Source organism: Eutrema salsugineum, unplaced genomic scaffold (genome assembly GCF_000478725.1).
Source record: "Eutrema salsugineum unplaced genomic scaffold, Eutsalg1_0 scaffold_3, whole genome shotgun sequence".
NCBI classification, from domain to species: Eukaryota; Viridiplantae; Streptophyta; class Magnoliopsida; order Brassicales; family Brassicaceae; genus Eutrema; species Eutrema salsugineum.
The window spans coordinates 16,181,800-16,253,888 of NW_006256756.1; the positions used below are offsets into that span (position 1 = coordinate 16,181,800).

Sequence of the window (72,089 nt, forward strand, 5' to 3'; positions counted from 1 at the left end):
TTGAAAGTGATCCATAAAAGTGGTCAAAATCAGGTGTTATCATTTATGCTAGTTTATTTGCAATTCATCACTTGTTAAAAAACAAACTCATTTGCTTGCTTGGATTAAGACTGAATTCATGCATTCTGGTATCTAGATATCACACATTGGATTTAACATTGGGGAATTGAACACACAAGAACTGAAAAAGATCATGTTTAAATTATGTCATTATTGCTTCCAGTACTTAACATGTCATCTACATATTAACATAGTAGGATATAACTACTAGGAGTAGTTTTTATGTAGATGCATTTATCACATTCGTTTATGCTGAATCCATTTGACATAGTTGCATTGTCAAATTTTTCATGCTATTGTTCAGAGCTTGTTTAAGTCCATTCAATGACTTCACAAGTCTACAGACTTTTTGTTCTTGTCACGGGACTACAAATCCTTCGGGTTGTTTTATATATATTTCCTCTTCTAATTCACCGTTAAGATCCATCTGATGGATTTTCAAATTTCTGAATTCTTTAATCCTAATCAGCATTCTGATCAAAGTTATTCTCGTTATTGGAGAATAAGTGTCAAAGATATCCAGACCTTCTTTTTGTCGGATTCCATTAACTATAAGTTTAGCCTTATATTTATCAATTGAACCGCCAAACTTTAATTGTATTTTGAAGATCAATCTATATCCTAGTGCTTTAAACCCTTAGGGTAGCTTAGTGATTTTATATGTATGATTTTGTTTAATACAGTCCATCTCACTATTGACTGCTTCCTCCCAAAGAGGTGCATCAGGAGTAGACATAGCTTCATTAAACGTTCTTCGTTTGTTCTCTGTGAGAAAAGACCATCGCCATGAAGTCAGGACCAAAGGATGTTTCTTTACACATTCTTTTGCTGTGTCTATGTTCAATCTCTTCGTTTGCTTCAGAAACTGGAACCCCTGATGTGCTTGCCTCAAATTCTCGAGGGCGTTTTCGATTTTTCCTTTCCTTACAAGGAAAAATGTGTTCAAAGAATGAAACATTTCTTGATTCCATTATTGTACTTACATGAATATCCGGTACATCTGATTTGTGAACCAGAAAACGATAAGCACTACTGTTGTGTGCATCCAATGAAAATACAAAATCAATAGTTTTAGGTTTTATTATGAACTTTTTAGGAGGTGGCACAGCGTTACTAAGCACTCACACATTTTCAAGTATTTGTACGAAGGTACTCTACCTGTCCCTGGTTCATATGGCGTTTTGCCAGTTACTCTGTGCGGTATTTAGTTGAGGATATAATTTGTAGTGAGAATTGCTTCCACCAAAGATTCTAGGGTAGCCCATGTTTCTGCAATATTGCATTCATCATTTCTGTAAGAGTTCAGTTTTTGCGTTTTGCAAGTCCGTTAGATTCTCGTGAGTAGAGAGCAGTGGTTTGATGTATAATGCCTTATTCTTAACACAAAAAAAACATTAAATGGACCATGAGATTCACTTCCTCTATCACTTCTAACTATTTTAATATTTTTTGAGTTGATTTTCAACTTCAATTTTATATTCTTTGAATTTTTCTAAGACTTCATCTTTACTTCTTAGTAAATAGATGTAGCTTTATGTTGTACATTCATCTATGAAAGTTACAAAATACTTTTTACTTCCTCTAGACTGTGATATCTTTGAGCCACACAAGTCTGTGTGTATTAGACCTAGAGGTTCAAGAGTTCGTTGGACATGAGGTGATGGAGTTTTTGTGAGTTTTGCTTGGACACATGTCTCACATTTATTTTTACTTATTTTGAATTTGGGGATTATTTTCGAATTTATTAATTTTTGGATAGATTTATAATTCACATCATGCCATAAATCAAATGACTCAGCCAAGTAAGAAGATGTGTTAGTATTACTTAAACTGGAAGAGGGTACATCATTTTTGAGGACTGTCATTGCACACATATTGATCAGATTCTCCTTAACAAAATCCTTCCCAGTAAAAACCCTATGTTTCCTAAGGATCTGCTGGTCAGACCCAATATTGACATCGAATCCATGCTTGTTGGTTATAGTTCCAGAGATAAATTTTTTTCTCAATTTTTTCTCAATTTTTAGCACATGCTTCGCATTAGTGAGAGTGACTTCCTTGCCTGAAGTCATCTTAAAGACCCCATTGCCTACGCCTTCAATCTTGGATTGTGACTCATTGCCCATCAACAAGTGAGCATTGTTCTTTCTTTTCTATAGAGAATTGGGCTCTATCAATACAAATGTGAGTGGTTGCACCAGTGTCATACCACCATGTGTTGGGATTTGCCTCAACCATGTTGACATCTGTGACCATCGCACACAGATCAGTTTCAGTCATGTTTTCTTAGGCTTTGTTGTCCTTCAGCCTGTTGTGACATTCTGTGGAGGTGTTCCCCTTTTGTAGCAGTAGCTGAAATTCATAGTAAACTTCTTTTTGTGAGCTTCCTTTTTTATGAAGGTGGATGATGATGGAGCAAACTTGTTTGTCCTTACTTTATGAGGAAATTTCCTGTTGCATTTGCCTTTCCCTATGTTCTTGAACTCTGCCACGTGTGCATTGTAGAGTAAAATGGTGCAGGTATGGCAGGAACCACAGCTTTTTCTTCGCGTTTCAAGGACTCATTTTGCAGCTCTACTTGTGATCTAGATAGTTTTTGTAGTCTACCCAACCAGGAGGTAGCTTGTCGACAAAAGCAATTCACGGTGAAAGTATCTTAGATCTTCATTCCTTCATCCGTCATTTCTTACAAATCATTTGAGCCCATGTACTTTTCCATGATGGGTCTTGAGTTCACCATCATGTACCTGACAACACCGTATTTTGACCACTTTTATGGATCATAATTGTATCTTATGCAGGTGTTTTAACTCTGTTTTCAATGGTTTTTAAAGTGTTTTCAATGTTTTAGAGTTTCAAAAGATTTTACAGGAAACTTGGGCAAAAGATATGCAATTTGGAACAAATGAGCAATTTTGGATAAATGCAGACCGTCAGAAGTGACAAGCGATGAAGACCTTCTCACCGTCTGATCACCCCCAAAATTTGAGACAACATAGAGGATCCAACCAGCTTTCTAATTCACTTGGTTTGGAGACAATCCAACGGTTAGATCTTCAGATACTCCCGATGAAAGAATGGCAGAAAATGCAGTTCCGGAAGAGAGCAGGTGCCGGGACCGCGGCCAACACCCATTTTCCCGCAGGTAGAGCCACCGCGACCGCGGACTTTGGTCGTTCACTTTCCCGACGACTTAATTAAAGCCCAGATCAATTCCTTTCGTTATTTTTGAAGCCCTAAGTGTCCAGGACCACCCCAGAAGCTATAAATACCCCCTTTAGGTCATTCCTAAAGGTGTGTTCCTTTCTGTACTTTAAATTTCGTGTGAGACTCAAACCCTAGAGAGAGAGAGGCCGCCGTCTTCGAAGAGGAGCCGCCTCAGGAGTGACCATCGCGCCTCCTTCTGCTTCTCCGTTCTTCGTTCTTCTTCCTTCTTTTCTTTAATTTCCTGCAACTTTCAATACTCTGTGATGATTGTTTACAATATGTTTGAGTAGTTACCCAATTGGGTTTAAAGGGATTTTTCAAAGGGAATTTCATGTGTCTTTGCTTATGAATCGATAGATTTAGGATTATTAATCTTCTAGACGTTCTTCGTTTGCCTTTAATCTTATTGCGTGATTCTTTGCTGGCCACTTAGAAGCCGATCTTATATGATATGTTGCGAAAGCTTTCATTGATTGTCTGAACTAGGGTGAAACGAGCAATTCTTCTATAGGATTGAAAACCTACCTGTAGTTGAGTTGTGAATATCGATGAGTCTTGTTCTGCTATTGCATCTTCTCCCTTCCAGAATCAGAGTGGAAACCTACTGATTAGGGTTGCGAGAAATAGTTGTTTAGTGCTGCGAAAGTAGGCTATTCATACCTCTGTGCCTCGAGTTCTAGAACATACGTAGTTGATTACCTTTATCATATGCTTAAAATCGACATAGCCTAGTCCATGAACCCCTGCGAATTACCCTTGATGCCCAACGTTTGTCTTTCATTGCTTACAAACTTAGATTTCCATTCTGCTTTTATTCGCTATTTACTTGCTTTCATTCGCTCTTGTTTAATCGATTTTTACTTGCTTTTATTTGCTTTCACTTTCAATTGCTTTTACTTGTTCAGCTTTCTAGTTTAGATTTAGTGACAACCAAAACCCAAAACCAAAACCCAAACCGTTTAGTTCTAATCTGATTTAAGCGTTGCCGTGAATTCGTACTGAAACAACTAAGTCTCTGTGGATCGATACCCTAAGTATTACAGCGCACATCTGTGCACTTGCAGATATTTAGGGGTTATAAATTTAAAACCTGAAGCTTAGTAAAACGAAAACAACAAACCCCGTTTACAACTCGCATCAGTACCTCTGTAATTTTGAAGTCGCATATCTTCAAGAAGATACATTGAACGTTTTGTACTTCTTTTCCAATGCTTCCCAGACAGCTTTTGAAGATTTTACCTCACTGTAGACATTTAACAGCTGGTCCACCAGGCAGCTTTGTATGTAGCCTTTACAAAGAAAGTCCTCGTCGTTCCAAGTTTCAACACTGGCAGTTGCACGCACATCGATATTTCCAGCAGGGAAAACTGGTTTGTCCTCGGTGAGATACCTATCCAAGTGCAAAGTACAGAAGAAGAAATGCATCTTTTGTTGCCATTGTTTGAAGTTGGTACCATAAAACTTTTCTGGTGTGAAACCTGCAGCTCCAATGCTAGGTAGAGACGGAATGTTTGTGGGTAGGGACACGAGTGCTACATCAGCAACTTTGGGTGTTGAATTAGCAAAATCATTGTTTCCTCCATTACAGATTTTTTTGACATCTGTTCAAAACAGACAGAAATTTTTTGTATATTATTATAATAGAATCAAAGAAATAGCGATTAAAATTGAAGTCGATAAGTAATGCGTTCTATGGATATCACTATAAAGCTTTCCTAGAATCGGTTTAAGTTTTAACTCAAAAAATATTCACAAATGTTGTCAGAGGCGTACCGAGATGATTAGTAGACGTTTTTAGGAAAGTCGTTAAAAACTTTCCTGTCTATGATTGAAGATCGTTTTAATCTGTAAGAAATATAACGTTTCGAGTCACTTGCCAGAACTCTTCGCGGAAATCATTTCTTTGTTTCTTAAAAGTTGGAAATGATCCGCGATAACCAGTTCGTAGAACAGTCGCAGAATATGTTTCCGAAAGAGAAAAATATTTTATTTTCCTGAAAATTGATTGATAAAGAATTTTTTTTTTGCAATATAGTATTCGATGAAGATCGGATTATTTCAGATTAAGACTGTAGGCATAAAATATTCGAGACAAATATTGCAAATAAAAATAGAGAAGATTTTCAGATAAAATATTTTTAATAATACGATTAAGAAAAAATACGAGAAATGGAGGCGAGTATAACTTTTTCCTTAATCCGAAATATCTCCCGAAGTGTAGTGGTGTATAAGATAACGAATCCCAAGATACAACTACTGTGAAACTATAATCGTAGCACCCAATTATAGAATAGATGAACTGATCGTTTTACGATATACTCTCAGACTTCCTTTAATAAGAAGACTAAAGCGAGAGAGAGATTGAAGGATGTGAAAGTTTTTTTTCTTTGTGAGACCGAGAGAGTGATGAGAGAAATGAGTGTGGAGAGGCTCATGTATATAGCCAGTGCGAGGAGAGCGTGGAGAAGAATCTACAATTAATTTGCGTGTTAATGACGTTTTAATCGGCCAAGATTTTCAGAATTGAATGTAGACTGATTTAAGTCATCAATTCAATTTGAATTTAGACCGAAAACTGTTACGTTTTGGGAGAAAAATGTGAATCAAAACATGGCCCAAAAAGAACATCTTTTGTGGGTCAAAGGCGCACAAGACCCGAGCCCGGCTTGGCTCGGCAGCGGCGGCAACGATGCCAGCCATTGGTTCTCCTTCACACACTTTGATACAAGACACAATTATGTCTATATTTATATCACTCAAAAATTTCTCGAACTACCAATGTGGAAATTTAGATATGTCCTCACAGTTTAATGAGCCAATGGGCTTAATGATTTTTCACACACAGCAATGTTTAATGAGCTATTGGACTGCACTAAAATTGGTCTAACAATGATAAGCAGGTAAAACACATTCATAAAAGGTAGAGCCTTATGGCTATTGAAGAAATAATTGGATTTACCCGCTAACCCGCAAGATAATGTAAAATGGGTCTGGACATATATCTTGTGACAGCCCAGCCCATCCAGAGGCCTAGCAGGAGGCCCAATCTCCAAAGTCTGCTCCTATAAAGAAAATCCTAGGTAAAAAGCCTCATGCCCTGCAAATCAGCCCTCAACCGCAGAAAGAGAGAGAGAGAGAGAGAGAGAGAAAGAGAGAGAGAGAGAGAGAGAGATCGACAAGCAGAAGCAGAGAGCCACCGCCGCCGCCAATCACCTCCCCGCCACCGTCCGAAGCTTCGCCGAGCCACCCTGAGCAGTTGCGAGTCGATCCCGAGCCAAGGAGGAACCGCCGAGGGTCTTCCAGCTCGTCCTTTGCTTGATTCATTTAATTCTCAGTCTCCTTAATCCAGATCTGCAAATCGGTCAAGGTGAGAAGTAGATCTAGGCTTTGAATACCTTATTTGTCTATTTTTAGTGTATTGAGTCTAGGATTATACAAGTAGATTGGTTGATGCATCTAAGGAGATCATGAAAAAGTGAAAAGGATAAGTAAATCATTAGATGACGCACCAGCATAATTGTTTGCCCATCTAGTTGGTTGCCTAATGATTGTAAAGTAGCTATAAATAGGTGATCGACCTGTGATAGGGCACAGTGGTTTGATCATTGATTGTTGGGGTTCATACCTGGAAGAAAGGATGATCCACATCGCTTGGTGGTTGAGGTGAACCTCGTTAAATGTCATTGTGACCAAAAAAATTTGCCATGTCTTGAACATGATGAAGAGTTTGCCATGTGGTGGGCATGAAGGAGTTTGCCATGCCCTTGAGCATGATAATCCCTTGCGTGTACTTGTTTGTGTGCTTGTTGCTTGTGTAGTTTTGGGCTAGATATGTTGGAAATAAATGGATAATGTAAAGGGAGTGTGGACTTATTTCTCACTGAATAATTTTCCCAAATTACTCACTCCTCAATCTTTCTTTTCAGGTGAATATGAGGATTATGATCTGGATGGCTACGAGGAGGAGTAGTCCGAATTTGTGTGCTTTTCGGGACGTTTTTTTTTTCTTTTTATTCTGATTTCAGTATTTTTTCTTAAAATACTTTCGCAATTTGCTTTGATTTTCTTTTAAATTTAAGTTATGAATTAATTACAAGACATAATTTTATTAATGGAATAAGAGTATTATTCAGAATTGTGGTTATTTAAACTAATATATGTAGGAACCGGTTTAGAACCGAAGGTGAATAGTCAGGTTCATCAGGTAGACGGTTTGGAAGTTAAGAGAGTGGTACCAGAGCCTAGGTTCAAGTTAGGAGAAACGTTTTCTATAATAAATGATTTTTACAAAAAAATAACGGTTTTACAATGTTTTCCGATTTCTGATTAAAAAAAAAAAATTTCCTGTAATTTTCTGGATTTAAAAAAAAAAAACAAATTTCAGATTTTTTGTTTAAAAAACCAAACTTTTTGGGGGAGATTTTTCTTAAAAGTTTATAAAACCACCACCTATAACACTTTTCTTAAAAGCTCGTGCTTCAATTCCGCCAGTGTATGAGGAAGAGGTCAATTCCCTGATAACACCGTATTTGTACCCATTTTCACCATTGATTTCAAATGATTTTTCAAAAGTTTTAATCAGTTTTATGAACTTTTATTATGATTTCTCTGTATTTGTAGTTTCAAAGCTCTTTTCAGAAAACTTATGGACAAATGTTGCAAAATGGAAGAAATCCACGTTTTTAGCTCAAAGTCAGACGGTCAGAAGTTCAGCCTAAAGAGATGGTTTTCTCACTGTCTGGTACAGCTTAAATTTGGAGACACATAAGAGGACACAACCAGCTTTCCATAGCACTTTACAGCACGAAGATCCAACGGTGCAATCAAAAGATACATGAAGAGCAAGTTGACTAAATTCACCAGTCCTGAAAGACTCTCACCCACGGCAAACAAGTGTTTCACCTGCTCGGACGACTCTCACCCCTGGTGGACCTATGCCGAGGCACAAGGTCCAACATCAAAGCCCATTTCACCATTCCTCTTTAAAGAAGCCCTAAATGAGACCTCGAAGACCTTAGGACCTATAAATACATTTTTTAGCAGCCCTAAACGGGTGTTTGCTCCTGTAATGAGATTTTGATCCACTAAACTTTGTTTTTATAGGGTTAGGCGATGGAGAAGGGGATTCTTCCCAGGATCCATTGTTCTTTCTCCTTTTTATCTAATTAACTTTTTTGTTTCATCTTATGCATTCTTTCATGTCTTTTATCATTCATTGCATCGTGTAGATTTTTCCAACAAAGTCAAGTTTCTGAAGAGTCATCCATAGGCATACATGTTCGATTAGGATTTCTAAGTTTCTAAACCATATTCTAGATCTCATATCTTCTAAATTGTTCATATTGCATGAGAGTAGATTCATGACCTATTCTCTGAGCATAGGATCGATCAGAGCCATGAGAGTACTGTATCAGATCATCCATACCTAGCTACAGAAGAACATAGTCACTACAGGATTCGAGAGCTACCTGTAGAGAAGATGTGAGCAAACAAATTCAATAGTTAATGGATGATATTATTCCTGGCATGAGAGTGAGAGTTAATTGTCAGGTTAAGTGATTAGTTGATTAAGATGGCGAGAGTTGGTTAATCATACACATGTCTATTCCAGTTCCATGCAGATCCTAGAAACAGATGAAGATAAATCGTCTGGAGGTTAATTGGAAATGCTTTCACATCGATTAGAGTAAACTGGAGAAGTCTAAATCGCTCACTATGAGTCGAGAGTCTATAGATTGAGTCGAGCAGCCTTGAGATATTCTTTTAGCAACTCATTTGCATTGCATTTTATTTCTCATAAATATTAGATTAGGCTTAGTTTAGGATCCCGTAACCAAAAACCCCAAATCCCCATGAGTTTATGACTTTGCTTACTCTCCCAGTTTGGTATTTCCTTGCAGATTAGACATCTTCCCTATGGATCGACACCCTAAGTCCTACAACGTACTTCTGTGCACTTTCAGACATTAGGATTTAGGATAGATGGTCTTCCAGTTTAAACCCTGTAGAACCGAAGACCATCTCATCCCTTACCTTATCAGATTCTGCACCGGAACTATGAGAACAATCGAATTAATATCCTGTTTAATCGATTGGAAGCCAAGCTAAATCAGTTCCTTGCTTCCCAAGCCCTCGTCGAAGCTGCACTGCGAATTAGGATAGATGCCATCGCCATCGAGCTTAACAAGAGGTTTGATGACCTCTCTGAGCACGCGAAGACATTGGAGGATAAGAGAAACAAAGACAATGAAGTGTTCAACCAGAGAATGGAGTCTGTCGAAGAAGAGCAAGGGAAGAACAAGTTCAACACTCGACAAAGTGAAAGGGAGCTGCAAACCCTAACTTTCAAGATCGATGACTTGAATAAGGAGCTGAATAAAAGCAAGAACCAAACCTACGACTACACATTGTAGCTAAAGTTGAAAACAAGACTGAAGAGCTTGATGCTACTTTAGATAGAGTTGTCTATAAGTAGAAGAGAAAGTTGAAAAACTTTCTAAAGATCATAAGGTGAATGATCTGAACACTTGAACCAATGATTTGGATACCCAAGACATTCCTGACAACCACTAGAAGCAAGAGAACAACAATAGAGAAGAAGAGAATGAAGAAGCAAGCATGGTGAGCCAGAAGGAGCTGACCGCGGATGCAAGCACTTCACCCGCGGCCAGGACCACTTCCACCGCGGCCCAGATCACTTCACTCGCGGTGAAGCCTGATATTTCAGACCTGTAGTCCTTTCAAACTCTTTCTAAGACCTGTTCAACTTAAGACCGACCCCTTGTGACCAGATCTAGGTTGTTTGATCGAGCTGTCTTCTTAATCACCGCACAAGCATCACAAGAAAAGGAGGAATCCAAAACTTATGCATCTTGCAACATGGTTTACACTTGTGACAATGAGCTTCAAGAGAGATTCTCAGAAGATGAAGAGTATGGTCTGGTTGTTAAAGATGCAAACCCTGGAGACAATTCATCTGATGACAACTCAGAACTAATAACCAAGGGCATATCCAGAGAGAGACTGATCCAGTTCAACAAATTTGTGAAGTCCATTCCCCTCTACCTGGGATTCCCAAGATTAGAAACCAGCTCTTCCCAAGATTAGAAACCAGCTGGATACTGCTTCCAATGGGAACTTTCTGGGAAAGGAGATACATGCTGCTTTAGAGCTAGTGGAGAATTTAGCAATGAGCAATGATACTTATGGTGAAGACTATGACAAATCAAATAGATCTGAAGGTTCAAGCTCAAAACAGAGGCTCACAAGGGAAGTTAAGGAGTTGAGAAGTGAATTGGACAAGTTGAAATTCACCACTCAGAAGCCAATGCACTTTGTTGGAGAGTATGAGGAACCTTCTCAAATATTTGAAAACATAAGTGAAGAAGGTCTCACCCAGGAGGAGCTTAACTACATTGGAAATCAGAGGTTACAGAGATATCAGTATGGTAATGCCAATCCAAACCTTTCCTACAGGAACACCAATGTAGCTAACCCACAAGACCAGGTCTATTCCAATTTTTAAGCTCTACAGAACTTTGTTCCCAAGAACAACTTTCAAGGGTCTTTTCAACCTAAGAATCAATTTGCTCAGAATCAGGGTTTTGGTCAGCAACAGCAACCATTTCAAGGTACTGGTTTCAGTTCACAACAACAGCAAAAGGCACCACCAGGGTTTGGTCCACCACAGTTCCAACAGCAGGCGCCGGTTCAACAACAATTTCATCCACCACAAGTTCCGCAGCCACAGATGGGGTCAGATATGGTTGGTATTCTGCAGCAACTACCTCAGGGTCAACAGATATTTGCAAGCCAGAATGCCGCCATGCAGCAGAAAATCCAGGAACTGAAGCAAAACCAGGCATCAAGCTCAAGGAACCAAGGTCACCTACCTGGAAAACCAGAACCCAACCCCAAGGAATATGTTAAGGCCATTACACTGAGGAGTGGAAAGGAGTTACCTGGTATTGAGAACAACAATGTGATCATTGAGGACAATGATCAAACTGAGGGGGAGGCAGCCTTAAAAGATGATCAAGTTGCTGAGAAACCAAGGACAGAAAAGGGTAAAGAGGTAGCAAAGGAACCTGCACCAGAAAAGACATATGTGCCACCACCTCCATACCAACCCAAGCTCCCATTCCCAAGGAGGTTTAAGAAGCAACTTGTGGACAAGGCAAGAGCTGTATTTGAGAAGGCACTCAAGGAGACACCACTCACAATGCCTCTCATTGATGCATTCCTAATGATGCCAAAGATGGGTAAGTTTTTGAAAGATGCCATTCTGAACAAGACTAAAGAACTTCAAGGCATGGTAGTACTAAGTCATGAATGCAGTGCTATAATTCATAAGAAGTCCATTCCAAGGAAGTTAACTGATCCAGGGAGTTTCACACTCCCTTGTGCCATTGGACCTCTTCTATTCTCTGGATGTCTTTGTGACCCAGGAGCATCAGTCAGCTTGATGCCATTCTCCATAGCAAAGAAGCTGGGCTTTAGAGTCTTCAAGCCTGCAAGGATCTCTCTTATCCTTGCAGATAGATCAGTTAGATTGCCTGTTGGTATGTTGGAAGATCTACCTGTTAAGATAGGTGGTTTTGAGGTTCCAACAGATTTTTTTCTGCTGGAAATGGATGAGGAACCAGTTGATCCTCTTATCTTGGGCAGGTCATTCCTAGCAACTGCAGGAGCTATTATTGATGTGAGAGGTGGGATAATAGAGCTCAACTTGGGTCTGAAAATCTCAAGTTTGATGTGAATGAGATGATGAAGAAACCCACCATTGAAGGTCAATGTTTCTATGTGGAGACAATGGATCAGTTGGCTGATGAGTTGCTTGAGGAGCTGAACACTGAGGATCCTCTTCAAGCTGCTCTTACTCAAGAACAAGGAGACAGTGGGCTCTTAGCAGAAGCAAGTGAGGGGTACAAGTTGTATTTGGACAATGGTAGAGAGCTGAGTCCTGAGACAAGGTTTTTGGAACTGGAACAAAGTGGCTCTGAGGTTTTTGCTATCAAAGGATCAGACACCAGCCAAAACAGCTTGGACCAGGATTGGAATGAGGCTGATGCACCCCCGTTGAGCTCAAGCCTCTACCAACAGGGCTCAGGTATGCTTTCTTGGGCTTAAACTCCACATATGCAGTAATCATCAATGATAGCTTATTAGAGCATCAAGAGAGTGCATTGCTTAGTGAGATAAGAAAGTTCAGGAGAGCCATAGGATATTATTTGGCTAATATTAGAGGGATCTCTCCTGACATTTGCACCCATAGGATCCACCTAGAGGACCAATCTATGTCGTCTATTGAGCATCAACGACGTCTTAACCCCAACCTTAAGGAAGTGGTTAAGAAGGAGATACTAAAACTTCTTGAGGCAGGGATAATTTACCCAATCTCTGACTCAAGATGGGTGTCTCCTGTTCATGTTGTGCCCAAGAAGGGTGGGATCACAGTGGTTAAAAACGAGAAGGATGAGCTGATAGCTACTAGGACTGTCACAGGACACAGAATGTGTATAGACTATAGAAAGCTCAATGCAGCCTCTAGGAAGGATCATTTTCTTTTACCTTTCATTGATCAGATGTTAGAGAGGCTTGCAAACCACCCCTTCTTTTGTTTTCTCGATGGGTACTCGGGGTTCTTCCAAATTCCCATAGATCCCCGAGATCAAGAGAAAATAACATTCACATGCCCTTATGGCACATTTGCGTACAGGCGAATGCCTTTTGGCCTCTGTAATGCCCCTGCCACATTTCAACGTTGCATGATGCATATCTTCTCTGACATCATTGAAGAGAACGTGGAGGTGTTCATGGATGATTTTAGTGTCTATGGCTCCTCCTTCTCGGATTGTCTCTCTAATTTGTCACAGGTCTTGGAAATGTGAGCAGCATAACTTGGTGTTGAACTGGGAGAAATGCCACTTCATAGTGCAGGAGGGAATAGTTCTTGGGCACAAGATATCTGAGAAGGGCATAGAGGTTGACAGAGCAAAGGTGGATGTGATGGTGAATATGCAAACTCCCACTTCAGTCAAAGGGATAAGGAGTTTCCTTGGGCATGCAGGGTTTTACAGAAGATTTATCAAAGACTTCTCAAGAATAGCCAGGCCCTTGACAAGGCTGTTGTGTAAAGAAGTAGATTTCATCTTTGATGCTGAATGTGAAGAGGCCTTCAAGATGATCAAGGATGCATTAGTCAGTGCACCAATAGTCCAGGCACCAGACTGGTCCCTTCCTTTTGAGGTTATGACTGATGCATCTGACTTTGCAGTTGGAGCAGTGCTTGGGCAAAGGAAGGACAAGAAGCTACATGTCATCTACTATGCCAGTAGAACACTTGACTCTGCACAAGAGAAGTATGCTACCACTGAGAAATAAATGCTGGCAATAGTCTTTGCCTTTGATAAATTCAGAAGCTACCTGGGGGGATCAAAAGTCATTGTATATACTGATCATGCAGCCCTTAGGTATCTGATGACCAAGAAAGATGCCAAGCCAAGATTGTTAAGATGGGTTCTTCTACTTCACGAATTTGATATGGAAGTACAAGATAAAAAGGGTATAGAGAATGAAGCTGCAGATTATCTCTCTAGGTTGAGAATAGACCCTGAAGTCCCTCTTAATGACAGTCTTCCTGAGGAATCACTGATGGTGCTCCATTCTTATTTGAAGTTTGAAGAAGTGGATAGCATCCAAGAGAGGAGGATGTCCTGGTTTGCTGATATTGTGAACTTTCTTGCTTGTGGAGTAGAACCACCTGAACTTGATGCTTACCACAGGAAGAAGTTTTTCAGAGATGTTCAAAGATACCATTGGGATGAACCTTACTTGTATATCCTGAACAAAGATCAGCTGTATAGAAGATGTCTTGCTGAGGAGGAGATGCAACCTGTGTTGCAAGAGTGTCATGGTTCAGCTTTTGGGGGTCACATGGGAGCATTCAAGACAGTGGCAAAGGTTCTTCAGAGTGGGTTTTGGTGGCCCACAATGTTCAAAGATGCTCAGTTAGTTGTTTCAGCATGTGATACCTGTCAGAGGCATGGAAACATTTCAAAGAGGAGTGAGATGCCTCAAAACCCAATTCTAGAAGTTGAGATCTTTGATTGCTGGGGGATTGACTTCATTGGACCCTTCATTTCATCCTATGGGAATCAGTATATACTTGTTGCTGTGGACTATGTGTCGAAATGGGTTGAGGCCATTGCTTCCCCTACCAATGATTCCAAGGTTGTATTGAAGCTGTTCAAGAGCATTATCTTCCCAAGATTTGGAGTACCCGGGGTTGTTATCTCTGATGGAGGATCTCATTTTGTGAACAAGACTTTGGAGGGATTGCTGAGAAAGCATGGAGTGAAACACAAGGTAGCTACTCCTTATCATCCTCAAACTAGTGGCCAGGTTGAAGTATCTAATAGACAGATCAAGGCCATTCTTGAGAGGACTGTTAGCTCAAGCAGAAAAGATTCGAGCAAAAGGCTAGATGATGCATTGTGGGCCTATAGGACTGCCTTTAAAACTCATATTGGGACATCACCTTTCAATCTGCTATATGGGAAGAGCTGCCACCTTCCTGTTGAGTTGGAGTACAAGGCTTTGTGGGCTGTGAAGTTGCTGAACTTTGATATCAAGACAGCTCAAGAGAAAAGGGTCATTCAACTCCATGAACTTGAAGAGATAAGGCTTGGAGCTTTTGAGAGATCAAAGATCTATAAGGAGAAGACCAAAGCTCTGCATGATCAAAAGATTCTGAAAAGGGAGTTCAAGGAAGGAGATCTAGTGTTGCTGTTCAACTCTAGGCTTAAGTTGTTCCCAGGAAAACTTAAGTCTAGATGGTCTGGTCCCTTTAAAGTTCTTGAAGTCAGGCCATATGGAGCTGTTGTCTTAGAAGGAAAGAATGGTCAAGAGTTTGTGGTAAATGGCCAAAGAATCAAGCACTATCTGGTTTCACAAAAGAAGGAGGAAGCTACATCAGTTCCCCTTCTTGATCCACCACCAGCCTGTTAAACAGGTTTCCAAAGTCAAACTTAGAGACTTTAAACAAAGTTCTCTTGGGAGACACCCCAAGCTTATCTTTTGTAAATATGCTTTTGATCTTTTGATGTTTTAGGATGTTTTGATGGGTTTGTTTAGTGTCTACAGGTTACAGGTTTGAGTGTGGACCCTTGGAAAGTGAACAAAGATGGAAAGGAATGAAGGAGTGGACACAAGCTCATGCCCGGTTTTGAGAACGGTCACCGGCCACGGTCAGATATCAAGGCGTGACAAGCTTTTTGGCTATGCCACGAGGGTGGAATCATGGTCTTAGGCGCGGCCGTGGCAAAAGATGCACTTGTTCGGTGTTTGCCATGGTTAAAAGACATGGGACTGCAGGAGACCGTGGCAAAAAGAAAAGAGGAATGGACCTGAGTTCGGGCTTTGACACGGTTAAAAGACATGGAACGCAGGCGGCCGTGGCAAAAAGATGCAGATGTTCGGGTTTTGCCACGGTTAGATGACACGGTTAGAAATCTGGCCGTGGCAAAGCAAGAAGAATGAACCTTGGGCTCGGGTTTTGACACGGCTACGAGACACGGGTACGGGACTTGGCCGTGGAAAAATATGCTTGGAAAGACGAGGATTCGGACCTTGACACGGTCAATGGACACGGGACCGCGACCTGGCCATGGCAAAACAAAGATGGAATGAGCATGATTCAGACCTTGACACGGTCAATTGCCACGGGAAGAAGCCAGGCCGTGGCAAAGCAAGGAGAAATTGACCAAGGATCAGAATTTGCCACGGTGAGATTGCCACGGGAAGAACACTTGACCGTGGCATAGGTTGGAAAAGAAGCAGACCGTCGGGGTTTGCCACGGTCGGACGACATGGGATGACCCAGGCCGCGGCAAAGAGAAAGCACACACACGTTTTTTGACACGGTCCGTGCCATGGTCAACGATGGCGCGACCAAATTTTGAAAAATGTTGAACGTACGGACGTTGACCGGTCAAAGAACGCGCCAATACAGCTGTGTCCCACCGAGCCTTCTTCTTCACACGAGTTTGCTTCCTTTCTCACCATTTCTTGAGCTTTAAACACTCATATCTCTCTCGTTCTTGAACCAAATTAAGGAATTCCAACTGCATTGAACTCGTAATCCTGTCTAGTTTCTTGCTGCACATTGGTTTTTCACTCGAAACTTGAAGATTCCAAGGTACTTAGTCTGTTAAAACTCACCTTTTCCATGTCTTAGGGTACTGTTCATGAACAGGAAAACAAATGGAATCGATTTTAATAGGCCTCTTGATACCTTGGAATCATTTTGTGAGTATTGTGCAAGTAGAATGGATAGGAAATGCATGGATCTTGCTTGAGAATAACCTGTTCTTGGAATTTTTTTTTTAGAAATTTCTTGAAATTCACCAAGTATCTCGATTTTTTTTAGAAATTGTGTTTCGAGCTGAACTCTTTGTGTGCATTGCTTCTTGCCATTGCTTTGAGTTTATTGAGTTTTTAACCAGCTTAAGACACATTCTTTTCTAGTGAAAATGATCTGTGCCACACATGAACTTGGTGAATTTTTGGAAAACTTTTGTTATTCTCTTGCTTTGGTGCTCACAGCTATTTGAGAAAATGCAGGATGGGAGGAACAAAAAGAACAACAGCCATGCAGAAATCGAAAAAAGAGAAAGCTGAAGCTTCAGAGGATCAGATTATGCCTTTTGTGCATAAAGTTTTCAAGAAACAGAAGAAACAGTGGAAGCCAAAGGATCCAGCTGAGAAGAAGGCAAAGAGTGTGGCTGCACCAAAGAAAACAAAGGCCTCTACTTCAAAGACTTCTGGTAAAGAACTGGCACTGGTTGAGGTTGTTCACAGGGCAGGAAAAGAGGTGGCTGTGGCTGAGGATGAAGAAGAAACAGAGAGTGATCCTGAGACCTCATTGCAGCCGGTTAAGAAAGCAAAAAGAAAGTCAGAACCTGAGGACAAAGAACCAACTTTTGATGACTACTTTGCTGTGTTCAAGAATGTAAAGGTGCTGCAAACCAAGTTCCCTGACATGGAGCTGCTGAAAAAGATGGGGATTCTTGAAGGGGTTCAGCTCATTTTTAACAACATGGGATTTGGTGGATTCCTTGAGATGAAAGATGTGGCTCATGATGGTGTAACACAAGAGTTCCTTGCATCCCTTGAAGTTTGTGTATATGGCCCAAGAGATCAGAGGATCATGGAGGGAAATGGTCTTGGGCATATAGAGTTCACAATCAATGATACACAATACCATGTGAGCTTCAAGGAATTAGATGAGATATTTGCCTTCTCCAAACCTACACAGGATGAGACATTGAAGTTCACATACCCTGAGGACATGATTACTGACCTGTGGGATACAATTGCTTTTGGGAGCTTCAGAGGAGGAACATGCAAGAATTCATGGATAAGAAACCCAGCCATCCGTTATGCTCACAAGGTGATTTGCCAAATGTTATTTACCAAGAACAATGATGGTGTGGTGCATCTAGCTGATATGGAACTACTGGGTATGGGTCTACATCCTCTCATCAGTCACTTGAGGAGCAAGAGAGAATTTAGCCTCCCACACCACATCCCTACTGGTGGTGCATTCTTGGCACGCCATATGCTGATATACAAGGACATTGCTTGGAGTGAGGGTAAAAGAAAGAAACTCACTAAGTTGCACAGTGGATGGTTAGTGACAAAGATTCTGAAAGCAAGAGGTTTTGTCTTTGATGATGTTGAGGTCAAGCCTGAGTTGATTGATGAAGCTACCCTCACCAAAGTTGGGTTCTTGGCAGAAAGCAATGGTGAAAACTTCTTGTACACCTTCAAGCTCTTACAAGATGAGAAAGTTCATGTTCTGTTGCCATACCCAGCCATCACCACTCTCACAGAAAGGCACAATGTCTCCTTTATTGTTCTAAAGGATCAGCTCTACAACCAAGCCATTCACCCTCCAATTCGCAAATGCAAGAGGACTGCGAGTTCTAAGGTTAAAGAGCCAGTTGAAGAGCAGAGCACAACTAGGACCGCCGGTTGTGAGAATGAGGAGCCAAGAGATCTTGAAAGAAGAATGGGAGCAGGCCAGTACCACTTTGATCCTTATGTTTGGGGTGAGCCTGATTATCACACAAGGAAGCTGTATTCCAGAGTTAACACCCTTCAGAAATGGTGAAAGTGGCAAGACAAAACGATCCACAAGCTCGTTGACTGTGTTAGGCAACTAAAGAAGACGGTGAAGAAACTCACAGCTCCAGCCACCTCACCCAAACGAGATACAAGAGAGGAGGTGGGAGAAAGCTCAGCCGCTCATGACCTTGTGTTCCCACCAGGAAAAGAAGACTGGGTCGACCCGGTCACAACACTCCAACCAGACTCACCTGAGAGCAGCCCACCTAGATACTCAACTCCATCCTGTTCCACCTCCAACCCATCCCACTACTTGGGATCAGACCTCAGTGATTGAGGTAAACACTCAAAACTCTGTACATATGCATGTAGCTCTTCTTTTCCATTTTGCATTTTACTTGTTTGCTTTGTTTTTAACTCCTTTCTCATGCTTTCATAACACAAGGGACTGTGTTATTTAAGTGTGGGGGAGGAGTTTCATCTTTTACTAATCATGTTTTCTCTGTTCTTATTTTACACTTTGAGTCTTGAGTCACATTCTTGCATGCATTCATATAGTCTCATCTAAGTGCATATAAAAACCAAAAAAATGGAAAAATCTGAAAAATTTTCACAAAAAAAAATGATCATGTAGTTGCATTCTCATTTTTAGGATTGAGATGATCTGAATCTGAGAAGCAAGTTTGAATTGAACTCAACTCTAGTTAAGTGAGAACCTTAAACCTGACTTGAAAATATCTTGTGATGCATTGTTTGAAAAAGCTTGTGGATACCGACATACATACTTGAGCTAGAACCATTGTTTTTACCACCCTTTTCCTTAGCTCAAGTAGCTGAATCCGCATCATGGATCAGTTCCCTCACCTTGAACCCATCCTTCTTTCAAGCCAATGTTTGTGTGTGAATTTAAAGGCCACCTTGGATCAAACTTAGCAGAAAGTGTTAAGTTTAGAGCGACAAGGGCGGGTCTCATTGAGTGCTGTGTTCCAACATCAAGGAATTGAGAGTGTTGGCAAGGAGTAAGTGTGGGGGAAAAGACTTGTTGGTGAGTGGAAAAAGGTGAGATGAGTGGAAAAGAGAAAGTGGAAATAGCTAGGGGAATGAAAGAAAAAGAAATCAGTCTTGGAGTTTTGAGTTAAAGAAAGTGAGCTCTGGTGTCTTGAAAAGAAAAAGTCTAGCCTCTAAGTAAAAGGAAAAGAAAAGAAGCCAAAGAGCTCAAATATTTTGAAAAGAAAGAAAAAAAAAAGAGGCTAGAGGTTGTAAAAGAAAAAAAGAGCTGTGTAAAGGTTGAACTCCAAGACTTGAGAGTGAAAGTGAAGAGTAAGTCCCCTAGTGAGAGGAAAATAAGTGTGAAAAGTGAGGTTTTTGAGAGAGTGAGCAAGTGAGAAAGCTTTGAGTAGAGGGTGGGGTGTGAGGAGTCTTTGCCCTTGTATGCATAGGTTGCTTTTTACCTTTAGCATTCTGCCAAAGTTTGATCATTCATAGAGAGATCCCTTTGCTGCATTAAAGCCGCTTGAACACTGATGAGATCATTTTAATCTCATAGCCTCTCCCTAGCCAAACCAGCTTGTTTAAACATTGCATCATTGGATTCACTTGATAAAAGCTTAATGAATGTGAAAGAGTTGAGAGAGAGAAGAACTTGTGGAGATTCCTTGTTTAGTTGATATATATATCTGAGTATGGCTTTGCATTGCATAATTGAGCATGAACTTGAATTCTCATTGTGATCACTTCTCTCAATAAGGAATATGAACTCCCAATGCATCCAACCTCTTTCTCTCATTTGCTCTTTTTGCTTGAGGACAAGCAAAGGACAAATGTGGGGGAGTTGATATGTTCATAGTTTGCATCATTTAGGTTGTATATTTCATTCCAAATCATATCTTATTCCATGCATTTTAGGCCCTTAGAGTTTGTTTTAGGACTTAGGAGATGCATTAGGTCCCAATGAGTCTTTGCATGTTTTGAGTGTTTATCAGGTGTATTTGGAGCTATTGGAGCTGAAAAGATGAATCCAGGAAGTGGAATGGTGACCAAGGCTTAAAATATGGTGAAATTGGGTTTTTGGAGGTTCTCGGCCATTCTCGCGCACCAGGAAGGTTTTTCTCGGCCATTCTCACGTACCGCGGGTGGATTTTATCGCCAAAACACGTACCGGCTAATGAATTTCTCGGCCAAAATCTCCGGGTGCAGACACATTTCCGAATTCGCCTGTCGGGTACTTCATCAAAGTTAGAGAGGATTGGATCACGGTTCCAGAGCAAGTGGAATCATGGAATTCGGACGCGTGAGCAGAAAGTTAAGCTCGTCGGAAAAAACTCTTGTCTCGCTGCCATTTTGGACCAAGCCGATGAGCTCCGAAGAATGCGAAGGACGGTGCACTTACAGATCGATTCAGTTTAGGGGGCCTTCATGAGAACCAGAGATATTCAAGATCATTCAGAACATCCGAGATCATTCAATTCGGAGCTATGAGCAAGAAGATACGGTCTCCGGAATGGACACATGTCTAGACGCCTTTCCCTGATCGTGTAAATGCACTGCGAAGATGAGCCCTCCAGGAAACCTTCCACTTCCCACAAACCGAAGCTTCCTTCACCAAAGTTGAAGATATATGAGTCCTCTGTCCTCTGAAACCGGAAGCACGCAATTCGGACAAATATCTTGGAAGTTACACCTGCCTGAACGCGAAGTGGTCCGAGGAGCCCTGAACGCTTAAGATTGATAAAATCATGCTAAGGGAAAGATGCCACGATGGAATGCCACGGTCCACACTTGACCGTGGCACTTAATTGCAGTCCTTTGGCGTTTGACACGATCTTCATGTCGCAGTCTACACTTGACCGTGGCAAAGCAACATTTGGCCGGGAAGGACTTTACAAACATTCGGCACTTGACACGGTTTCTATGCCACGGTCTAGGACTTGGCCGTGGCAAGTTTTTACTCATCTTCGGCGATTGGCACGGTCTCAATGCCACGGTCTATGACTTGGCCGTGGCAACTTTTTACTCATCTTCGGCGATTGGCACGACCTCAATGCCACGGTCTAGGACTTGACCATGGCAACTTTGTACACTTTCTCGGCGTTTGACACGGCCGTGCATCACGGTTTCACATCTGACCGTGGCAACCTTTTACATACATTCGGCGTTTGACACGACCACTTGCCACGGCTCGACCCTCTGTCTTTTCATCGCCACTCTGTCTTCAATAAGAGAAGTTTTTCTGCAACTTTTGTTTCTTTACTTTTTTTTTCCTAAGTTCTAAACCAATGATGATGTCTATCTCAGCTATGTCTGAGTAGTCACCTAGTTGGGTGAAAGGAAAATCCAAAGGGATCCCTTGTTAGAATGACATCTAGATTTTTAGGAAAAAGGATTTCGATTTTTACATGATTCTCCCATTCATCCAAATCTCAAAGCAGTAATTCTGGATTGATCACACAGAATCCGATCCTAGGTTAAATCCAAGCCACGAGAATGTTGTATCTAGGTTGCCTGAACTGGATCTTACGGACGTCACCATCGTAAGAGACGAAATCTACAAACGGAGGATACGTAAGCCGAGATGGATTCGGATCTGCAATGCATGATCTTGTTCTGGCATGAGAGCGAGAGTTAATTGCCTTGAGTGAGTGATTATATGATTAGGGTGACGAGAATTGGCTAATCTTACAAGTGTCTATCCTAGTTTCAGAGTCATAGAAAATCCTTGCCTAAATTCCTTGTGTTTTAGAACATGAACCCTAAAGATGAACTTTGAACCCAGCGCCGTTTTTCTTATTGTTTTTAACCGATTTTATTTCCAGCTTTTTACTTCTCTGTTTAATTATATTTAGTGACAAACCAAAACCCCTTTTTATTAGATACGGTCTACGATTGTTTTTAGCATCAGTTACAAGTCCGCTTTTTATCTTTGCTTTGAAAACTAGGAGACCTGACAACACTGCACAGCCCTTAGACGAGATTGACAAACACGAAAGAGCACTTAGGAAACTCAGACGAAGAACGATCAAGATGGCCAATCCGAATGCCCATCAGGAAGATCTTTTAAACCGTGATCAAGAGGATCACATTGGAGATGATGACTGTGATTCTATTCATGGTGATGACCTAGATGCTGTCCATGAAGAAGATGGCCTGCCACAACTCGATGAAGAGGGAAACCAAGTCCCTGCAAATGCTGCTCAAGCTGCTGATCACCGAAGGAGACAAGACCAGGTCGATCCCGACGAAAGAAGGAATGAGGAAAACATTGTTCCACCAAATGGTAGGAAAGCCAATCAACCCATACAGCTTGCCAATCCTGCGAAAAGACAGCCTCGGAATATACTCATTGCCGATTTGGATGCACCTCACCAACACTTCCAAAATATATCAGCTATTTAAGTTCCTGTTCTAGCAAGAGGAGATCATGAGATAAAACTTCAGATTGTCTCTTTGGTGAAGCAAAATAAAGTCCATCAAATCTCTACTGAGCATCCAATAGACCACATTGATCTTTTTGAAGAAATTTGTGGAATGGTGAGAACAACTCTAGAAACTGTGGACTATGTGAAGTGTAAGCTTTTCCCTTTCTCTCTAAGTGATAAAGCTTTTAGATGGTTAAAATCTATGCCATCTGGTTCTATAATGCAAGTCCGCTTTCCTGAACCACTTCTACACCAACTCAAGATCGAACCAGCTGAGAATAAGATAAAAAGTTTCCTACAAGGCCCAATAGAATCATTCTATGAAGTCTGTGAGCGATTTAAAGACTATGAGAGATACTGCTCTCATCATGGTTTCTCTGGAGCAAACCTGCTAAGCACCTTCTATAGAGAACTTCAGCAAAAGTATCAATTTTCTCTTGACACCGCCAGCACTGGAGATTTCAGTTTGAAAACTATACTACAAGGGAGAGCACTCATCGAAAATCTGGCTGTAGCTAACAGCAACAACAACCCTGAGTATGACAGATCAAAGAAGACTATCATTTAGTCATGAACCAAGGGAGATTTCTGAGCTAAAAAGCATGGTAAGTGAACTTTTTAAGTCTCAAAATAAAAATATACATGCTTGTGATACTGCTGCAGGAAATGAAGAAGATGCAAGATATGAAGATGATGGCATATACCAAGAGGAAGAAATCAATTTCATGGGAGCTCAAGCATACCAGAACCGATTCAGCCCAGCTTTCAATCACAACTTCAGGAATGACAACTTCAACAATCTCTCATACAGGAGCCAAGGAGCCGAGAACTCCAAAACCAGTCTTATCCGCAGCAACAAAGGAGCTTTCCAAATAAGTTCCAAAATGGGAACTATGGAGGAGGAAATTTCCAACAAAGACCACCTTTCAACCCTCAACAAGCACAGACCAGCTCATTAGAAGCAACCTTCTCCCATTTAAGCAACCCGGTAAAATCGCTTGAACAAACTATGATGCAGACAACTCAAGGCAATGAGAAGTCAATCAGGGTAATTGGAGTAAGGATCGATTGTATGTACAATGACTTGAATGGGAAGTTTGAATCTCTTGCAACCCATGTCAAGAAGTTGGAACATCAGATAGGTCAGACTGAGATTCAATGAAGAGACAACCAGGAGTCTTACCAGGAAGAGTGGAGGATAATCCAAAGAAGTTCTGAAATGCTTTGACAGCAGTTTTGGAAGAAGAACCTGTCGCAGACTCTAAGGAAAAGTCGACACCTGAGCCCCTCATGAAAGACTCTAAAACTGAGCATGAGAGAAGCCAAGTCATTCCGGTTAAGGTACCAAAACGCTTGCCTGACCAAAGACTCAAAAAGTCTAAGGATCCAGGGAGTTTTTCTTTCACTTGTTCAATTTCTGAATTGAATTTTCAGATTGTTTATATGATTCTGGTGATAATGTGAATGTTATGTCAAAATCTGTTGCTGAGAGACTTGGTATAGGAACATTTTTCCCATCTCCAGTAAAGATAATCTTTGGTGATTCATCTCAAAAGAGGACAGAAGGAATGATCCAGGACTTGCCATTGGTCATTGGAAATAAAATCATTCCAGCTGATTTCCAAGTCCTAGAGATGGACAAAGACAAAGAAAGACCTTTGATATTTGGTCGCCCATTCTTAGCAACTGTAGGTGCTATTATTGACCATGCAAATCGCTGTTTAGTTTTCTTAAATGTGGACAGGAAAAAGTTCTATAAAACCACATTGGATCAAGCTCCAAAACGCAAGGATAAGAGCAAAGAGAAGATATTGGATGACAAAAAGGAACTAAAAGCACTTGCATCCAGGCAATTTGAAAAGATCAAGATAGTGGTGCCAGTAGACATCATCAAGGAGAAAGTGAAAAATCTTGAAGAAATTGTTGAGAACACAAAATATGTCTTCAAAGATGCAAAAATCTTTAAGAAAAGAAAAGAGATTGTGACTCAAGATGAAGGAGATCCAAATTTAAAGCTAAGGAGGATCCCAAGGACTATTACTTCAAGAGATCCTACCTCTTTTTCTCAATCCTAATCCTACAAAGAGCTCTAGCTAAAAGACTTTAAATAAAAGCGCTTGATGGGAGGCAATCCATTTGGTATGATTTTATTTTCCTTTTATTTCTTTTTTTATTTTGATCTTTTTCTCTTTATGCATTTCACGCTTTCATAAAACCAAGAAAAAAAAACTAAAAACATTCAAAAATCCAGAAAATACGAAAAGATAGGAAGAGGAACTCCCAGGAGCATTTACCGCGGTCGTGATCAATTCAGCAGTGGCCGGCCCATCATCCACCACGGCCCGCGTCCCTCGCCCACGGCCAAATGCTCCTCTGCCGCGGTCGCACGCGCCTGGCCCATGGCCGGCTCCTGTTTGGCTTCGAGGCTTGTTTTCCTGATTTCTCGCGAACCGGAACTTACAACTCCTGATTTATTCCGGGATTGAACCAGGAAGTTCCTGAAACATAATTTCCGTGTTAAAAACACCAAGGTAAGTCTTCTAAACTTTTAAAAATTAAATTTTCTTACGAAAAACATATTTTTAAAACATATCAAAAGAGTCATTCTCTTCATCCTCTCCAACAAGCTTGGAGTTTTTGAGAAAAAGACAAGATTCAAACTTGACAAACTTGCTTCAAATTTTCGAACCTGTTTCACTCTTTTTCAAAGGAGATTCCAGATCTATCATCACATAACACTTTCATCAAGGTATGGATCCAAATTTCTCAATTTTTCTTAAGAACTCAAATTTAGGGTTTTCTTAGAATGAGTAGAAAATCACCTTAGGATGATGGGAGATTGTCTTTGGACTTAAGATTAGACCTCTGGGTAGTTTAATTTCATGATTAAACACTTAGACCATAGAGATTTAAAACTTTTAAAAATCTGAGATTTGAGACCTTGAGCAAATCGAAATTTGAAGATCTGTTTGATTCAGCTTTGTAGATCTGGATTGTTTGGTCCTTGTTGATAAACCAGATTAGATTACATATGAGTGAGCATTAACATCATCTTGATTTATAAATCGCATGTGTTGGATATCAATATATCGAACTTGACCAAGAATTCTCATATTTTGCAATGTTTGATGCTATTACAGCTTGTTTGTCATATGAATGTGTTTGTGATAGCTCTATAAACACCTTGTTCATAAAAATCGATACAAAAGCAGCTTCATTTACTCGTTGTCTCAAGAATCTCGTTTTGCAGGTCATGAATCTCTCTCAAGTTCAACTGATTCGAACCACGATGAATTTTCATGCGAAAAAGCCCCATTCAAAGGAGACATATGACGCATTAAACGAGACACAGATGAGTGATGATGAACCCTTCTCCACCTTCATAACCGCACAAAGGAGAATCTTTTCAGGAGAGATTGAGCGAGCTTCCACACAAATATATGTACCTCGGAAAGCTAAGTCTTCCTCTAGGCCGAAAGTGAAGTTTGTTGTTAAAGCCATTGACCCAGACATCAACTACTTGGCGCAACTTGAGAAGCTGAAGATCAAGCCAACTCCAGCAATTGACTACTCACTCTTGAGATGCTTGGAATCAGAGAGGATGTGATATGGTATCTTGATAGGCTTGGAATGAGATCATTCATGGCGCAGAGTTTTCCAACCTATGAGAGCCACACCAAGGAGTTCCTTGCATCAGCAACTTTGTGCTACAAGAAGAGAGCTACTCCTAGAGCTCTTGATGGCATACTCTCCTTCTTTATTGGAGGTCATCTCTATTCTCTTACCATTTTAGAGATGTGTGATGCTTTGAAGTTACCTTATTGTTATGAGATTGCATTGGAGAAAGATCCAGATCAGGATCTTTGGAAATTGATGGGTTATGGAGTTTATGACAAAGGAATGTCCAAGGCATCACTAATTTCTCACCCTGCTGTTCGCGATGTGCACAAGCTACTAGCACACACTGTGTTTTCTCGAGACAACCAAGCGAATGTCCTCAAGCCAGAGTTGGTGACAGTACAGCTACCTTTCACGGATCACCCAAGGTTCTCATGCTTTGCTTGCATCATTGCAAGGAACCTAGTGAAGGTTAAGCATGAGATGCTTGCATCTGATTGTTTGGACTACTCACCAGCTTTTAGAAGCATCATTACTTTGCTTATGGTAGCAGCAGGAGTTGAATTTTCAGCTGAGACACCTCTTAGAGAGGATTGGTTCGATCTCTCTCAGTTATCTAGAGACAGGACTATCACCAGGGCCAAGATGGACCTAATTGGATTTCCTTACAAGTTCTGCACTAATACCACCGAGTACAGGGTTCTTCTACCTTCAGATTCAATGCCCTGTCTCTGAGATGGAGCTGACCCAGGATGGAAACCAGAGACTAGCGACTTCCTACCATCTTTTCCACTCTTACCTCTGATCGTGAAGCAATTTCTGAATGCAAAATCCAAGAGAGAGGTAGCTGCAAACAGCAGGAGACTTCAGCCTGCACCATCCCGAGCCAGTTCTTCTCAGATTAGAGCATCCACTATGAGTGATGTAGACTTTCCCGCTTTGAAGAAGAAGCTCGACCAGAAAGAGAAGATCAACAGGCGCATGAAGAAGTTACTGAAGAAGAACCACATGTGTGATGATGACTCTTCTGCTACCGAGACAGATGACAGCCATGAGACATAGGCGCATATCCATCACCATATCATACCCACGGTTCTATAACCATTTTTTTTTTAATTTTAGACTCTTTTGCTTTTATTCACTATCTTCTCACCAACTTTGTCACACTGGGGATTGTGTGATTTAAGTCTAGGGGAGGATGTTTATTCGTACTAATCTGTTTTTTTGTTTCTTATATTTTTCTGCAATTTTTAAATTTTTCTATGCTTATTAAAAGACCTTGAGTATTTTTCAGGAATATTTGACACAAAAATATGATGAGTAAGACCCATGTGCTTCTAGACTTTTCATGCTAGTTCTTTTTCTGGTTAGTACTAGACTAGGCGGTAGATAGAGTACTTGCACTACGAACTCCCACTAGAGGATTTCTATTCATGAAATTTTTTTCTACCAGGATATACTAGCTCATTTCACTTGAACATAATCTTGACATCTAATTTTCTCATCATTGGTTTTAGCAGGCATCATGATACACATCTAGAATATCTTCACCTTATTCTGATCACTCTTTGTTGTCCTAGATGGCCAGTTCATTTTTAGCTGGTACCACATCCTTTACCCAAACCTTATGTTCAAAAATCATGCATCCTCTCTTTAGTTTATATTGACAGATATGTGCAAAAACGCCGGAGAGGGATGAACAACATGGTTTTCAGTCACTCAAGAAAATTTTGGGAAAGTGGAGCACAAGAACCTATCAAAGCTTAATGGCGCCTCAAAAAGCCTGAACTCAAAGGTAAATTTCATGCCTCCTAGACTCTACATATAAAGGCATTTTCCCCTTTAAAAAAAAATCGAAAAAATGAAAGGAAATGAAAAAAAAAAGCCTAAATGAGTTTAGGTTGGCCAAAATTATTTGAAGCAAAGGCTACAAGTATTCATTTGTGAGCATTGATTTTAAAACCTGGACAAAAATCTAAGTCTTGAAAGTCATAAGGAGATCCTGAAGAAAGGAGATCAACAATCATAGGGCAACAAGAATGTGACTGGAAACTGTGGATATCAACAGTTCCATCCTCTCTTGCTGTTTTGCAGAATTTCTTGTCTCTCCAAAAAAGGTAACCCTAAACACTAAGAACCTCACCTTTTATACAGCTATTTTGAATACCTAGCATTGATTGCTTTACTAAATCCTTTTGATGAGAACCACTGGAACTTATAAATGAATGTTAAGAGCTAGTTGACTGGAGGATAGGTTTAAGCGTCTAAAATTTCGCATGACGGATCAACGGACTAGTTATGCATGTACTTTGGTGAGAATTTTCTAGACTATCCTTGATTCGAGCATAATGACTAACTTTGGTTAAGAAGCATGGTCTCTGAGATTTTATTAGGTCCTACGATTTCCAAACCTCTTTTTCAGGTTCAAATCTTTGGTTTTGTTTGAGGACAAACAAAAGTTTAAGTATGTGGGAGTTGATAACACCTGATTTTGACGATTTTTATGGATCACTTTCAGTATCTTACGCAGGTGTTTTCACTCAGTTTTAAAATTTTTATAAGTGTTTTCCATGTTTTGGAGTTTTAAAAAGATTTTCACAAAACTTTGGAGCTTTGGAGTGCAATTTGGAGCAAAAGTACTTTTTTGGATAAATTCAGACCATCAGAAGTTTGGCAACCAATGAAGACCTTCTCACTGTCTGATCATCCCCAAAAAATTTGAGAGATTATAGAGGAAACAACCAGCTTTCCAACACACTTGGAATCAAAGCAATACAACGGTTAGATCTCCAGATATCATCAATTCACTGAAGGCCGATCAACACAAGCCCAGTCAAGGACATGAGCTTTAACCCGCGGCCAGGCTTGTTCCCACCGCAGCTCAAGAGGTTACACCCCCGGTGGACCTATGTCCGAACCTCAGAAGCCTAACTTAGGCCCAAGACACTTCCTGCACCTATTTTACAAACCCTAGATGCCCAAACTTGGAGAAACACTATAAATACTCATTTTTAGGTCTTTTGTAAGAGGGCATCTTTATTCTCTTTGAGAGATACCTCATTTGTAGTTTTAGGTTTGATTTTTATGCATCTGTAGACGCTTTTCATCGCCACTCTGTTTTCAATAAGAGAAGTTTTTCTGCAACTTTTGTTTCTTTACTTTTCTTCTTTCTAAGTTCTAAACTGATGATGATGTCTATCTCAGCCATGTCTGAGTAGTCACCTAGTTGGGTGAAAGGAAAATCTAAAGGGATTCCATGTTTGAATGACATCTACTTTCTTAGGAAAAAGGATTTTGATTTTACATGATTCTCCCATTCATCCAAATCACAAAGCGGTAATCCTAAATTGATCCCCCAGAATCCGATCCTAGCTAGGTTAAATCCGAGCCACGAGAGTTTAGGGTTTAGGTTTAGTGACAAACCAAAACTCCTTTTTACTAGATTAGGTCTACGATTATTGGTGTGCCAATTATCTTGATGATTCACGCCACACACTTATGGATAAAGTATGTGGGGCGTATTTGGCAATGATTTCCATGAGTGGAGAAGGAGCGACGGAGAGATTGGACGATATACCAGTGGCCAACGGGTAAGCAGATGTATTCGAACCATTGATTGGATCGCCACCATTTCGAGGAGATGATTTCACTATCGAGCTAGAACAACCCCTGTTTAAAAGGCTGCAAATCCGCTAGCACCAACAGAGATGGCTGAATTGAAGAAGTTGTTAGAGGACCTTACGGACAAGAGTTTCATCCGACCAAGTAGTTCGCAATGGGGAGCACAAGTGTTTTTTGTGAAGAAGAAGGATGGGAGTTTTAGCCTCTGTATTGATTATCGAGGGCTGAATAAGGTGACCATCAAGAATAGATATATGTTGCCACGAATCGATGAGTTGGTGGACCAATTGCAAGGAGCATCGTGTTTTTCAAAGATCAATTTAGCATCAGATCCGAAAAGCTGAGGAGGATATCAAGAAGACGCCATTTCAAACCCGTTATGGACATTACGAGTTTGTTGTGATGCTGTTTGGATTGACAAATGCGCCAGCTGCATTTATGAAATTGATGAACAATCTCTTCCGATCATACTTGGAAAAATGTGTGATTGTCTTCATCGACTACATCTTGGTCTACTCATGGAAAGATAGGGAGCAAGCTTGGCATCTGTAGTTAGTGCTTCAGGAGTTCAGAAATCATCACCTTTTTGCTAAGTTGAGCAAGTGTAGCTTTTAGCTGAGAAATATTGAATTTCTTAGCCATGTTATCTCAAAGGAAGGAGTAGCAGTGGATCCCAAAAAGATTGCTGCTGTGACGGAATGACCTCTTCCTAAAAGTGTTATAGAGGTCCGTAGGGTTTTGGGACTAGCCGGATATTACTGCAGGTTCATGCCAGAATTTACGAACTTGACATAGCCATTGTCAAGTTTGGTCAGGAATGATGAGAAGTTTGAGTGAAATGAGGATCGAAATAAGAGTTTGGAGGAGTTAAAGAAGCGTATGACCGAAACTCCAGTGTTCGTACTTCCAAGGCCAGGAATACCATATGAGGTCTACACCGATGCCTGCAGACCAGGTATAGGTGGTGTGCTAATGAAGGAAAGGAAAGTCATAGCATACGCCTCGAGACAGATGTTGAAGCACGAACTAAACTATCCCACTTGTTATTTGGAGTTAGCAGCGGTTATGTTCGCTTTGAAGATCTGGCGTGCTTTATTGTACATAGAGAAGGTGCAAATATATGCGGATCACCAAAGTTTGAAACATGGTTTTACCCAGAGCGATTTTAATTTGAGGCAGGGAAGATGGATGGAGTTGTTAGCGGATTATGATTTGGATATTTCCTATTGATAGTATGAACTTTTAGGTTCAAACCCAATTACTCAAACTACTCATAGCATTGTAGTATTTGAGGTGTCAATCCAAATGTAGGTTGCTAGGCACTAGAACTATGATGAATCAATTATTAATCCAAGTCTAATCAAATAAGTTGGTAACAAGATGATCTAAAACATAAAACAAACAAGAAGCAAGTAATAATTAAGAACAAAGCAAGCAAGAGAACTAAAACAAAGACTCAAATTCAAAATAAGATAAAGCTAAGCCTTTAGATGTGATCATTGATCAGGGTGCTTTCAATGCTAATTTATGATGCTAAGCTAACAATACAACACTTGCTAGTCTTAAGTCTAGACTTATTTTTCAGATTAATTCACTCTCATGACAAAAGTCCATTTGTTAATTACCTAATCAATACTAATTCTCATTAGTGAAAAGATAATTAACAAGCATGATAATCAATGTCTAACATGACTAAACAACCTCTTTATGCATCAGACAATGGCTAAAATAGACTGAATCTTATACAGAAAGACATAGCAGGCATCACATGATCTCAAGTTCCAATAAATTTAGAACTCTAAATAAGATTAATCCTCTCTAAAAGCATTAATCACAATTCCCATTAGTGTAATGATGATCAATATGCATTGATAAACAGTTCTAACATGTCATTTATGCTCAAACAAACATTCTCATGGCAATTCAAAACATAAACCCTTAAGTTAGCTCATTCAGGCATTTCAGCAAACACCTTGTGGGTGGAGAAATGCCTATCAACCCAGATTTCACTTTTTCAAGGAAATATGGCATTAAGAGCAGCTAACTAAGGAAATGAGAATCTATAACTTAAACATCTTAAATTAAACATCTAAGCACCCTAATCTACACACCTAGAAGCTTAAAACAAGACTACTCATTAATCATGATGAACACACCATTTCATTTGCAAGAGGTGATGTTTATCATGATTTGAAGTAAAGATAAGAAGAAGAAATGATAAGAAACAGCCTTGAATGATTAAAAACAAGATATGTCTTAACAAAGAACAAAGACTTTCACCAAAGAGATAGAAAAACAAAGAGAAATAAAAGGTGATCGAAAGATGTTTAGAGTTTTCTCCCAAAAATCTATTTATACTAAGGGGTTTGGACCAGGTCAGCCTAGAACAAACTGGGTACTGACCCGAACTTAATGGGTCAGGGAGAGTTTACACCTAGCTGCACTGCCGATGTACATCTCGGTGTGAAAATATGCTCTTAAGATGGAGTTTACACCAAGCTTCATTTGGTTGATGTGCATCTTGGTGTAAGACCATCAGCTTCTAACTCTAGGAACACATCCAAAAGATGCTGCTCAGTGTGGAGAAGTGCTCTGAAGCGAATAGGATCACACCGAGGTGCATTTGCCCGAGGTACATCTCAGCGAGACTTGCATCGAGCTGAATTAACTCGGTGCACTCTTCTGTGAGAGCTCTGGAGTTAAATGGTAATAAGAACCGGCTCACACAAAATTGAATTCACTCGGTGTGCTCCTTAGTGTAAGCTCTGAAGATTGAGCACCCTAAAATACAGCTTACTCCGACCAGAACTCTCCGGGTACTCATCTCAATTTGGAAATGGACCCCTACATACTTAAATTGCGATAACTTCATGCTCAGTGATTCAATACTCGATTTTCCAGCTCCAGAAGAAAGGTGACTCAATCTGCTCCAACTTTGGTAAAGGAACTATATGCATCCGGGGATAGCAAACTTTCCAGTATTCCAGTTCTTTGAGGCGCATTGTATTGGTCCAGAATGGCTCCGAGACAGGTTCATTTTTAATCGGCTTTATCGTCCGGCTCAGTACTCCAAATCGCCTGATTCTAAGCGTTCCGGAAATATGGCTTACTCCTCTACAAATTTAGTGAATATACTGGAGGCTGAATCGAAGTGTAAGACCTCCGTCTCAGTCAATCTTTCATGTGTATTTCCAGGTGAAGTCACTTGACCGAGATCATATACCAATGCAGAGGTTTTCTCCAAGTGGTCTCAGCTCCGTCAGGTCCCCAAATTCCTCCAAAGTACCTAAAAACACTCCAAACATGCAAGACTATTTAGGACCTAATGCATTTCCTATAAAAGCTAAAACAAGGACAAAACTCTAAGAAAACAACCTATATCATGGGACTCTACTTTTGGACTAAAAATGTATGTTAAGTATGCAAAGATATGAATATATCACATATCGCCCGGGAAAGGTAAATCAAGTACCAGATGCTTTGAGTTGTCGCAGAGGAGCTGTTGCTAGGGAAAAGGAAATGGAGAATCTAACTGCAACATTGGCAAGTCTTCAGTTGTGTGTGACAGAAGTAGAAGAGAATTTCATGGGGTTAGTAGCATTTGAAAATCAGGATCTTTTGTGGGAAATTTGCTAGGAGCAGAAGAAGGATGATACTTTAAAGGAAATGGTTGAGAAGCAAGTGGTTGGGTACCACATAGCAGATAATGGAGCTTATATGTACAATAATCGAGTTTGTGTTTTGGGCAGCGAAAAGTTGAGGAGAGAAGTGTTGAGCAATACTCATAATTCAAAGTTCTCTATTCACCTCGAGAATACCAAGATGTATCAAGACCTGAAGAGATACTGTCATTGGGTAGGAATGAAAAAGGGCATAGATAAATGGATCTCTCAGTGTGCGATGTGTAAACAGGTGAAGGCAAGACGCATGGTTCCTAGTGCTACTAACATAATGGAAATAGGACATGGTAACTATGTACGTTGTCATAGGCTTACGAATAATATTGGATAAGAAAACACAATTTGGGTAATTGTGGATAATCTGGCTAAGTCTTCTCACTGTGTGCCGATAAGGAAAACTGCTGAAGCAAAAACTTTGGCGAAAAGTATATGGACGTGATTGTGAGGCTGCATGGAGCTCCGGTGAGTATTGTGTCAGATAGAGATGCAAAGTTCACAGATGTGTGTTTGGAAGGCGTTTTAAAAAGCGCTAGAGACGAAAGTGCATCTAAGGATTGGAGAGGTAGCATATCGACTGCAGCTGCCCCAGAAGTTGTCTGAACTTCATGATATATTCCACATTTTCGTACTTAGGAAGGTAGTAAGGGAACTGGAATTCATTTTGTCTGCCACACCACCCGACCTCGAAGGAAATCTGTCAGTTCTGAGCAAGCCGTCTGAAATTTTGGAATTTGGGGAAAGAAAAGTTGATGGTAAAAAGACCAAGATGGAAAAACTCAGATGAGAGAGCAATGGTATTCGCGAGGAAATTAAACATGGGAGCCATAGGAGCAGATGAGAATTGAGTACCCTGAACTCTTTCTAGTCGGAATGGAAACCGAAGAGAAGGAAGTGAATTCGGGGACGAATTCTTTTAAACAGGGGGAGATTTGTGACATCCCAGCCCATCCAAAGGCCCAGCAAGAGGCCCAATCCCCAAAGTCAGCTCCTATAAAAAAGAAGACCCTAGGGAAAAAACCTCATTCCCCGTAGAAAGAGAGGGAGAGATCGACCAACAACAGCAGAGAGCCACCGCCGCCACCGCCGATCACCTCCCTGCCACCGTACGAAGCTTCGCCAAGACACCTTGAGCCGCCGTAAGTCGATCCCAAGCCAAGGACGAGCCATTGAGAGCCTCTTCCATACCATCGTTTGCATGATTCGTTTAATTCTCTGTCTCTTTAATCAAGATCTGCAAATCGGCCAAGGTAAGAAGTAGATATTAGCTTTCAATACCTTATTTGTTTATTTTTAGTGTATTGAGAACAGGATTATACAAGTAAATTTGTTGATACATCTAAGGAGATCATGAAAAAAAGAAAAGGATAAGGAAATCATTAGATTAAGCACCAGCATAATTGTTTGTCCATCTGGTTGATTGCCTAATGATTCTAAAGTAGCTAGAGATAGGTGATCGACTTGTGATAGGGCACAATAGTTTGATCATTGATTGTTGGGGTTCATACCTGGAAGAAAGGATGATCCACATCGTTTGGTGGTTGAGGTGAACCACATTATATATTTTCATGACCAAAAGAGTTTCCCGTGTCTTGAACATGATGAAGAGTTTGCCATGACTTGAGCATGATGATCCCTTGTGTATACTTGTTTGTGTGCTTGTAGAGCACTGCTTGTTGCTTGTGTAGTTCTAGGCCTTAGATGTTGGAAATAAATGGATAATGTAAAGGGAGTGTGAATTTATTTTTGACTGAGTAATTATCCCAAATTACTCACCCCTCAATCTTTCTTTTCAGGTGAGTATGAGGATTATGATCTTGATGGCTATGAGGAGGAGTAGTCTGAAGTAGTGTGCTTTTTGGCACGGGTTTTTCTTTCGTTTTATTCTGATTTGAGTATTTTTTAAGACTTCTTTGCAATTTGCTTGGATTTTTGTTTCTTAAGTTTAAGTTATGAATTAATTGCAATATTTGATTTTATTAATAGAATAAGAGAATTATTCAGAATTGTGGTTATTGATGAGCTTGCGGGCCTAGGGTTTGTTTTTAACAAGCCCGTTAGTCCTTAAAAATTTTTAAATTTGTAAAACCTTAGTATCTGCAAGTGCAAAGATGTATGTTATAGGACTTAACGTGTCGATCCACAGGGAGGATATCTAATCTGCGAGAAACAACAAACTGGGAAATAAGCAAAGTCATAAACTCATGGGGTTATCGGGTTTTTGGTTAAGAATCCTAAAATAAACCTAATCTAATATTCACAAGAAATAAGATGCAATGCATATAAATTGTTAAAATAATATCTCAAGCATATCGACTCAAATTATAGACTCTAAACTCATATGTGGTGATTTAGACTTCTCCGGTTTACTCTAATCAATGTTTGGTGGCATTTCAATTATCTTCTGGGCGATTTATCTTCATCTGTTTTTGGGATCTGCATGGAACTAGAATAGACATGTGTATAACTAACCAACTCTCACCATCTTAATCAACTAATCACACAGATCTAACAATTAACTCTTGCTCTCATGCCAGAACTAAGATCATTCATTAAATATTGAATTCGTCTGCTCACATCTTCTCTATAGGTAGCTCTCGACTCCTATAGCGACTATGTTCTTCTGAAGCTAGGTATGGATGATCTGATACAGCACTCTCGTGGCTCTGATCGATTCTAGGCTAAGAAAATAGGTCATGAATCTACTCTCATGCAATATGAACAACTTAGAAGAGATGAGATCCAGAATATGGTCTAGAAACTTAGAAATCCTAATCGATATGTATGTATATCGAAAACTCTTCAAACAACTTGACTCTCTAGGACGAATCTACATGATGCAAGGAATGATAAAAATACATGAAAGAAAGAAAAAGATGAAACAGAAAAGTTAATAAAATAGAAAGGAGAAAGAAAAATGGATCAGGGGAAGAATCTCCATCTCCATCGCCTAACCCTAGAAAAACAAAGTTTGGTGGCTCAAAATCTCATTACAAGAGCACACACCCATTTAGGGCTTCTAAGAAATGTATTTATAGGTCCTAAGGTCTTCCAGGTCTCATTTAGGGCTTCTCTGAAGAGGAATGGCGAAGTGGGCTTTGATGTTGGGCCTTGTGGCTCGTCTTTAGGTCCACCAAGTTTGAAAGTCTTCCAGGACAGGTAAACTGCTACTTTCCCGCAGGTGAGAGTTTTCCGGGACTGGTGAATTGGGTCAACTTGGTCTCCATGTATCTTTTGATTGTACCGTTGGATCTTCGTGATGTAGAGTGCTATGGATAGCTGGTTGTATCCTCTTGATTGTCTCCAAATTTGAGCTGGATAAGACAATGACAAAGTCTTCATTTGAGGCTGAACTTCTAATAGTCTGACTTTAAGCTGAAAAAGTGGATTTCTTCCATTTTGCCATAATTTTCTTTATGTTTCCTGAAAGGAGCCTTGAAACTACAAATATATGGAAATCATAATAAAAGTTCCTAAAACTGATTAAAACCTTTGAAAAGGCATTTGAAATCATTGGTGAAAATGAGTACAAATACGTTGTTATTAGTTATTTAATCTAATAAATGTAGTAATCGGTTTAAAACTAAAACTGAATAGTTTGGTTCATCTGGTAAACGGTCAGAGGTTCACATATCTTGAATCGACAATCTGTAACGGGTCGGGCCATTGGGACACAGGCCAGCCTGACATCTCTAGTTGTATAGATAATCACTTGTAATAGATATTAATATTTCAGAAGATAAAAAAACCAGATTAAGCAAAACGGTCAATTCGATGGTATGAAATGAAGAGAAATAAACAAGTTTTAGTTTCGTATTTATAACCTTTTTAATGCAAAACTAAACCAATCCCAAATCGAAACTAAACTCATATCTGGTTTAATCTGTTTTTTGTAAACCATAAAAAATGAAAAACTGAAGCCCAAAACAGTTACTTATACCAAACTAAACAGAACAGAACTTACCAAAATTAACACACATGTCTATGGCGGTATCCACTTAAGTACTTAACCATTTTTTTTTTTGACTCGATACCAAAATTAAGCAAGTCATTAAAAAGTAGTTTGACTTTTTGTAAGGAAAATGAAATTGTTTCCATTTCAATGTCAGTAATGAAAAAAAAAAAAGCTAAAACTTTTTTAGAGTCCCAAATTATAATGTTATAAGATTCAATGAAAAGGATTAGTCCCTTCAATTCTGTGGTAGTCAAAGTCAAATCCCTAAAATTACCAATTGAGAAGAGAAGATGAATTGGAGGAAGAAACCATCGACGTCCCCAAATCCTTCACTTCCTGATGATTTACAAATTAGTTGCTTCACACGCATCTCGAGATTGCACTACCCAACTATCTCATTAGCCTCCAAAAGATTTCGTTTGCTCCTCGCTTCACCTGAGCTTTACGAGACTTGATCTTCCTTAACCCACACCGAGAGTTTTCTCTACGTGTGCTTACGATTTCATCCTGATCCCAACACAGGCTGGTTCACTCTCTGTCTGAAACAAAATCGAACCTGTAGTAAGAAGAAGAAGGAGCCATTTGGGTATGTGTTGGCTCCAACTCAATCCAGTTCAAAATTTTCATCAAGTGTTGTTGCAGTTGGTCCCCACATCTACAACGTTGGCAGTTCCATTTACAAATCGCCGTCCTCTAGCGTCTCGATCTTGAACTGCCGGAAACACGTGTGGCGTGAAGGTCCGAGGATGCTTGTGGAACGTTACTGGCCAGTGGCTAATGTGTTCGATGGGAAGATATATGTAACGGGAGGATATGTTGACGTCAACGCAACAAATTGGATGGAAGTTTTCGATCCAAAAACCCAAACTTGGGAACCTGTGTTATGCCCTCTTGCTGCACAGAGTCGTATATGCAAGAGCATGGTGATTAAAGATGAAATTTGCATGTTTGGGCATAAGGGTTTGGCTTACAAGCCCAAAGAAGGTAAATAGGAAGCGATATGGATGATGCATTATTTTAATCAAGGATGGGAATCGCTTTCTTATTCGGTAATAGATAATGTGCTATATTGTTATGATAACTTACAAGGAATCCAATGGTATGACTGTACAAAGAGATACTGGATGTATTTGAAGGGTTTGGACTTGCCTACGTTCGGCAGTTATGGTTTAGTCAAATTGGTGGATTATGGTGGGAAAATGGTGGTTTTGTGGGAAAATTATGTGCCTTCTAGTGGAGACAAGAAGAGTTGGTGTGCGGTGATTGCGCTTGAAAGACGTAACGGTAAACAGATTTGGTGAAAAGTCGAGTGGTTTGATGTTGTGCATACGGGTCCGGTCACTTGTGAATTTCTATGTGCTCTTGCTGCTACTATTTGATGAGCTGATGCTGGTAAATTTTCGTTTTGTGGATATTTATGTCTCCTAAATTTTAATTGAATACAATAAACATCATTTCCATTGTAAACCTTTTGAGGGATATGGTTAATTTCTACTCTGCAAAAAGGCCTATGAAACTTGTTTTGGTTATGATTGAAGACTGGTTGGTCTACTAGTGATTTGCAGCAAAATTGGTGTCTTGCTTCTTTGTACCATCTAATTATAAAATGTAAGGGTTATGTATTCCTTTTTTTGGTTAATAGGAAATCAGATGAAGTGATCTAACCAAGATTATTATTCAATTATAAACATCAGTCAGACATAGGAAAGCATTACTTCTCGAGATGTCCTGAGTCTAGAGGCCATTGGATGATCAAGCTGTACCATCTTCTTTGTCGAAAAAGCTCTGAATTTGCTCAAAGGCCTGATGAAGAACGTGTGGTGCTCAAACTCCAATGTAAAGAACATATATCATTTGAGAATTACCTCATTGGTAATTTCAGTTGGTGTAAGATTTGAGACGCTGCAATAACTGAGTTTCAATGTAATATCTAAACTAGTCACAAAACAAAATGGCAGAGATTGTGTAAAAAGCTAGAGAACATGGAAATGTCATATCGGACCTTGCTCGATTTTAGTTGATACCATGCCTGATATGGGTACACTGGTTTTGGCAGTGCTACTCTAGATATGGAGAGGTCATATTTGAGACCATGATCAATTATCCCAGTATAGAACAGAGTCAAGGACTTTTTTCTTCATATGAGCAATGCATCAAAGCGAGCAAAATAATGGAGAAGCCTGGACATAGGGAAAGTCAAATTTTATACCCGCAAAGTTGAATCAACTATCACTTTAAACTTTGAGATCGAGTCACTGACACTTTTTGAATCCTTTAAATAAAAATAAAAAACTCACACTTCAAATCTCAAAATTATGTTCCGACGTTGGGTCACCAAAATTATCGACGGAACAGTTAAATCCGTTATGAGAACAGTTAACTCTTTTCAAATAAGTAAAATGTGCTTAATATTTTAATCATAAAATATATTTAAAAATTTAGAAAAACAAAAACAAAATCTGAAAGTTTTTTAAAAAATACATAAGTTAGACACCCCCCAAATCGATTTGGTGATTAGGATTTCGAAGTACAATCGATTTGGGGATTAACTGTGGCATTCTTCAATTTCTAGAAGAAGCAATTGATCGGGGCTACAAATCGGGGTATAGGAGATGAAGCAGAATGAATCGAGGCCATAACCAGTTTGAGAAGAGAGAAAGTGTAAGTTTTTCACTCCGACATGATTTGTAGGTGAATCATGATTCCATTGACAGTTCAGTGAAATTTGGGGTTTTATGTGTTTATCGTCAGATGGATAACATTGCAAGTTCCTCTACGATTGATTACAAGGATGATAGAAGTGTTTTGTGCGATTGTAATCGACCAGCCAAAATTGTAAGTGCTTGGACTGATACGAACACTGCACGATGGTTCTAGAGTTGCACTGGGCATAAAATGGGTAACAGATATGATTCCTACAACTTTTTCCGTTTGTTTGATGAAGAGAAACCACATAGGTGGCAACATCTAGCATTGTTGGAGGTAAGATATGTCATTCAAGTGCAAAGAGAAGAGACTAGGAATCTGAAGCAAGAGATGGCATTCAAGAACTCATTAAAAGCACAAGTTCCGAGTGAAATAGTGGATGAGCTGCAGCAAACCCAAGAGGGATGTGAAGCACTTATACGATAAGTGTTGGTCCTTAAAGAAAAGAGCAGAGTTCGAGACCTTATGTCTTTAGAGTAGTCTGATCGTGGTTGGAGTAGTATCTATGAGGTCTTGATGAAATTTAGTCTTTTTGGTGCTGTTTTGTAGTACATAGTTGTGTTGACATTTCTGTTTTATGTATTGTATTTAATGACATTGTTCTTCTGGTTTATGAGTTACATTTACATGGTTGTTGTCTGATAACTAGAGTTTTTGAGGCTCTTTGGGTACCAATCCCCTTTTGTCTGTTGTAACACAAAGGATATCAATCCAAGGTTTGGAGTCTAGTTCACTAGACTATGTGAGCAGTTCTTAATCCAAACAAAAAAGATGATTGGTTTCAAACAAATGACAGAATTCAATTAACCAAGATTAAGCTAATGTACAGAGCAAACAAAACAAATCAGAGTATTACTCATACCCAATCATCATTGGAGACATAAAAATAAGACAGCATTATAGTTCAATCCTAAATTGTCATTTATGCATATAACAAACATTCCCATGACATTAATGCATAAACCTCTATAATAGCTGGTTCAGATATTTCATCAAACACCTTGTGGGTGGATAAAATGCCTAAGATCTGGGTTAGAGAGATCATCTAAAATCCAACATTAAGATCAGCTATTTAACGAAATGAAAACATAAATGTAATCCTAAGCATCATAATCTAACACTTTTGCACCATAACCTACATATCTAGAACTCCATTAAGAAACTACTCACTAATCATATTTAACTCTCTGATTCCTTTGCAAGAAGAGAAGTTAAACATGATTAAAGATATGAGATGGATTGAAGATGATGGAATGAGGGTAGATAGATGATTAAATTCTTAAAAACTCTCTTCGATTAAGATCACAAGGAGATATCTCTCTCAAATGAGTCGTAGCACAAAAGAGGCAAAAACCCTAAAACATATATATACCAGTTCCTCAAGTCCAGAGTTAACCCGGAACAAACCGGGTGTTGACCCGGAGAAGTTTCCCATAAATAAAACGGCGCAACTACACAGAGCTTCATTCTGCCAGTGTACATCTTGGTGTAGAGGTGTGTGTGTTGTGCTGAAGGGACCCTGGCCTGAATTCAGTCGATGTTCCTCTCGGTGTAAAAGGTTGGGAAGCAAAGATGGAAATTACACCAAGCTGAATACATCTTGGAGTGGGTCTTGGTGGGTGTCACATCGAAGAACAAATCTTGTGAATGGTGCTCGGAGTGGAGAGATCCTTCGAAGTGGAGAGGATCACTCTCGGGTGAAGTCAGCTAGTGTACATGTCAGAGTATCATCCGGCGCATCTTGCATCGACTTTTACATCGAGTGAATTGTGGTTGGTGTGAGCTCTGTGATAAACGGTCATAAGAATTAGCCGACACCGACTTGATTTCACTTGGTGCTCTCCTCGGTGTAAGCTCTGAAGTGAGATGCTCTTAAAATATTGCTTACTCCAACCAGAATCCTGTCGGTGTTCGTCTCGGTGTAGACAAGGACCCCTTCATATCTAAACCTCCATAATGTCTTGCTCGCTGGTCCAATTCTTGATCTTCCAACTCCATGAGCGAGATGACTCATTCAGCTCCATCTTTGGTGAAGGGTTTGAGCCCATCTTACGTCGGCAAGGTGTCAATATCACCGGTTCTTTGAGGCACATCACATTGTTTTTTTCTGATTTTTTAATTCTTTTTTATATATTGGAACACCTAAATGGGTTGCCTCCCATTAAGAGCTTTTGTTTTAAGTCGTTTAGCTCAACTTTAGTGAAGAGGATCAGACAATAGGGTATGGCACTTTATAAGGTGTGCCTTTAACATCCTTGAGCTTTATTGATTTAACTTCCTCTCCTTATAGTACCAGTTTCTTCCCTTTATTTGCTCAGGACCTTTTTAGTGCCTTTAATCAGCTTTTGGATCTGTTCTTCGTTGGTCTCCACTAAATCTGGTGGAACAACGATCTTGACTTTTGCAAATGGTCTCGTCTTGTGGTCTGGCTTCACCTTATCGTTCTCTTTTGGTCGATTACCCTTGGGCTTTGTCTTGTCATTTTGAACTTTGTCTTGGACAGTGGGATAAAACTTCTTGCAATCCAAATTCAAAAAAACGGCACACGGGTTTTCATTATTGATTACTGCACCTACAATTGCTAGAAATGGGCGGCCAAAGATGAGCAGTCTCTCTTTGTCTTGATCCATCTGAAGAACTTGGAAATCTGCTGGGACAATCTTATTTCCTACAAAAATTTGCAGGTCCTGAATTCCCTCTTTGGTATCCTTCTGAGAAGAATCTCCAAAAATCACTTTAATAGTCTATTTCTTGAGTGCATTTATTTCTAACTTCTCAGCAAAATTCTTGGACATGATGTTTACATTGGCTCCAGAATTGCATAAACAATCCGTGAACTTGATTCCTGAAATGAAATATCGGAAAGAGAAACGTCTCGGATCATCAGCTTTGGTGAGCCTTTGAAACGGAGAATGCTGAGATATCTTGAAAGGTAATTGGTTTGCATATGCACGAAAATTGAGGTCTCCTTGTCCTCTTCATCGGCCGTTGCTCCTTCTTTGGGCAGTGTGGTGATAGCATTGCAAAACCTTTTAGGTTTATCCTCAACCTTTCCTTGAAGAGCTCCATTATGTCTTTTCATGGAATTGGCTGTCTGGGCGACTTGAACATCTAGCTTTTTCACGTGGGTGGGCAGGGCTTCAAACTTTCCGTACGTTTATGTCTGTCGCTGTCTTCTCATTTGTCATGAAAATTTGCTAAATTGATTGCACAAGTCTTCCGATTTGCGAGGCTATCTTATTTGTTATGACTCCTTGCTGCTGTCCATATTGATTATTGAATCTCGTACCTTGGTAGTTGTATGGTGGTCGCGGCCGATCTTGGGAACTCTATACATTCGGATTTCAGTAAGAGAGATTGTTGAAATTGGCATTGCGGAAGTTTTTGTTGGAAATATTGTTGAAGCGGTTCAGATACGGTCCTTGTGCTCCTACATAGTTCACGTCTTCTTCTTGAAAGGTTGGATTGTTGTGATGGGCTTCACAATATGCTTCATATTTTATGCCATTAGTGGTCTCACAGGCGTGGACTGGGCAATTATGGCTCTTTAGGAGTTGGTTCCTCATGTTCTTTAGCTCGATAATCTCCTTGTTATCCGTTCCAATCAGCGTTGTTGAACATCATACTCCGGACAATCGTTCCTATTAGCTTGAGCGAGATTCTCGATAGGAGCTTTATCGCTTAGTCAAGTGGGAGCTTGTACTTTGGTTGCAAACCTCTATAGAATGTTCTTTGCAGGCTTGATCCAGGAAATCCTTGGAGTGGACAATCACGTTCATACTCCTTAGAATGCTCCCACGCTTCATAAAAAGATTCGACTGGACCTTGCTGGAAATTTTGGATTTTGTTTCTCAGCAGGTCCAACCTTAACTTAGTATAGAAGTGGTTCAGGAAAGTGGTTTTGCATTCTTCCCAGTTAGTAATCGATCCTGTTGGCAAAGATTTCAACCAACGGTGAGCTTTATCGCTTAGTGAAAATGGGAAAAACTTAAAGTTAAGATAATCTGCGGGAACTTGGTTTGTTCTCATCATTCTGTAGATTTCTTCAAAGAGCTCAATGTGATCCATTTGATGTTCAGAAGGGACTCCATGGAATTGGTTTTGTTTCACCAAAGAGATTATCTAAGCCTTGACTTCAAACTTATTCCAGCTCAGGAATGGCACTTGAATCGCAGATCGATTCTGAAAGTTCTGAGTTAGTGCATCAAAGTCAGCTATACAATAATTTTGGGCTTGTCTTTGTGTTTATTTGGGGGCTGAATGGGGCGGTTATTGCGTCCATTCGGATGTACTCCTTGGTTGTCATTTTCGGCAGCATTGATTGGTGCATCAAGGTTTCCATCTCCATCGAGCTGTGGTTGATCATCTCATCTATGATCATCCTCTCGGTCATCACCATGATCGGAATCGTCCTGTTCTTCATTAAGGTTGTGATTTATGGGACCTCCAGGTCGGCTGATAACTAAGGTTTTTAAGCCTTTAGTTGGGGGTTATCAATCCCTTGTCTTTGTAATACAAAGGGTTATCAATCCAAATGTGTGGGTAGACACTAGCTCATGATGATAGTTTCTTAATCCAAGCAATATGATGAGTTTTGATTCAAACAAGTGATTAACTAAAGACTAAACAAGATTAATAAACTAGAAAATGATATAAACAAGAAGCAAGTAATAACAAATGACAAGTGAATGAATATTAAATGATGGAAGAATGAGATTCTAGACATGATAGATGGCTAGAGTGCTTTGGTGCTAAAAACTAGAAATGCTAATAACAATAATGAAACATGATTCAAGTGATTTGGGATTCTAAACAAACTTAAATCTTTCCTAAGCATCAAGACACAAGTCAAGCCATTTCATATACTCAATCATCATTGGAGATCAAACAACAAGACAGCATTAAGAATCAATCCCAAGTGATCATTTATGCAAATAACAAACATCATCATGACATTAATGCATAAACCTCTAATATAGCTCTTTCAGAAATTTCATCAAACACTTTTGGTGCATGAAAAACCCAGATTCTAGATCACAAGTGATGTGCTAGGATCTAGCATAGAGATCAGCTATTTAGAGAAATGGAAACACGGATCTAGCCCTAAGCACTCCTAATCTATCACTTTAGCACCCTAACCTACATATCTAGAACCTCATTAAGAAAACTACTCACTAATCATAATAATCTCTCTTAAACCTTTGCAACTAGAGTAGATTGGCATGAATAATGATGGGAAATGAAGATGGAGAAGATAGATAATGATGGATTGCAGCTTTAAACACAAAAAATCCTTGATTTCTCTTGATTAAGACTCACAAAAGCAAATATCTCTTACAAAGGAGAGTCTTTTCACAAAAGAGGCTAGAGAGAATAAGCTTAAATCTTGGAAAAAACCCTAACTTGAGAGAACATCACTTTGAGAATTTTGATTTCCATGCTGGTTGATTCTTCTATGCCTGCGAGACTTGAAAAGATTTAGATCTGTGAAACAAGTTTGAATTGAAATCAGCTCTAACAAGTGAAAACCATTGAACCTGACTTTAATTATCTTGTGATGCATTGTTTGAGTGAGCATTGTGGATACGCATATACATATTTGAGCTAGAACCCGTTTTTACCACTCTTTTCCTTAGCTTAAGTAGCTGGTTCCACATTTGGATCAGTTTTCCACACCTTGAACCCATCCTTCTTTCAAGCCAAAGCGTTTTGTGAGTGTTGTGAGGCCACCTTGGATCAAACTTAGCAGAAAGTGTTAGGTTTAGAGCGATAAGGGCAAGTCTCAAGAATGTCTAGTTCCATCATCAAGGAACTATTAAGTCTAGGCTGTGAATAAGTGTGGGAGAGAGGTTTCTTTGAGTGAGAGTTTTGAGAGAAAAGATCTTTGAAAGAGAAAAGAGAAAGAGAGTGTAAAAATGAGAGGGATGAGAAATGAGGGTTTGAAAAGAAAAGAAATAGGTCTGGATCTTGTGTTTTAAAGAAAAATAGAGCTCTAAGTGTTTAAAAGAAGGTATCTAACCACTGAGTGAAAAAAAAGAAAGAAAAGAAGCCAAAAAGGCTCATGTGTCTAAAAAGAAAGTGAGAGGTTAGATAGCCCAAAGTGTGAAAAGATCTGTGTAAAGAAAGATCCCAAGCCAAGTGTCTAAAAGAAAAAAAAAACCTTTTTGTGAGATGAAAATGAGTGAGAAGAGAGCTGTGAGGTTCATTGTGAGAGTGTGAGTTAGAGGTGTCTTTATTAAGGGGAGTGAGTTGAGTCTTGCTCTTGTATGCATCGGTTGCTCCTTACCTTTAGCCTTCTGCAAAAGTTTGATCGTTCATTAAGAGATCCCTCATTGAATTGAACCTTGCTTGTGCATTTGAATGAGATCACTTTAGTCTCATATCCTCATCCTTAGCCAAACTTTGCTTGCTTGAACTTGCATCACTTGATTCACATGGTAAAAAAGCTTAATGAATGTCAAAGAGTTGAGGAATAAGAGAACTTGTGGAGATCATAGTTGAATTTTGAGCATCAAAGTAGAGTCTTGCATTGCATGTGGACTTGGAAACTTGGAATCTGAATCTCTTTGTGATTGTTTCTCTCTTCCCATAGGAAATATGAATTACCAATGCATTCAACCTCTCTCTCTCATTTGCTCTTTTTGCGTGAGGACAAGCAAATGACAAGTGTGGGGGAGCTGATATGTTCATAATTTGCATCATTTAGATTGCATTTTTAAGTCCAAATCATGTCTTGTCTCATTCATTTTATATCTTTAGGTATTGTTTTAGGACTTAGGAGCTGCATTAGGTCGAAAGGAGTCTTTGCATAGTTTGGAGTCTTGAACAGGTGCTTTGGAGTCAGTTTGGAGTAGAAGAGTTGAGACAAGGTGTGTAAATGGAGCTTGGGGGTCCAAAATGTTGAAATCAAGGTTTTGGAGGTTATCGGCTAAGTTCTGTACCGGGAGATGCATTTTACCAGCTAAAAATGCTTACCAAGAAGCTTTCTGTCGACCAAAGCATTTGTTGGGTGGAGAAGATTTTATTGGGTGATGATTTTGCCTGGTACGAATAAGTATCGGCAAAAAATCATAGCCGGATGAACTCTGGCTGGGTGAAATGCTGTACCGGGTGAGAAAGCTATCGGCTAAAGCTTTGTGCCGAGAGAATTTGGATTTTGTCGGCCAAAAAGCTACCCGCGGTACATGAAGACTCGGCATAAATCTCTTGTTCCCAACATGGGCCAAAGATTGCCTGTCTGGGGAAGCTTTCGGTCTGATTCAGCTGTCGGGGTCTTCATTAAAGTTGGAGAGGATCAAGTCAGGGTTACAGAGCAGTTAGAATTACTGAATTCAGACAATTGAGAAGAGAGTTAAGGCCATCAGGAGCTACACCTGACTCGCTTCCGTTTTAAGCCGATTTGATGAGCTTCAGAGATTGCGTGAGACGATGCTTTTCCAGTCAGATTCAGCTGTCGAGGGTCTTTATCAAGATTAAATTTCTTTGAGTACTCTTTCCAGAACATCTGAGATCACCCCATTTGGAGTTATGTGATGAGAGATATCATCTCCGGAGTGAACACTAGTCCAAAAGCTTCTTTCTGATTATTCCGATGCACTACAAAGATCAGCCGTCAGGGAAACTTTCCACTCCCCGGATGCTGTTGAGTTCTTCACAAAAGTTATAGATATTCGAGTGTTCTTTCCAATGGAATTTGAATCATGCCATTTGGATCGATATCCTAAAATTTACGCCATCCCAAATGAAAAGTGGTTCGAGAAGAGATGGATTGTACGAGACGGTTCTGCGACTTGGTTAACTCGCAGCACTTTTCGAAGAGATTGAATTCTGGAAATGAGCTGCGAGTGGAGATGTGCGGGTAAGGCAACCCTGAGTATGGGTAAAGATTTCCAAACTGAAAATATGCTAAGTCCACAAGCTGTGCGACTTGGGCATGCGTGTTGGCCGAAATGAAACCGAGTAGCACATGTGTTCGCGGATCAGACCGAGTTGGGCCTGCGACTTTGAATTGAAGGAAACCAACTCGCACACATGCTTCAAGACCCGTGCTATATGAATGTGCGAGTAAGAGAGCAAAAGAACCTGAACCGCACATATGTTCGCGCTTAAGACCAAGAAGGGAATGTGGCTTAGTATACAACGTTAAAACTCGCAAGATCTTGCTTCCAGACTTGTGCAAGTTGGGTGTGCGACTTGGAGCTGAACAAGACCAACTCTCACACATATCTTCTCCAGAATGCGTCTTGGTTGTGCGAGTTGAAGAGAAGAAAACCTGAACAGCACATATATTTGCAAAACAGACCGAGATAGGCATGCGGCTGAGGCTGAAGGCGTTTAGGCGCACAAGACTAGCTCTATGGCTGTACGACTCAGGCCTGCAGGATTGGAAACACTTGACCAAGTCGCACACTTAGCACATTGCCCATTTGAAGCCGGGTCAGTACCCAGTTTGTCCTGGGTTGACCCGGTCCGAGCTACTGAGTATAAATATGTATCTATCATTACTTCCATGCAATGATGCAACCTATATGATGCAGCTATACTCAATCCTAAAAAATGTGAATGCAACTAGAATGAACATTTTTTGTGAAAATTTTTCTGATTTTTCAATTTCTTTTTTTGGTTTTTATATTCACTTGGTTGCAACTACATGAATGCATGAGACTCAAGACTCAAAATGGAAAATAAGATCAAAGAAAACATGATTAGAAAACATAAAACTCCTCCCCCACACTGAAATAACACAGTCCCTTTTGTTATAAGAGCATGAGAAAGGAGTGCAAAGTAAACAAGCCAAATGCAAAATGAAAAAAAATAAGCACTACATGCATATGTACAAGGGCTGGAGGGGTACCTAGTAGCTTTGGAAGTCTGACCCCAAACAGTATGAGGTTTGATGTGTAACCAGATGGTGTCTCCCAAGAGTGCAAGCTTGGCTCCTCAAAAAAGGTTTCAGGGTCCACCCAATCTGCTTTGCTGTATAGTACCAGTGCTGTGCAAGGGTTGGAGTTCTCCCCAACCTCTTCTCGGTGTCTTGGTGAAACTGGTGGTGGAGATCCTTCCTTGCAAGGGTTCTCAAGCTTCTTGATTCTCTTTTTCATCTCCTTAATACACTTAGCCATCTTGTGTATCATTTTGTCCTGATACTTGCACCATTGCTGAAGGATACCAATCTTTTGCGTAGCTCTAAACCCTGAGGTGCCTGGCTCTTCCCAATTGTAATCATTAAAGTGGTATCTATTCCCTCCATAGCGTTTTAGAGGAGGAGGCATACCATCATCTTAAGCACCAGCAGAATTAGCAGCACCAGCAGAATTAGCAGCACCAGCTTCAGCAGTTGCTTTCTTTCCCTTGGAAGCTTCTTCATTGCAAGCTTTCTTGTACTTGAGAACTTGTGGGTCAGTTTGAACATTGTATAGCTCTTCCTTTAGCAAATAGAAGTGGATATTGCGCTTCTCTTGTACTGTGTTGAGGGAGTGATTGGGAAGAAGGACTTGGAGTGGCTTATCTATAAAGTTCTTGAAGTTGTAAACCAGCTTGGTGCCAACTCTCCCTTGAAAGAAACTAATCTTGAATAGATGTGTTTCATTAATCAGATCAAACCTTGCCTTACTCTCCTTAAACCTGTATCCCTTTGCCTTCAGAATCTTTGTCACAACCCAACCATGGCTCAGCTTCATATCCTTCTTCTTTGAGTCCCAAATGTTTTCTTTGTAGGTGATCAGGGCTCTTGCAAGTTGAGAGGCAAGGCAAGGTGTGTGAGAATATCCTTCATAAGGCTCCCCATTCTCATAAGTTTGCATCAAGGGTTTCAGTCCCACTCCAAGGAGGTTCAGATCACTTTTATGAACTCTCCCAACATCAAGCTTGAAATAACGACTGTGAGCAAGGATCTTGTGAACATATCTCAGCACTGGGCTTCTGATCCAAGAAGTCTTAGTTTCACCAGCTCTATACTTCCCAAATGCAATTTCTCCCCACAAAGCTTGAAGTTCTTCCTTGTAAAGACCGTTCTGGTTGGAGAAAGGTGTGTTTTCAGGTGCAGAGAACCCAAATATCTGAGTCAACTCCTTGAATGTTACCGTGTATACCTTTCCTTTAACCTCAAACTTTATATATCCAAGCCTTGCCCTTGAATCATTCTTGGATCCCTTGGCAAAAACATAAAGGCATCAAAAAAAGCCGAGAACTCTTGAGACTCCTCTTCATAAGCGATTTCAATCAGCTCCAAGAGAGATTCAATAACCATGTTTCCAAGCAAAGTCTTGACATCTTCATAGATACCAATCTTCTTTAAAAATTCCACATCAGGGAACCGCCCTTAATGGATCCCAAGCTGCTGAAACTTGGCCAAATAATCAGGTGTCTCTGGTTTGCTTTTCTTGGCCTTCTTGGCCGCTTCTTGAATTGCACCTTGAGAAACCACAGCCAATTGTTTTCCTTTCATCTTGGAGCCAGAAGCAACCACCAAAGCTTTCTCCTCATTCCTTGTTCTTTTTGGCGCTTGTTCACCTTTTCCTTGCTTTGTACCCTTTTTGGTGCTTTTTCCATTTCCTTTTGGCCTTGAGGATTCTGAGACCAAGCTCTTGTCTTTTGATGCAAGACTCTTCTTCATGCAAGCAATGGCCTTGGTTCTATCAGTCATCTGCAAAAAAAATTCTCAAAAACCAGTGAGCACAAGAACAAGTCCTACAAAGCTCTCAAAAATTTTGAAAAATTGTTGCAAAAATTGATTTCTAAAGAACATGAACAAATTTCTCAAGCCAAGCATCAGTCCAATAAATTCACAGCAATGCAAAACAAAAGTGCAAAGCAAAGACTCAGCAAGAAACAAGTTCATCCCTTTTCAAGAAAAATTGATTTTTCAAAGAATTATCTTGCAACAATTTTCAAAACTCAAGAAAAATGAATCACCAAGCAAGAACTCTGTTTTCCATGATAATCTAGCACCCTAGAATTTATGAAAATAATCCCAAGGTCTCTAACAACCTATTAAAATCGATTCCACACATTGAAGCTCAAAAATCACCATTTAGAGACATGGAAAGAGATGAGTTTTAACAGAGTGAATACCTTGGGATTATGATGCAACGAGTTCAAAATGCTAACAGAATGAGATTACCAACTCAAAAACGAGCTCAGAACACTTTGAATCAGCGATTTTGGTGAAGTAATGAGAGAGATTTGAAGGAAACAATGGAGAGAATGAGTTTAAGAGAGCAAACTCGTTTTCTCTTGAGGAAGAAGGAGTGTGGGACTAAGTGCAGCCTTTGGACTGGTGGTAAATAGACCCCCTTTGAATAGCCAAGGCTTGACTGTCCATTTTTGTTGACCAGACTTTTTTTTACCTCTTTTTGCGACATGGACACGGTTTGATCATCCCGTGCGGCCAGCTCGGTTTCCTTTGCGTGTATCTGTGCGACTTGGGACCATCTCCTTCCTGTCTCGCACACCCAGGTCGCACACAAGACTCTTCTTAAAGCTTTGGCCTTTTCTTTTTTTGTGCGACCTGGCCTGTTCTTGAGATGACCCGCATGACCGACTCTGTGTAAACCACAAATGTGTGTGCGACCTGGGACTTAGTTTTGACTGTCTCACATGCCCAACTCGCACAAAACTCCTCAAAAACTCTGGCCTCTCCTTGATGTGCGACATAGGCTTGTCTTTGAACTGACCCGCAGGACCATGTAGGTCTATAGTGCGCGTTCTTGTGCGGCCTGGTCTCTTCTCTTTTGGTGCGACCTGACCTGATCTCGAGCTGACCCGCACACCCAACACGGTCTAAACTGCGATTACTTGTGCGCCTTGGGTCTTCTTCTTCCCATCATACATAACTATCTCGCACAGAGAACTCAAGACCCCTTTGCTTCTTCCTGGTGTACGACATAAACTCCCCCTTTATCCATCTCGCAGACCCAACTCGGTCTAAAATGCGAATATATGTGCAACTTGGGATCTCTTGGTCCAACTCGCAGGCCTCAAGCGCACATAGCAGCACTTGAACGTCTTAGCTCTTTCTTCTAGTGCGCGGCTTAGGCTGCTCCTTGACCATCTCAAATGACCAAGCTGGTTCATTCAGCGAACACTTGTGCGGCCTGGTCTTCCCTTGTCTAACTCGCAAGCCTGAGTCACACTGATCAAGCATTGAACGCCTTGGCCTCTCCTTCTTGGTGTGCGGCCTGGGATGATATTGAGCCAACTCACAGAACCAAGTAGGTCTGTTCAGAGAGTATATGTGCATCTTAGGCTCACCTTGATCCATCCTGCAGACCCAACTCGCACGTCTCAGCACTTAGAATTTTTCTTGCTCAAATTCCTTGCTGCTGGTGAATGACCCGCACACCCAAGCAGGTCTCTTCTGCGAGTTCATGTGTGAGTTGGTACCTGGTCTAACCATGTCGCACACCCAAGTAGCACAACAGGCCCCTCTCAAGTTTTCATGCCTTAGGTGCTTTCCCAGCCTTCTCACAAACTCCATTCCACTTTGTTCTTGACCCATAGCTTCCAAAAGTTACCTGGGACCTGATAACACTTCACAAAATCCGTCAAAACATCCTAAAACATAAAAAGAAAGAAAAGAGAAGATTAAAATGAAGTATGTACAAGGATAAGCTTGAGGTGTCTCCCAATAGCACTTTGTTTAATGTCACTAAGTTTGACTTTGAAGACCTGTTTAACAGGTTGGTGGATCATCAAGAGGAACTGTGGAAGCCTCCTCTCTCTTCTCTGAAACCAGGTAATGCTTGACTCTTTGTTCATTCACCACAAAATCCTAGCCATTCTTTCCTTCCAAGACCAATGCTCCATAGCTTCTAACCTCTAGAACTCTTAAGTGTTCCTGACCATCTTGATCTAAACTTCCCAGGGAAGAGTTTGAGCCTGGAGTTAAACAAGAGAACAAGATCTCCTTTTGAAGTCCCTCACAAGAATCTTCTGATCATGCAGGATCTTGGTATTTTCTTTGTAAATCCTTGCACTCTCAAAAGCATTGAGTCTTATCTCCCCTAGCTCATGTAACTAAAGAAGCCTCTTCTCTTGGGCCGTCTTAATGTCAAAGTTCAACATCTTAACAGCCCAAAGAGACTTGTACTCAAGCTATACTGGTAAGTGGCAGCTCTTTCCATAGAGAAGGTTGAAGGGAGATGTGCCAATAGGTGTCTTGAAAGCAGTCCTATAGGCCCAAAGAGCATCATCTAACTTCTTGCTCCAATCATTCCTTGAGTTGCCCACTGTTCTCTTCAAAATGGCCTTGATTTGTCTATTGGATACCTCCACTTGACTACTATTCTGAGGGTGATAAGGACTTGCTACCTTGTGCTTGACTCCATGTTTCCTCAACAGCCCTTCCAAGATCTTGTTAATGAAGTGGCTACCTCCATCCCTGATCACTACTCTTGGGATTCCAAACCTGGGAAAGATAACACTCTTGAAGAGCTTGCACACCACCTTTGAATCATTGGTTGGGCAAGCAATTTACTCTACCCACTTAGAGACATAATCAACAGCCACCAAGATGTATTGGTTCCCATAAGAATTGATGAATGGCCCCATGAATTCTATGCCCCAGCAGTCAAAGATCTCAACTTCCAAGATTAGGTTTTGAGGCATCTCACTCCTCTTTGATATGTTGCCTTGCCTCTGACATGAATCACAACTTGACACCACACATTGGGCATCCCTGAACATAGTAGGCCACCAGAAACCTGACTGCAATACCTTGGCCACCGTTTTAAAAGCTCCCAAGTGTCCACCATAAACTGAACCATGACACTCTTATAGAACTGGCTGGACTTCTTTCTCAGCTAGACATCTTCTGTATAGATGATCCTTGTTGAGCACATAGAGAAATGGCTCATCCCAAAAATACTTCTTGATGTCTTTAATGAACTTCTTCTTTTGATATCCACTCAGCTCTGGTGGTTCAACCCCACATGACAAGAAGTTCACAATGTCTGCAAACCATGGCAACCTGTTTTCTCCTATGGTTTCAACCTCTTCAACTTTTATGTAACTCTTGAGCCCCATAAGTTGTTCTTCAGGTAGAAGGTCATTAAGAGGGATCTCAGGATCCACTCTTAGTCTTGAGAGGTGATCAGCAGCTCCATTTTCAATGCCTTTCTTTTCTTGCACCTCCATGTAAAATTCATGCAAGAGCAGAACCCATCTCAAGAGTCTCTCGGCTTAGCATCCTTCTTTTTCATAATATCTCAACGCCGCATGATCTGTGTACACAATAACCTATCAACCCACTAGATATCTCATGCACTTGTCAAATGCGAACACTGTAGCCAGCATCTCCTTTTCAGTTGTTGCATATTTCTCGTGACCAGAGTCCAAGGTCCTGCTCGCATGAAAAACCCAGATTCTAGATCATAAGTGATGTGCAAGGATCTAGCATAGAGATCTGCTATTTAGAGAAATGAAATAATGGATCTAGCCATAAGCACTCCTAATCTAGCACTTTAGCACCCTAACCTACATATCTAGAACCTCATTAAGCAAACTACTCACTAATCATACTAATCTCTCTTAAACCTTCGCAAGTAGAGTAGATTGGCATGATTAATGATGGGAAATGAATATGTAGAAGATTGATTATGATGGATTGCAGCTTTAAACACAAAAGATCCTTGATTTATCTTGATTAAGACTCACACAAGCAGATATCTCTTAACAAGGAGAGTCTTTTCCCATCCTGCAGCCCTGAGTCTCACAGCCATAGAGCTAGTCTTGTGCTCCTAAACTCCTTTAGCCTCAGCCGCATGCCTATCTCGGTCTGTTCTGTGAACATATGTACTGTTCAGGTCTTCTGCCCTTCAACTGGCACAACCAAGACACATTATGGAGAAGATATGTGTGCGAGTTGGTCTTGTTCAGCTCCAAGTCGCACACACAACTCGCACAAGTCTGGAAGCAAGATCTTGCGAGTTAAAACCTTGTAGACTAAGCCGCATTCCCTTCTCGGTTTTAAGCGCAAACATATGTGCGGTTCAGGTTCTTTTGCTCTCTAGCTTGCACACTCATATATAACGGGTCTTGAAGCATGTGTGAGAGTTGGTTTCCTTCACTTCCAAGTCGCAGGCCCAACTCGGTCTGATCCGCGAACACATGAACACATGTGCATCATCTAAAACACTAAACAAGCAATAAACAAAAGCAACAAGTGATTTACATGATGCAAAGATGATAAAAACAAAGGTCCTAGACATGATAGTTGATCAGGGTACATCAGTGTTAAACTAGAGAGCTAATGACAAACAACCAAACAATTCCAATCAACTTAGAACTCAAATGTAGACTAATCCTCTCATGAAGGTCTTAATATCTATACTAATCCACTTTCAAACCAAATTTTCATTTGTGAAATATGAAACAGTAAGAATTATTAATCAGCTCTAATATGTCATTTATGCATTAAACAATCATTCCCATGATGAACAAAGCATAAACCTCTAATTAGCTAGTTCATGCATTTCGCCTAAATGATTATCAGATATCTAGCATTAGGAATAGCTAATTAGAGAAAGAAAAATTCATGATCTAACTCCTAAACTCCCTAACCTAACACCTTTGCACCCTAATCTACATATCTTGAACCTTATGAAAAGACTACTCACTAGCTAATCATAATCAACATTTACTCCTTTGCAAGATGTGATGTTGATCATGATTCGAATCTTTAGATGATGAGATAAGGTGATAAGATTACAAGAACTAGCTTTAAATATGATTAACTCAAAGATATGTCTTAACAAAATTTGGGTTTTACACAAAAGAGGCAAAAAAACTAAAGATGGAATGAAAGATGACTAGGTTTTTACCCAAAAAGGTATTTATAACTAAGAGTTCGGACCGGGTCATCCCAGGACAAACTGGGCACTGACCCCGTTCAGTTGAGTCTTGTGGCCAGTGTGCGAGATGGTCACGTCCTTGCCTTACCCGCACTTCCATCTCGCAGCCATTTGCAAACATTTGTGCTAGATGGTTTCACTTCTCTCCTCAGCCGCACTCCTATGTCGCAGCCCGAAACGAGTGAGTGTGCTGGTCAGGTCTCTTCTTTCCAACTCGCAGTCCCATGTCGCAGCATGGTCTTGGTGTTAGACACAAGCTGCTGCGAGTTGTTCAGTCGCACTCCCATCTCGCAGCATTTTAGTTTTTCTTGGACCAATATGTGTTTGATGCAACAGAACTTCTGGGATAATGGTCCAAATGACTTGATTCAAACTTCAGATGCAAGGCAGCTCAATTACCTATGACATTTCTGAAGAGTGTGAGTGCATCCGGGGAGAGCAAGGCTTTCTAGTAAATGGGTTTCTGTATCGGCTCGGGAGGATCCGGTTTCTTGGTGCGGGACATGTCTGTCTCCTGATTGCAATATCTCCTGACTCAGCACTGGAAAGAAGACTTGAAGCTCTCAAATCTTGATGAAGGAATCAAAAACTGAATCGGACGGGCAGGCTTCCCATTAAAGCAATCTTTAGTACATATCAGAACAGGAAATTTTGGCCGAGATTTCATTAACAGCGGACACGTTTTGGCCGAGTCCTGCTACCCGCGGTAAGGTTTTCATCCGAGAAAACACAACCTGCGGTACATGGTTTTGTTGAGAGACTCAAAAATGCCATTTCATCATTTTTTCACCTTCTTTCACCATTCTTTCACCAGGTTCCATCTTTTCCACTCCAAATGAGCTCCAAAGCACCTGATTGACACTTCAAACATGCAAGACTCACTTGGACCTAATGCAAAGCCCTAAAACTCTAAAACAAAGATAAAACATGAAGAACTTATCCAAAATGCATGCATGAGACTCTATTCTTGGACAAAAATGCATAATAAATATGCAAATATATGAATATATCAAAAGAAGGCAAAAGATATTAAACAAGACTCAAATTCAGAAAATGATAAAGCTAAACCTCTAGATGTCATCATTGACTAGGGTGCTTTCAATGATAATTCATGATTCTAAGCAAGCAATGAGACACTTGCTATTCTTTAGTCTAGACTTCCAAATCATATTAATTCACTCTCATGACAATAATCCCTTTGATAAATACTCAATCAAGACTATTTCTCATTAGTGAATAAGCAATTAACAAGCATAAGGTTCAATGCCTAATATGACCAGACAGCCTCTTTATGCATCAAAACAAGAGATAAGATAGAATGAATCTTACACAGAAAGACATAGCAAGCATTACATGATCTCAAAATCAAATTAACTTAGATCATTTCTTTCCCAAGACAATGATCACAGTATTAATCAGCATTCAAACCTAACTCTCATTAGTGGTAATGATGATTGATGAGGACATGAGCATGGAGCCTCTTAAGGATGATAAGATTCCCAACATGTATGAACCACCAAGAACAAGATCCGGTACAAGAACCCTTAGAGAGAAGTTTGGAGAAGCTGTGGAGGGACTAATGGCACAAGAAAAGCTTGAAGACGTCAACAAGAAGATGGGCATCACAAGTCAAGAAAGCCAAGAAGAAAGCTTCATGGATCAAGCTCTCGTGGATCAAGTGGAGACTAAGGCCTGGCCTCTTTTAAAGACTAATCTCGGCCCAAACTTGTTCTCCATCACACAGCTTTCGAACGACGACACTTAGACTCTAGACACAGAGGAGCCTCAAACTTTCCATTTTCTGGTAAGTCTTTCAATTTGAATTAAAGAATAACGAGTTTTCCTTTTTGTTGTTTTGCAGGAATTAAAACTTTAATCCTTAAGTATTTTTCTCTTTTTAATTTAGCCTTAAGTTTAAAGACAGAAAACTCTCGTGTAATAATTTCCTTTCTTGTATTTTTCCTTTTTGATTTGCCCTAGAAGACACCAGCCGATGAATCATTCATATAAGGTTCCACATGCGGCTTTGTAGTTCTCACATTTGCTTTTGATATCAATAAAACGAGAAGTTTTATTCATACTTGTGAGTTCTTTGAATCCTGTGCGGCTTCCCCTTGATTCCAAGAGTTCTTGACTGTCACAACTCCATCACCGGTTGTGTGTGTGTCACTTTGATCCATCGTTTGTTTCTTATACCGTCTCATCTACTAGGTTAAACAAAGAGAGCCGTTAGGCCTGCTATTTTATCTCCACCAACATATTACTATCGATTCATCCCTTGCCTAAGTAGAGAGAGCAGTTAGGGCAGCTACAAAGACCCCATCTCTATCGGTTTATAAGGTCATATCTTTGATCTTATATCAACTGGTATCAGAGCTTAAACGCTCCTATGCCAGGTTTTATCTCTTTTGAATCACTATCCATTGCTTATCTTTCATTACTTTGTTATTTGCTTTTTCTTGTTCAAAAAAAAATAGAAAACAAAAGAGTCCCTATAGTTTTTTCTAGATCAGTAGCTAGTCTTCATAATCAATTCGAAAAGCCTAAATTTTTTTACTTTTGTTGCATTTAGGGTTTGCTTGCATTCATAAGAAACATATACTCTAGTTTAGATTGGATTTTGTTCTCTAGTTTGATTTGTTTTTGAAAACACAAGTTGCTTTCATTTAGTGTTGTTTTTGTTGAGTCTTATTATCATGGAAGCTCAACCCATTCCGGCTCAAGACACCATCCTACAAGCCATAGCCGCCATGAGACAAGACATGGCCGCGCAACTGTCTTGTCTCGGATGATTGTTAGGCAAATCATCCCCCACTTCAGCCATATTCTCATCCCCTGCCTGTTGCTGTTGCTGCTGTTGTTGGGGTGGGACTTGAATAGGTCAGGTAGCTTCTCTTCTTGGCACTTCTAACCGGCCAACTCTTTCACCCATGCCTTGAATGGGAAAGAAGAATGGAGTACATCTTTGAGTACTATGGATATAATGATCAGAGGAAGGTGGCGTTGGCCGCAGCTCAACTCACGATCATGCATTATCTTGGTGGGACAGAGATGTTGCTGAACGAAGAAGGCATCGATATGAGCAAATCACCACTTGGGCCGAAATGAGATACAATCTAAGGAAGAGGTATGTGCCTCCATATTTTCATAGAGATTTGCAAAAATGGTTTTGCAAATTGGTGCAGGGTAACAAATCTGTAGAGGAATACTTTGAGGAGTTTGAATCACTCCGAACAAGCTAGAACAAGAAGACACTGAGGAGAATCTCATGGCTCAGTTTATTAATGGCCTTCAAGATCGCATAGCTAGAAAGGTGGAGAGGCAACCATATCATGACATCTCTGAGCTCTTGCATCTTGCTATCCAAGCTGAACAGTGATGCTAAGAGAATCAAGGGTTACTTCTAGCTTCACGTTTTAAATTTGTAACCCTAAATATCTGCAAGTGCACAGATGTGTGTTGTAGTACTCAGGGGTTGAACCACAGAGATTTTGAGCTTTCAGTATGAATCAATCAAGACTTAAGACTAGAAGAACAAGCAAAATGGGGGTTTCTGGTTTTGGGGTCACTAAATCTAAAGGCAATCAAAATAAACAAGTCGTAAAACAATAGGAACAAATCGCTGGGTCTAAATGGTTTTCGAAGGGGTTCATGAACTGATCAAAAGACAAACAAATTGATAAAAGTAATCAACTAGTGAGGATCCCGAACTCAAGTAGACACATGTAAGATTAGCCAACTCTCATCGCCCTAATCATCTAATCACTCAACACAGAAATTAACTCTCACTCTCATGCTGCAAATAAGATCATGCATTAAAAACAGAATTCATCCACGCTCGCGATTCTCTGTAGGTCTGGTTTTCGTCTCCTACAGCGATTTCGCTCGATCACTTCTAGGTCTGGTAATTCGATACAGCACTCTCGTGGCTCCAATTACTGAGATCAATTTCTAAGCGGTTAGCAATAGAAACAGCATAGTGAACAAGAATGAACCCTTAATCAAAATAAGCATATGATTAAGACATGAAATTTTCTTTGAAAAATCTTTTAAAAACCCAACTGGGAAATTACTCAGACATAGCTGAGTTCAACATCACAAGAGTATTTAGAATTTAAGAGAATTGAAATAGACAATAGAAACGAAGAACAGGTTGAAGCAGGAGATCCGATGGTGCCCCTCTTGGTGGCTCCTCTTCTGGGTGTGACTCTCTTTTAGGGTTCCTGGTGAGAAATGTGGCACACCCTTCTAAACGACTTAAAAGGGTTTTACATAATGTATTGAGTCCTCTGGAACACCTAGAGCTTGCAGGAATAATGACGGGAGTGACTTGGGCTTTAATATGGGCTTCTGATGCTCGGAATTGAGCTCCCGGCGGTCTAAAATTTTGCACCCCCGGCAGATGATGTTTTGGCCGCGGGTGAGCTTCTGACTTTGATGATTTGCCTTCCGTGTATCGACCATATCTGGAGATCTAACCGTTGGATTGCTTTGATTCTACTTGTACTAGAAAGCTGGTTGTCACTTCTATCTTGTGTCAAAATTAGGGGATGATCAGACGGTGGAAAGATCTCCGTTTGTTACCAAACTTCCGACAGTCTGAATTTATCCAAAGTTATGCTTTTTGCTCCCAAGTGTATTCCTTTTGTCAAAATGACCTGAAAACTCTTTTGAGACTCTAAAACATGGAAATCACTTAAAAGCCTTTAAATCTGAGTGAAAACACCTGCATAAGATATTAAAAGTGATCCATAAAAGTAGTCAAAATCAGGTGTTATCAACTCCTCCAGACTTAAACCTTTGTTGAAACAAAACCAAAGATCTGAATCTGGAAAAGAGGTTTAAAAATCGCAGGAACTAACAAAATCTCAGAGATCATGCTTCTAAACCAGAGTTATTCATTATGCTCAAATCAAGGATAGTCTAGAAAATTCTCACCAAAGTACAGGCATATCTAGTCCGTTGATCCATCATGCGAAAATCTAGACACTTAAACCTATCTTTCTGTCAACTAGCTCTTAACATTCATTCAAAAGTTCAAGTGGTTCTCATTAAAAGGATTTTAGTAAAGCAATCAAGGCTGGATGTTCAAAATGGCTGTTTAAGGGATGAGGTTCTCAGTGTTTAGAGTTACCTTTTTCTAGAGAGACAAGACATTATGCAAAACAGCAAGAGATGATGGAACCATTGATGCCCCCACAGTTTCCAGTCCCATTCTTCTTGCCTTAAGATTCTTGATCTCCTTTCTTCAGGTTCTCCTCATCACTCCCCCAGAGTTAGATTTTTGTCCAGGTTGTGAATCCAAAACTCCTTAAATGAATACCTATTGTCTTGGCTCAAGTGATTTCGGCTTCTAAAACTTTTTAGGCTTTTAGTTTCCTTTCCTTTCTTTCTTTTTTTCTTTTTCATGTTTTTTCTTTTATAAAGGGAAAACTACCTTTTGACTTGGAGTCTTAGGGAGCACGAAATTTACCTTTAGGAATGAGCTTTTCTGAGGCATCATACGATTTCTGGCACACTCCCTTCTGGTACACTCCCTTCTGGTCTCTTTCAGTCTTTCTATTGAGTGACTCAAAACTATGTTGTTCCTCCCTCTCCGGCGTTTTTGCACATATATGTCGATATAAATAAAGAGAGAATGCATGAGGTTTAAACATAAAGGTTTGGGTAAAGGGTGTGGTACCATCTAAAGATGAACTGGCCATCTAGGACAACACAGAGTGGTAGTAATAAGGTAAAGATGTCCTAGATGCATATCATGATGCCTACTAAAACCAATGATGAGAAAATTAGATGTCAAAATTATGTTCAAGTGAAATGAGCTAGTGTATCCTGGCAGAAAAGATCTCCATGAATAGAAATCCTATGGTGGGAGTTCGTAGTACAAGTACTCTAGCTACCACCTAATCTAGTACTAACCACAAAAGAACTAGCATGAAAGGCCTAGAAACACATGTTTTTGTCCCGGCGTTCCTATTTTGAAAACCGTTTTGAAAATGTTTTATGAAACAAAAAGTCAAGACAAACCAAATTTCATTAGTAAAGGATGAACAACCTCCCCCAGACTTAAATCACACTGCCCCCAGTGTGAGAAATCTTTGAGAGGATGGGATAATGATGGACTAAAATTTGAAATGTTTAGGTGTACTTACCTGGTGATGTGCTTTCTGGTTTGTGATTTCTGTTCACCTCTTATTCGTTCTTCGCTTAAAAACCTGAAATTATATAAAACAAAAACAAAGGAGCAAAAATAGAAAAAGGCAAATCAAAGGGAATAAGTAAAATACCAAGTGGGTTGCCTCCCACTAAGTGTTTCCTTAAAGTCATTAGCTTGACTTTGATGATGCTTTAGCCTGGAGGGTCTGCCAAGAGCATTGCTTCTCTTCCTTCTTCTTCTGCGAGGTATGGCTTTACACGCTGTCCGTTAACGACAAATGTATCTCCTTTCTTACCCCAAAGAATGAGTGCTCCATACGGTTTTACTTCCTTTACTGTGAAAGGTCCAGACCATCTAGATCGTAGCTTTCCTGGAAAAAGCTTAAGGCGAGAATTGATAAGAAGAACCCTATCATGTGGAGCAAAGGACCTATGTATGATCCTTCTATCGTGATATGCCTTTGTCTTTTCCTTGTATATCTTGGAGTTTTCGTAGGCGTTATGGCGGATTTCTTCTAATTCGTGCATTTGAAGCATTCTTCTTTCTCCAGCTGCCTTAAAGTCCATGTTCATCTCCTTAATAGTCCATTGTGCTTTATACTCCAGCTCTACAGGGAGGTGACATGCTTTTCCATAAACAAGATTGAACGGCGTGGTCCCTAAAGGAGTTTTGTATGCTGTCCGATAGGCCCAAAGTGCATTGTCGAGTTTTTCAGACCAATCCTTGCGATTTACGCCGGTTGTCTTTTGTAAAATCGATTTGATCTCTCTGTTAAAGATTTCCACTTCTCCACTTGTTTGAGGGTGATATGGAGATGCAACTTTATGCGTGACTCCATTCTTTTTGAGCAGATTTTCGAAGACTCTGTTGATGGAATGGGATCCTCCATCGCTTATCACAATTCGAGGAATTCCAAAGCAAGGGAAAATGATTGATTTAAATAGCTTTATAACCACTTTTGCATCATTAGTAGGGCTAGCGATTGCTTCCACCCATTTAGAGACATAGTCTACCGCTACTAAGATGTATTGGTTTCCAAAAGAAGTTGGGAAAGGTCCCATCAAATCAATTTCCCATACATCAATGATTTCAACTTCAAAAATGAAGTTTTGAGGCATCTTATTCCTCTTGCTGATGTTGCCCATTCGTTGGCATGAATCACAGCGTGAGATGTAGGTGTGAGTGTCTTTGAACATAGTGGACCACCAAAATCCTGCTTGAAGAACCTTTGAAACCGTTTTGTAGGTTGCGAAATGTCCTGCATAGGCTGAACTATGGCATCCAAACAGTATTCCTTCCATTTCTTCTTCAGCCACACTCCTTCTTAATAAACCATCTACACATCTCCTATAGAGAAAAGGTTCATCCAGAAATAATGCTGAATTTTCTTTAAGAATTTATTCTTTTTATAGCCAAAGAATTGTGGAGGTTTGATGTCTGCAGCTAAGTAATTTGCTATATGCCTAAACCATGGGATGTCAAAAGCATCTAAACCGCCGTATAGGAGGTTGAGATGCCTTTTCTTGCACGGTAATAGGTATAGTCTCCATAGCGTAAACGTTTTCTTCTGGCAAAGTATCATTCAAAGGGAGTTTTTCTTCTATTCGAATCCTAGAAAGATGATCTGCTACTCCATTATCTGCTCCTTTCCAGTCTCGGATTTCAATATCAAATTCTTGCAGTAGGAGTATCCATCTGATCAACCTAGGTTTGGCATCTTTCTTAGACATGAGATACTTGATTGCAGCATGGTCTGTATGGACGATAACCTTAGATCCCACGAGATAAGATCGAAACTTCTCCAATGCAAAAACGATGGCTAAAAGCTCCTTCTCCATAGTTGCGTAATTACATTGAGCTTCATCCAGAGTTCTACTCGCATAGTAGATTGCGTGTAGTTTCTTTTCTTTCCACTGACCAAGCACAGCTCTAAACAGCAAAATCACTTGCATCACACATGATTTCAAATGGTTGTTCTCAATCAGGTGGTTGAACAACTGGAGCGGAAACAAGGGCGTTTTTGATTTTATGAAATGTTGCCAAGCACTCATCATCGAATTCGAAGTTTGTTTCCTTGCAGAGTAGGCGTGTGAGTGGTCTGGCAATTTCTGAGAAGCCTTTTTATGAATCGCCTATAGAATCCGGCATGCCTCAGGAAACTTCGGGTTCCCTTCAGATTAGTTGGAGGTTGTAGGCTAGTCATGACTTCAATTTTTGCTTTAACAACTTCAATACCTTTTCAAAATATTTTATGTCCAATCACAATTCCTTCCCGGACCATGAAGTGACATTTTTCCCAGTTAAGGACAAGATGCTTGTCTTCACAGCGCTGCAAAACTTTCCCTAAGTTTGCCAAGCATCTGTCGAAAGAGGATCCATAGACGAAAAATCATCCATGAAGACTTCCATGAAATCTTCGATGAAATCAGTGAAAATAGATATCATACACCGCTGAAAGGTTGCAGGTGCATTACACAATCCGAAAGGCATTCGCCGAGAAGCAAAAGTTCCGTATGGACAGGTGAATATCGTCTTTTCTTGATCTGCCGGTCTAATTGGAATTTGGAAAAATCCGGAATAACCATCTAGAAAGCAGTAATATTCGTGATTTGCCAACCTTTCTAGCATTTGGTCAATGAAGGGTAAAGGAAAATGATATTTTCGAGGTACTGCATTCAGTTTTCGGTAATCGATGCACATTCGATGTCCCGTCACTGTTCTTGTAGCAATCATTTCATCCTTGTCGTTTTTGATAACAGTCACTCCTCCCTTCTTCGGGACAACATGCACAGGATTAACCCAAGTGCTGTCCGAGATAGGGAATATGATTCCTGCTTCCAAGAGTTTCATGATCTCCTTCTTTACCACTTCCATAAGGTTTGGATTCAACCTCCTTTGGCTTTCAATCGAATTCTTGGCATTGTCCTCAAGATTTATCTTATGCATACAGAGGTCTGAGGAGATTCCTTGTATGTCATCAAGAGAATAACCTATGGCATTCCTATACCTCATTAACTCGTTTAACAGCTTCATGGTTTCACCTCTACTTAAGCCAGAATTTATGACGACAGGGTAAGTTGAGTTTGACCCAAGGAAAGCATACTTGAGTCCATCTGGAAGGGGTTTTAGCTCAACTTTTGGGGCTTTGAGCTCGCTCCATGGGTCGTTTATAGCTTCCAATGTATCTTTTGGCGGAGTAGGGATGTGAGTTTCCTCATTCAGGTCCAGATAGTTCACAAGTTTCGCATAATCCTCGGTCTTATCAAGCATTTGCGCACACCCTTTTGAAACTTTTTCGAGCAGGTTGCGATCATCATTTGTGGTGGTGAGGATGATTTTTAGAGGATCATCAAGAAGGATTTCTTCATAAACTTCCTCAGCAATAACATCAAGCTCATCAACCGACAGAGCCCGCCATCTAAAGAAGGTTTCTCAAGACTCTTGTTCATATCGAACTGCATAATCAAACTCCCTAGATGTAGGTCTATCTTTCCTTCCAGAACATTGATTATTGCTCCTGCAGTTGATACAAAAAGTCTACCGAGTATCAGAGGGTCCTTTGGTTCTCTTTCCAATTCAAGCACTATGAAATCAGTCGGAATACAGTTTTCTCCAATCATGACTGATACATCAACCAAGACTCCTTTTGGTCGTCTTATTGATCGATCGGCAAGAATCAGCGAGATTTTTGTGGGCTGAAAAGTATGATATCCTAAACGTTTTGCAACTGAAAGAGACATCATGTTGATGCTTGATCCCAAATCACATAGACAACGTTCAAAAGTCATATTCCTAATTGTGCAAGAAAGTACAAAACTTCCCGGATCTTCTTTCTTCTGGGGGACATGGTTTTGTAAGATGGAACTACATTCATGACTTATCATCAGAACGCCTTCTTCTAATGCTAGAGAATTTTTTAGAATGCCCTTCATGTATTTCCTAAGAGCAGGTTTCATTGCACAAGCTTCAATGAAAGGTAATCTCACATTTAAATGTTCGATTATCTCTTTCAGCTTAGCCCTTTCTTTCTCCTTCTTTGGTCCTTTCAAAGCTTGTGGGTATGGTGGTTTGGGCTTGTAGACACGAGTAAGAGGAGGCGGTATAGGTTCTTCTTCAGCAATTTCTTGAGGAATGTCTTCCTTTTCCTTTTCTCCCTCTTTCATTACTACTGCATCTCCTTCTTTATTAGCCGAATCTCCTTCTTTTCTCCTTCTTTGAAATCCTTTGGGTACTCTGGCTCCTTGTAAGCTAAACCAATCCTGAGGGTAATTGCTTTTAAGAGATCAGAGGTCTCCAATTCGTTTATGCTTTCAGGAAAAGGTTCATCAAGGTCATTAACGGAAGAATCCGTCTCCTTTGATTCATCACTAATCTGGATAAGAAAAAGGGTGGAGAGCTTGTTAATACAATCCTCATGTCTTTTTGATTGACTCTCCATCTCTTTTTGGAGTTTATTAACCTCTTTTTCAAGATCTTCAATCTTGGAGAAAGGATAATAAGGAGGTATTGTGGGATTGGATTGATCAGACTGGGTTTGCTCGAAAGAAGGTTGGAAAGGAGGTTGAAAATGAGGCTGGCCGCGGGTGAAGTGCTCTGACCCACAGTGAAACTCATCTTGGCCGCGGCCAAAATCTTCTCACCTGCGGTGAGTGTCAGTTTTGCCGCGGCTAAGAGGCTCCCACCCCTGGTGGAGTTGATTTTGCTCAGCCTCTTCAATCTAGTAAACATCAGCGGTTTGCATCATCTCCTGATTTTGGAAGTTCCTGTCCACCTCAAGGTTGTTCATCTTCTCAATGTAGGGCTTCCTATGATTGTTTCCCTCATCATATTTATGAATAGGACCAATCACACTAAGAATCTTCTGGATGCCTTCACTAATCTGATCTAGGTATTCTTTACTGACAAATGATTCTTTTTCCTCAACCTGAGGACATCTGAATTGGGTTAAAAGTCTCCTATTTCTGATACTCCCAGCTAGATTAGTTATATAGGCGTGAGCCTCATCTACAGTTCTAGTGGAAAAGTCTCCATTGCTAGAGGTATCAAAAGAAAACTTCAGTGCTTCATTAACTACATGGTAGAAGATGGTCATCAGGCGCTCCTCGTAGAAACCATGGTGTGGACAATCTCTTTGGTAATCTCTGAATCTTTCCCAGGCGTCATAGAGGTCTTCTGCGTCCTCCTGCTGGAATTTTTGAATCTTGTCCGTTAAGAGATTGGAACAGTCTCTGGTGTAAACCTAACTTAGGAAAGCCTCTCTACACTCTTTTCACGTCTTTAGGGACGCAGGTGGCAAAGTTTTAAGCCATTAACTAGCTCTACCAGTTAGAGAGAATGGAAAAGGACAGACATATGGTAATCGGTATTTTTCATTATGGTTGAACATAGCTCTTCAAAATTTTCAATATGATCTATTGGGTGTTCAGTAGAAAAACCGTTATACTTTTTGATATAGCTAATGTATTGTACCTTAGCTTCAGAGTCGCCATCCTTAGGCAAAGGTGGTCGAATTGCTCACCTATCTGCAAAAAGTTTGTGTGTATCACATTCTCCAATCAGCTGTTCTCCCTTCCTGGCATACTCTGGTTCTCCAATAGATTCATTCCCATCATCGATTGGGTCATTAAGCTCATCATCAGATGGATCACCATCTAGAAAGGGTCTTCTTCAGCGAGAGGATCAAGCATATGCTCCTGGCCCCTCATCGAAAAAGTACCTGAAAAATCAAAGAAAAATAAAAATTAGAAAAAGTACTAGCGAATTAAGCAGAGATTCGCAACGAAAGGAAAAAAAATCCCTGGCAACAGCGCCAAAAACTTTATGCTACAAGAATCAAGGGTTACTTCTAGCTTCACGTTTTAAATTTGTAACTCTAAATATCTTCAAGTGCACAGATGTGCGTTGTAGTACATAGGGGTCGAACCACAAAGATTTTGAGCTCAGTACGAATCAATCAAGACTTAAGACTAGTAGAACAAGCAAAATGGGGGTTTCGGGTTTTGGGGTCACTAAATCTAAAGGCAATCGAAATAAACAAGTCATAAAACAATAGGAACAAATCGCTGGGTCTAAATGGTTTTCGCAGGGGTTCATGAACTGATCAAAAGACAAACAAATCGATAAAGGTAATGAACTAGTGAGGATCCCAAACTCGAATAGACACATGTAAGATTAACCAACTCTCGTCACCCTAATCATCTAATCACTCAACACAGCAATTAACTCTCGCTCTCATGCTGCAAATAAGATCATGCATTAAAAAACAGAATTCATCCACACTCGCGATTCTCTGTAGGTAGCTTTCGTCTCCTACAACGATTTCGATCGATCACTTCTAGGTCTGGTAATTCGATACAGCACTCTCGTGGCTCCAATTACTGAGATCAATTTCTAAGCGGTTAGCAACAGAAACGGCATAGGGAACAAGAATGAACGAAGGACTCCTAGATAATTATGAACCCTAAATCGAATTAAGCATTTGATCAAGACATGAAATTCCCTTTGAAAAATCCCTTAAAACCCCAACTGGGAAATTACTCAGACATAGCTGAGTTCAACATCACAAGAGTATTTAGAATTGCAGAGAACTGAAACAGACAAAGGTTAGAAACAAAGAACAGGTTGAAGCAGGAGATCCGATGGTGCCCCTCTCGGTGGCTCCTTTTCTGGGCGTGACTCTCTTCTAGGGTTCCTGGTGAGAAATGTTGCACACCCTTCTAAACGACTTAAAAGAGGTTTATATAGTGTATTGAGTCCTCGGGAACGCCTAGGGCTTGCAGGAATAATGACAGGAGTGACTTGGGCATTAATATGGGCTTCTGAGGCTCGGAATTAAGCTCCCCGCGGTCTAAAATTTTGCACCCCCGGCGGATGACGATTTGGCCGCGGGTGAGCTTCTGACTGTGATGATTCCCCTTCAGTGTATCGACCATATCTGGAGATCTAACCGTTGGATTGCTTTGATTCTACTTGTACTAGAAAGCTGGTTGTCATTTCTATCTTGTGTCAAAATTAGGGGATGATCAGACGGTGGAAAGATCTCCGTTTGTTACCAAACTTCCGACAGTCTGAATTTATCCAAAGTTATGCTTTTTGCTCCCAAGTGTATTCCTTTTTGTCAAAATGACCTGAAAACTCTTTTGAGACTCTAAAACATGGAAATCACTTAAAAGCCTTTAAATCTGAGTGAAAACACCTGCATAAGATATTAAAAGTTATCCATAAAAGTAGTCAAAATCAGGTGTTATCAACTCCTCCAGACTTAAACCTTTGTTTGTCCTGAAACAAAACCAAAGATCTGAATCTGGAAAAGAGGTTTAAAAATCGCAGGAACTAACAAAATCTCAGAGATCATGCTTCTAAACCAGAGTTATTCATTATGCTCAAATCAAGGATAGTCTAGAAAATTCTCACCAAAGTACAGGCATATCTAGTCCGTTGATCCATCATGTGAAAATCTAGACACTTAAACCTATCTTTCTGTCAACTAGCTCTTAACATTCATTCAAAAGTTCAAGTGGTTCTCATTAAAAGGATTTTAGTAAAGCAATCAAGGCTGGATGTTCAAAATGGCTGTTTAAGGGATGAGGTTCTCACTGTTTAGAGTTACCTTTTTCTAGAGAGACAAGACATTATGCAAAACAGCAAGAGATGATGGAACCGTTGATGCCCCCATAGTTTCCAGTCCCATTCTTCTTGCCTTAAGATTCTTGATCTCCTTTCTTCAGGTTCTCCTCATCACTCCCCCAGACTTAGATTTTTGTCCAGGTTGTGAATCCAAAACTCGTTAAATGAATACCTATTGCCTTGGCTCAAGTGACGGTGGAAATATCTCCGTTTGTTACCAAACTTCTGACAGTCTGAATTTATCTTAAGTTATGCTTTTTGCTCCCAAGTGCATTCCTTTTGTCAAAATAACCTGAAAACTTTCTTGAGATTCTAAAACATGAAAATCACTTAAAAACCTTTAAATCTGAGTGAAAACACCTGCATAAGATATTAAAAGCTATCCATAAAAGTGTTCAAAATCAGGTGTTATCAAACAGCACATAAAACACAAGACAACAGCCACAAACCGAGCCAAAGCCAGCCAAAATTGGAGTCAGCCAATCCTTAAACCCATGGCAAAGTCGTGGAAAACAACTCCAAATACCAAAATCCAGCAGCCGGGGATTTTAAGATTAATCGCCAAGAAACAGGTAAGTATCCGAGTACCTCTAGAACTAGAGACATCATATGGCCAGAGACTGCCCCAATCAACGCACCATGATCTTAACATCAACCAGAGATTATGAGTCTCAAGATGAACAAAAAGATTAGGAGGACACCGAGGGTGATACCGAGGTGGCTTAGCCAGACACTGGTGAGATGTTGGTGATCAGGAGAGCTCTTAGTGCTCTAGTGGATCCCGAGATAGTTCAGAGGGAGAACATCTTCCACACAAGGTGTACCGTACTCAAAAAGGTATGTAGTTTAATAATTGAAGGAGGATCACGCACTAACGTAACTAGAAAGCTTATGATTGACAAGCTAGGCCTTGAGACATCTCCACACCCAAAACCATACTGCCTGAGGTGGCTTAATGATGATACCGAGTTAAGAATAGCTCAGCAAGTAACTGTGTCCTTTAGTGTGGGAAAGTATAGCAACCATGTGCCTTGGATGTGGTGCCTATGAAAGTTGGCCACTTGTTACTAAGGAGGCTGTGGCAATTTGACAAGGAGACAATGCACAATGGCCAAACAAACCACTATTCATTCATGCATGACAAGAAGAAGTTCCAACTAGCACAACTTACACCAGTAGAAGTCCATGAAATGTAGCTAAAATTTGCAAAGGAGTCTAAGGTAAGTATGACTAATCTCTTTGTCACTCCATCTACTGTCTATAAAGCTATGCAACATCATGCACCTTTGCTACTAATGGTCTTTCAAGAAAGTTTACTTTCAGGGGCAAGTGAACTAGAACTTCCACCCAAGATTAATGCCTTGTTGACAGGTTTAAAGATGTGTTCCCGGAAGAGATTCCAGCTGGTTTACCACCTTTAAGAGAAATAGAGCATCAGATCAATCTTATTCCAGGTGCAGCCTTACCAGATCGACCAGCTTATCGGATGAACCCCACCGAGACTAAGGAGCTAGAGAAACAGATCCAAGACTTAATGTCTAAAGAATATATCTGAGAGAGTCTTAGCCATTGTGTCGTACTAGTCTTTTTGGTACCCAAGACAGATGGGACATGGCGAATGTGTGTGGATTATCAAGCTGTGAACAACATCGCCATCAAATATCGACACCCAATACCAAGGTTAGACGATATGTTAGATGGATTATATGGTGCCACTGTGTTCTCTAAAGTACATCTTTGGAGTGGATACCATCAAGTGCGGATGAAGGAAGGTGACGAGTAGAAAACGGCCTTCAAGACCAAACAAGGTCTATACGAATGGCTAGTCATGCCATTTGGCCTCACCAATGCCCCAAGTACTTTCATGCGACTCATGAACCATGTCTTGAGGGCATATATCAGTAAGTTTGTTGTTGTTTACTTTGATGATATACTGATTTATAATAAGTGTTTTGCGGATCACTTAATGCACCTTGAGCAAGTATTAGAGACTCTTCGACAAGAAGGACTTTATGCAAACCTCAAGAAGTGCACCTTTTGCACTGATCATGTTGTGTTTTTACGCTT

General features: G+C 40.2%; 1 protein-coding gene, 1 non-coding gene and 2 pseudogenes across 2 annotated transcripts; 2 read left to right on the forward strand and 2 right to left on the reverse strand.

Moving 5' to 3' along the window:
• Positions 1-23,081: 23,081 nt before the first annotated feature.
• LOC112085851 lies at positions 23,082-23,186 on the reverse strand. Its single transcript, XR_002899138.1, has one exon. It is a non-coding gene; the product is annotated as a small nucleolar RNA R71 (small nucleolar RNA).
• A 14,773-nt stretch (positions 23,187-37,959) lies between these two features.
• Positions 37,960-39,416, forward strand: LOC18014797 (annotated as a pseudogene).
• Positions 39,417-65,734: 26,318 nt separating this feature from the next.
• LOC112085484 lies at positions 65,735-66,559 on the reverse strand. The gene has a single exon (XM_024154703.1). The coding sequence runs from the start codon at positions 66,557-66,559 to the stop codon at positions 65,735-65,737; it is 825 nt and encodes a 274-aa protein (XP_024010471.1).
• A 945-nt stretch (positions 66,560-67,504) lies between these two features.
• LOC112085849 lies at positions 67,505-67,598 on the forward strand (annotated as a pseudogene).
• Positions 67,599-72,089: the final 4,491 nt, after the last annotated feature.

Bases quoted from the DNA above. Each gene is read 5' to 3' on its own strand.
- LOC112085484 (XM_024154703.1), bottom strand. From the start codon at position 66,559: ATGAAAGAGGGAGAAAAGGAAAAGGAAGACATTCCTCAAGAAATTGCT.